The 69956-nt window shown below is 50.9% G+C and overlaps 2 protein-coding genes and 1 long non-coding RNA gene across 3 annotated transcripts; 2 read left to right on the forward strand and 1 right to left on the reverse strand.

Annotated features, from left to right (window-relative positions):
* Positions 1-11912: 11912 nt before the first annotated feature.
* LOC121157012 lies at positions 11913-33899 on the reverse strand. Its single transcript, XR_005883975.1, has 3 exons — positions 33888-33899; positions 21314-21317; positions 11913-12048 (listed from the first exon to the last, which is right to left on the reverse strand). It is a non-coding gene; the product is annotated as an uncharacterized LOC121157012 (long non-coding RNA).
* Positions 12047-12796, forward strand: LOC121157011 (ferritin light chain-like). The gene has a single exon (XM_040980964.1). It carries the CDS (start codon positions 12095-12097, stop codon positions 12629-12631), a length of 537 nt encoding a protein of 178 aa, XP_040836898.1. The 5' UTR covers positions 12047-12094; the 3' UTR covers positions 12632-12796.
* JAG1 (jagged canonical Notch ligand 1) lies at positions 20260-55308 on the forward strand. Its single transcript, XM_040980963.1, has 26 exons — positions 20260-20844; positions 21352-21657; positions 30139-30190; positions 35556-35810; positions 37532-37592; positions 41715-41845; positions 42029-42148; positions 42545-42658; positions 43599-43712; positions 44318-44431; positions 44844-44890; positions 45147-45320; positions 45713-45863; positions 46906-47070; positions 47498-47611; positions 48100-48213; positions 48319-48432; positions 48605-48721; positions 49238-49265; positions 49717-49802; positions 50774-50887; positions 51336-51445; positions 51539-51772; positions 51980-52111; positions 52304-52454; positions 53294-55308. The coding sequence occupies exons 1-26, from the start codon at positions 20764-20766 to the stop codon at positions 53749-53751; spliced, it is 3657 nt and encodes a 1218-aa protein (XP_040836897.1). The 5' UTR covers positions 20260-20763; the 3' UTR covers positions 53752-55308.
* Positions 55309-69956: the final 14648 nt, after the last annotated feature.

The raw sequence follows: 69956 nt of genomic DNA on the forward strand, positions 1-69956 counted from the left end.
ACGTAATATTCCTATGCAAGAGTGAAAAACTCAAAAATATTCAAAATATTCAAATGGCACAGAAAGAAAGAGGTTGCTTTCAATGCCCGTGATGCTCATGGATCACAACCTAGAATCATTCCTAAAAATCAGTAAGAAAAAGACAAACATAAGGGGAAAAAAATGGGAAAAGGATGCAGATAAATTATGCATGCTCAACAAATCACTTCTAAAAAGGCAATTTCACAAATAACCAGAAAAGAACCAATGACAACAAAATGTTATTACTAAGTGAACAACAGTTGGTTTAAAATTAAGTATGACACTAGTATTAGGAAAAATATGGAACATCAGGACACAGAATTACTACTCAGTGGCAGGAGTATAAATTGGTGCGACCACTGGGAAGAATAATTTGGCAATAGGCAATATATTTGAGGATAAATATACACATTGATTCAAAATTTGACTCCAAAGAACAGGCTGCAGGTCATGTTCCTAGGCAAGGGTAATGTCACTTTGAAAGACAAGTTGCTAAAAATGGCCCAGAAGGGAGAGTCAATTTCCCTTCCTAAATGGAGGGAACAACCACAGGGCCACTTATCACCTCCAGGTCTTTAAAGAGGTTCTGCCCACCACCTGGCCTTCATTCTGGGGGTTCTCGAAGGTGTGAGACACTTCACAAGGAGAGTAGGCTGGAAGTTTCCACTGGGAGTCACAGCTTCCAGTGGCCTTCCTCGCTTTCAGCAGCCACTCATCACCCAGCAACAGACAAGACTTAACACAACCTTCGCTCCCCTGGATGAAATGTAAGAGCCACTTTGTGTTTTTCAACTGTAACCTGTCCACCCGAGAGCACCACCCAAAGAAATTATAATACCCAGGAAAAAAAAAATCAGTGTGTCAATTCAAAATGCCCCAATGCTAATCATTTAAAATCTGTGTCTCACCCGAGAACCCTGGTCAACAGAAGCAGATTTTCTAGAATGAAAATGGCTCTGCTTTTGATAATGGGATGCTTAGCGACAAGGGAAATTCAGGTTGCAGTTCTGCAGTCAACATGGATTAATTATTCTGTCCACTTCATATCAAGAAAAAGAGAGGCAAATGTAACCGCAAAAGGCAAGTGAGGCAAGGTTTCCTACAAGGAACCTCTTTTGTCTGCTGCTTTTAGTGGCTTCCAATGTGACCTGTTAAAGGTATACACTCAGCTCCAAACAGGGGAAAGAAACTATAGCTTTGTATTCCCAACTCATGTATCTGTGCCTGCAATCTTGCATTCAATTTCAGTGTAATATGAAGAGGCCTATTCTTTTACAGAAAGTTCCTTCTTCCCACCAGGCTTGTTTGTTTTTTTATGTGTTTCTGCATCATTTGTAGGCCTCGCTTTGATCTGCATTCCTCCTGGATGTGGAGTTTCCTTTTCAGCTACCAAAAGGAAAGCTGGTTTGTTTGAAAATCTGTTTATTTAGATTTTGTGTGTGTGTGTGTGTGTGTGTGTGTGTGTGTGTGTGTGTGTGTGTGTGTGTGTTAACCTAAAGTTCCTATCTTTATCAGGATGCACAGAGCTCCGTGGCTGCCAGGCTGGGACATCACTAGTTTTCCCTCAGGAAAAGGCAACTGGGAAATCATATAATTTGTCCGTTTGTATTTGGAAAGTTCTGGAAAAAAAAAAAAAGACTGTAGCAATTTCAGTGTAAAGCTGAGGATAAATGCATTTTAACAGGCTATATTTTAGTCAGCGATGGCCCTTTTAAATTGTTTTCTCTCTTAAGGATTTCTGTAAGGAATCTTCTCAGCATGCACGTGTTTGCTGGTGTGTGGCACCATCTGCATCGACATTCGCTGGCAAGAGCCTGCACCCCTGCTGGGACAGTGGTGCCACTCCAGTGACACGGCTCTCCCTACCCAGCCAAACACGCTCATGTGGACCTAGGAGGAAACAGAGGTTTTTTTTTTTTTTTTCTTTTTTTAAAGGCAAAATCACCATTTCCAAAATAATGTCCTTTTAAAAGAAAAGTGCACATTTGACTCGGTGTCAGATACTGGATGGCAGAGGGCGGCTCAGTGCTGCCAAGTGGGGCACGGAGGCATTGGAAGAAGCTGTACCGTAAGGGCTCCTCCAGTGAGGCACACTGATCCAGGAGCCTGCCTTGGTGTGCAAGCGACACCACGAGCAGTGCCAGCCAAATGCAACTAAAAGCACGGCGCTGGCATCAGACAATGTCTGGTGGATGAGGCGGATTGCCTGCTGCTAAACCCACGCTCTGGTCTATCATGTATTACCTGCGAGCGATGTTGGCTCCTGACCAACATGTCTTGCTAGTAACAGTTCTTCCATAGATTGAAGCAGTCTATAGACAAAACACAGGGAGGAAATCAAAGGCTCCGTGAATGGGAGAAGACAGGAGACAGTTCTCCCACATCCTCCCAACGCCTCTTTGATGGAGAAACAGGATGTGTTCCCCAAGGACCCTAGGAGACAGTCAATTGCACGGGCTGGCCCTGGCCGGGACCCTCTCTGGGGAAGGCAAACCAGGAGGATTCAATCCAGGAATCCAAACAAACTTGGAAAAAACAATAGGCAGGAGGACCAGGAAGGAATGGGAATTATTTGTCTGTTTTTAATAGAAGTTGCCTTCAAATTGCAACTTTGCTCTAGGAAGGAAAAAAAAAAAACAGTTTTCTTTAAAGTTACACATGAGCAGTTTCTGGCTTCAATAGATACAGATCAAAATAAACTCCAGTTGTGGCTGAAGAACCACTTCTCCTCCAAGGACCCTGGAACGCTCAACTCAGGCAGCTGGGGGACAGGTGGCCAGCCCTGCACGCGAGACGTGTCCACACCCAGGCTTCTCGACTCAGCAAAGCAATGACTACCCCAACCAGGAATAAAGATGGCCTTGCTTGCACCAAAACACACGGCTTGCCCATCCTGGGATGACTTCGGAGTCTGCAAGAACCAAGAGAACTTTATACTCCCTGGCGCTGCCAATCCCTTAAGTCCCTTCAACGGAGCGAGTTTAGTACTATTGTTCAACCAGAGGGGTTCGTTCTGGCGGAACATCTAGACTGTATGTACCTTGACCTTTAAAAATATATATATATTTTTTTTAACAAAGGCATCTATACTATAAGTGCTGTTTATAAGATTCAGAAAGAAAGTGAAGTAGGGTTACATCAAATTGAGTTTCATCCTGTCAGAGACACAAAACGTTACCTTCAGAAGTAGCTCAGCAGAGGCCGGCGTTGCGGCATAGAGAGGTGAACCTCCGCCGGTGTCCGCGGCTTCCAAGTGGGCAGGTTGCACCAGTCAGTGCCACAGGCGTCCCAGTTGGGCACTGGTTTGAGTTCCAGCTGCGGCAGCTCCCCGCCAACCTGTCCAGGAAGGCAGCAGGTGTTAGGTCAGCTCCAGCCCTGAATGTGCCATCCCTCTGACGAATGAACCAGCTAACGCAAGCTCTCTTTCTCTCCCTCTCTTTGTAACTCTGCTTTCAAACAGAGAAAGCAAAGCAAAGTCAGCCATGAGGCACAAGGCTCCGGGTTAAAGTCCCAGGAGAGCCACAGAGGACAGCGGCAGCTCGGTCGGCTGCCCACACGCAAGCTGGGGAGGACCCGGAAGAAGTTCCCAGTTCCTGCGTTGTGATTGGCCAGCTCTGGCCACTGCGCCCATTTGGGGGAGTGAACCACCAGGTTAAAGCCGTCTCTCACAGAGGTCTCTCTGCAACTTCCTTTCAAGTAAGAGTGAAATAAATCCTTAAAAATAAAAAGCGAGGGCCCGGCGCGGTGGCGCAGTGCTTAAGGTCCTCGTCTTGCACGCCCGGGATCCCATATGGGCACCGGTTCTAAGGCGGCCCCGCTTCCCTTCCAGCTCCCTGCCTGTGGCCCAGGAAAGCAGTCCAGGACGGCCCAAGGCTTTGGGACCCTGCACCCGCGTGGGAGACCCGGAAGAGGCTCCTGGCTTCGGATCGGCATAGTATCGGCCCGTTGCACTCACTTGGGGAGTGGATCATCGGACGGAAGATCTTCCTCTCTGTCTCTCCTCTCTGTATATCCGCCTTTCCAATGAAAAAATAATGAAAATAAATCTTTAAAAAAATAAATAAAAAGTGAGGGGCGGTAGCCTTGGCACTAAAATCCTCGCCTTGAACGCGCCAGGATCCCATATGGGCGCCTGTTCTAATCCTGGCAGCCCCACTTCCCATCCAGCTCCCTGCTTGTGACCTGGGAAAGCAGTCAAGGACAGCCCAAAGCCTTGGGACCCTGCACCTGCGTGGGAGACCTGGAAGAAGCTCCTGGCTCTTGGCTTCGGATCAGCTCAGCTCTGGCCATTGTGGCCATTTGGAGACTGAATCATCAGACCCTCTCTGTCTCTTCTTGTCTCTGGATATCTGACTTTGCAATAAAAATAAATAAATCTTTACAAGAAGAAATAAAATAAAATAAAAAGGGAGGCTAGGGGGAAAAAGATCTCTGTTTCTACTTTTCTCTGTAAATCTTTCTTTCAAACAAAACTAAGTCTGGGCTCGGCAGCGTGGCCTAGCAGCTAAAGTCCTCACCTTGAATGCACCAGGATCCCATACGGGCGCCGGTTCTAATCCTGGCAGCTCCACTTCCCATCCAGCTCCCTGCTTATGGCCTGGGAAAGCAGTCGAAGATGGCCCAAAGCTTTGGGACCCCGCACACCCATGTGGGATATCCGGAAGAAGTTCCGGGCTCCTGGCTTTGGATCGGCATAGCACCAGTTGTTGCACTCACTTGGGGAGTGAATCATCGGAGGGAAGATCTTCCTCTCTGTCTCTCCTCCTCTCTGTATATCTGACTTTACAATAAATAAATAAATCTTAAAAAAAAAAAAAAAACTAAGTCTTTTTAAAAAGTGCTTGCTGTGGAAAAAAAAAAAAAAAAAAAACAAAAACAACAACAAAAAAAAACCTGCCTTCCTAGATGAGTTGGTGGGAGGCTGGCCCCAAAGCCAGATACCTAGGACTGGAACAGCATCATTAAGCGGCATCTTAATCTGCACCCCTAGAATTAAAGTTTGCCAAGTTTTAGAACACATCTCACACCCATCTTACATCACACTCAACTTACCCTCTGATATCTCTCCTATGCTCAGATGGCGTGCAACAAGCGGTGGCTCTCCTTGGAAGGCAATTAACAGAGCAGCACTTTCTGCCTCACACACAATCTCCAAAGTGAGCCTCTTTGTGTCCATTTGATCAGCTTCGACTGAGAAAAGACATCCTGAGTCGCACTCCTAACTTTCACAGCATGCGCTAAGGTTTCTTCCCCAGGAGATTCAACAAAGTCACACGCTCTAGAATTCTCGAGGTGGAGAGTGCTGGGTCAGTCTTACCCGAGGGTGGACCACAGGACAGCAGCTCCGCCTGGGAGCCTGTTTGAGCGTAATTGCCCAGGTCCCACCCTAGCATGGCTGACAGAGGGAGGAGCCCAGGTCTGTGAATTACTAACTTCTCCGCTTAACTGTGACAAGAAGTACGGAGCCCAAAAACAACGTAGAAAACTGTCTATGTGCTTCCGAAGAGGTCAGCCCCTGGGAGGTTTTATAGCGGGCAGGAAGAACATCACAGGAGGGCAGGCAGAAAGGGGTGGGTGCCAAGGACCCCAGAGCAGAAACAGGAGCCTGGTGCTCCCCACCTGTGTCTTGGTCTGAGGTCTTAAAGCCTACCTTTGATCTTGGGAGGACCATTGGCCTCTTCCTGCAACGCTTCTCCTTTTTCCTGGGATAGTGCAAAAAAAAAAGTGACCAAACAGAAGGGCCTCAAATAAGAGCCCTTCTCAGCCCAAGACCCTCTCGACTTCAGCTACCCGCTTAATTCTATTGCTTGGAATCAGCTGAGCACCTCTTGAACACACCGGTATCCCCTTGCTCCCCACTGAGCCTGTGTCCCTTTCCCAGGTGCATTTACTCAGGCCTAGGACCAGGCTGTCAGCCACTGATCATGGCCCTGCCCTCACACACTCTCTACCCCCTAGAACCAAGAAATCTGTTCTTGAAGCCATCTTAGATGCTTCCTCTTCAATTCAAACAAATCCAATAGATTTTTAATGGAGCAACTATTATTGCATCTAACCTACTTCCCTTGTTAATCCTACCTGCCTTCCTCTGTAAATGCCATACAAACACACACTTCTCTGTCCGTAAGATTCTCAGAGTTAAAATGAAGCAGTCATCACGTCTTTGGAAAGGGCTGCCTTGGCCCTGGTTTCGGTGATGTTTCCATGCTATTTAGTTCCTACTCTTCATGCAGACTAAACCCATTTCTCATCCTCCTGCACCCCCAGACTGAGGGTTATCTTAGGTCTCTGTCCCACATCAAGGATGATGACCCTGAAAACAATGACAACTCAAACGGGGGGACAATTTGCCATGAGCCAAGCATGGAGCACCTTATTTTTCATACATTATTTTATTCTTCCAAGCACCCTGTCAAGAAGTTACTATTTTTATTTCTGTTCTAACAGATGACGAAGCTGAGGCTTGGTTTTACCCCAGACTAGAGGGATGATCCATAGCAGAAATGGAATTTTAACCAAAGTCTATCTTTTTAAGAGTTATTGGGATGCAATGAGAGGTCAAGTTTTCACCTGCTGGCTCACTCCAAATCTCTGAGACAGTCAGGGCTGGACCGGGCAAAACCAGAAGCCTGGAACGCCATCTGGGTCTCCCGCAAAGATAACAGGAATTCAAGCACTTGCACCATCTTCCACTACTTTTCCAGATTCATCGGCAGGGAGCTGGACCGGAAGCAGAGCAGCCCACACTTGGACTGGCATATGACACATTGGCATTGCAAGTGGATGCCTAATGCACTGTACCACAGCTCCAGCTCCTCAAGTTCACCTTTTGTTCTTTGTTCCCTCCATGTAAGATTCATAAGAGAATATAAATGTGAAAGTCATTTTAGCCTGTGAGCAACTATCCACAAGAAACTCATTTTCCTAAGGATGGACCTGATTTTTTCTTTTCTATTTCCCCTATTCATGGATAGCTATCAATGAGGCATTTCCTCTGTTTCTCTAACTCCACTCTCATTGTGTGTCCCAAAGCTTCTTCCACAGGTTCCCAGAACGCTGCAGCAGGATACACAGCTCAGATGGGCCTTCCTGGAAGACAAAGTTTTGGTAATGTCTTTTATTCGCAGTTTGTCTCTTCACAGAAGCAAGTTTCAACCATGGCTATATATTGGAGAATTGAAACAATCTGTGCCCAGGCTTTCATCTGCATCAGTTAAGATCTCTTGAACTGGGCCTAGCACGATGGCCTAGCTGCTAAAGTCCTTGCCTTGTACGCACTGGGATGCCATATGGGCACCATTTCTTGTCCCTGTGGCCCCATTTCCCATCCAGCTCCCTGCTTGTGGCCTTGGGACCCTGTACCCACGCAGGAGACCCGGAGGAGGCTATGGGCTGCTTGGGGAGTGAATCAACAGACAGAAGATCTTCTCTGTATATCTAACTTTCCAATAAAAACAAAATAAATCTTTAAAAAAAATTGCTTGCATTGGGCCCTGGTACCAGTAATTTCAAAGTCTCCTAGGTAACTAATGAAGAGGCAAAGCCATAGGAGCTGTAGGTGTTGACTCTAAGCTTCATATCCCTGCAATGATTCTCTGTTTTTTCTGTGTATCTTACAATGGCAGAGCCCTTGGGGATAAGTCTTTACCTTTGTATTCCTCCGGATGCCTCCTGGACCAGCTACATTTAGAAGTTTAATAACCATTGCCTGCCAGGGGATTGAGATTTTCATGGGGTGCTTATAATAATTTTCCTTTTAAGGGAGTTGCCCTTAATTAGCCACCTGGGATCATTTGTTCTCAGAATACTGCTTGGATCCTGAAACAAGCCAGAAGGAATTTTTTTTCCCCTAGATGTGGATGACATTTCCCATGCTCTTTTGCCCCTTCTGTAACTGTAGGAACCCTGGAACCCTGATGAGGAATCTTCTCGCAACGTGAAAAAACCTGGGACAATCTGAGCACGTATTACTAGTTGATGCACAGCCCTGAGTTCGATTTTAAAGAGAATTAAAGCTCATCCTAGAAGGACTTTCACACTATCTTAGAGTCCACATTTCTTAATAATTCAAGAATTTAGTGATAGGATCCCACACTTTTGGGAGTTAAAATGTGTGGCCATGATTGACAATAGGGCAGAAAGGGCCTTGGAGTTTTCTGCTGCCACATCGAGGATAAAACTTGAAACATCTGGTAGCCCCGAAGGCTGAATGACACACAGGTGGAAAGCTGGTGAAGTTCCCTCACACGATGTCTGCTTTGCCTCCGTTCTTTGGTTATATTTCCTGCAGTGTGAATGCGCAGGAATAGAGAATCCAAATGTTACATTTGCTTGAAGAACTTATTTCAGTCCCTCTCAAACGGGGGCTATGAGTAGCAGCCTCTAGATTAGGGAAGAGTCAGTTTCCTGAACGTTAAATCACGGAACATCTTTCATCTCCTTTCCAACACATGAATTAAGCCCAGGTTTACCTCGGGCGGCCGCACCTCAGAAAGAGAGAGAGAGAGTGAAGAGGATTTTCAACAGGATTAAATGATATGAATAGCTTTCAGGTTTCCACTGGGGGCAGAGCTGGGGGGCGGGGTGCAGCAGCAGCTGCTCCGAGAGAATAAAGGATTTGCTGAAGCTTTGTGACTATCTGCGAAGGGTTGATCTGAGAGCCTTTCTTAGCCTCCTTTTGGGGGGAGGGTTGGGGCTGCTTTTCAAAGTCACATTATCTGGCCACAAAGCTTAAAGCAGAAGGGTGGGCTTTGGGGAAGGGCACACTTGCTGGGGATAGAAGTGGGCTCAGAGCTTTCTTCAGGGCCGAGGCATGCGACCCGAACAGATGGGTCTGAAGGCTGGGAGATGGGGCGGAGGAGGGAAGACCAGGCTCTCTGGCCTTCCCCAAATCTGTGACCTCAGCGTCCTCCCACATGGCTTGTGTTTAGCTCCCTGAGGTTCTCTGGAGTGTGTGTTTAGGGTCCGAGATGAGCCTGTGTGTGACTCCAAGCACTCATTCACTTTTGGACGTGGCCAAGGGGAGCAAAATGGTATGGCCACCCTGAGGCCAGCTAGGCAATTTCCTCTACAGAAAAGAAAAAAAAAAAATCTGACCTTCCCCTACTAGCAATCTCACTCCTGGGATTATTTACCGAAAAGAGATGAAAACATTCACAGAAAACCCCGAATGCCAGTGCTTAGGGGCAGCTCTGTACATAATTGATGAGGAATGAGATAAAGCCAAGACTAGAAAACTCTCAGCCCCACAGCTGCTTTCACTGTAATTCCACAGTCCTTGTCAGAACTAAGAGGGCACAACGGGTTGCTCTAGATCCCCATCACATGCTCAGTCCCGTGGTGAACAGATGATCCTATCCACGACTCACTTCCGGGAGATCACAATGGCACAGGCAGCGGGTTATCTTAGCGGTTCCATAGCCTTCCTCGCGGTTAGCTGCAAGAAGCTGTTTCTGACTTACAGGGACTATAGGTACTACTGTACCTGGCATATAGCATGGGCTTGTCCGTTGCCTCATCCCACTCTCCAACCTGCTCAGCCACTTCAACATGTTTGACATCAATGTTGGTTGCAAATCAGGGGACACATTTGGAGGAATAAAATGGGCTGGGGATGAATGACCAGAAGGGAAGCGAATGTCCTTGGTGATTTCTCACCTTCAGTCTGAAAGTTTGCACTTGGAATAGCTTATAAGAAATATAAATTCTAGTGACACGCATTGTGGGGTGATAAGTACACCACTGCCTGTGACGCTGGCATCCCCTATGGGTGCCAGTTCAAGCCCTGGCTGTTCCTCTTCCCATCCAGTTCCCGGCTAACGCCCCTAAAATAACATTGTGGGATGGCCCAACTGCATCAGAAATCTAGTAGAAGTTCCTGGTTCCAGATTTACTACAGCCACTTAGGGGGGTAGAACTAACAGATGGAAAACCTCTCTCTATCCCTCCCTCTCTCTCTGTAATTCTGCTTTCAAATACGTAAAACAAGTCTTCAAAAAAAAAAAAAAACCAACATAACAGGGCCCAGCACAGTAGCCTAGTGTCCTTGCACGCATTGGGATCCCACATGGGCACCAGTTCTAATTCCAGCAACTCTGCTTCCCATCCAGCTCTCTAATTGTGGCCTGGGAAGGCAGTCGAGAATGGCCCAAAGCCTTGGGACCCTGCACTCACATGGGAAACCCGAAAGAAACTCCTGGCTCCTGGTTTCAGACTGGCGCAGTTCCAGCCGTGGCGGCTACTTGGGGAGTGAATCAGCGGACGGACCATTTTCCTCTCTGTCTCTCCTTTCTGTCTATCTGACTTGGCAATAAAAATAAATAAATCTTTAAAAAAAGCCAACAATGTAAATGCTAAGGTTCTGCACAATTAATAAACAGAATTTCCAAGATGGAGGCTAACAATCTTTCATTTGGAACCTGTATGGAGGATTCTGCTCCAAGCTGAGTTACCCTGTCCATAACCTTGAACTCTTGTAGTATCAGTCTTTGTGGGAGATCCGCTGGGAACTGTCCCTTCGTCTTCTAGGTTGCTGGTTTTTAAACACTATTAAAACACTGGTATATGAACACATGTCCCATTGGCTGTGGTGTGTGCCGCCACAACTTGCAACTGATTCCTTCAACAAATGCATTCAGCAGGCAACTAGTGTCTCAGTGATGTGTCAGGCACTGGGCCTGCACACAAAGTGAACAAAAACCTTGAGTGATGTGATCCTCACCAGGAATGGTTTGGGTAAAGATGGAAACAGAAAACACGACACACGAAGGTTCCAACATACATAAGAATCAGTACTGATTTGCTCATTGCTTGACCCCAAACTTTTTCTCGAACATGCCAACACATAATCTTACCATTTTTATTCTTCAGATTGGAACAAAAGTTCATAGACGCTGAAAAACAATCTGAATCTTTATTTTTTTTTTCTATTTTACAGTTGTCTTGAATACATTCAACAATAACGTATTTTCAGCAACTCCTTTATTGTCATCAGGTTGCATTCAATTCAGCATACAAAGAACATCTTTCTTTTAGCACACATATTTCAGCAGTTTAAATAAGGTTGCGTTCAATGATGTAATTACCAATAACAAGTACAACTGGCACATACAGGTTTGGGATCCCAACCAACAACTATTGGAAAGTACGACATCCCACCCATTGGGACAAAAATTGCAGAACATGAAAACTCGGTCTGTTAGCTGTGAATGTCCTTCTTACTGTGGGGTGTAGTCAGTATTCAGCAAAATTGGGAGAGGTGCAATGGCCAAAAGTCTCTTTTAGGACTGTGTTAGGGCAGCCTGAAAATTGTTTTATTTTTGAAGATACTTTGGAACCGACACAAGGGTATTCCTAGAACAATGTCACTTTAATTCACATTTCAGCTTGCTTTCTCAATGAAGGCTGTTCAGAAAAGGCTGATTACCCTAAAGTGCATGTAGCTCGCAGAATCACACTGCTGACAATTATCACACACCGAATGTTTGCAAGCGAAAAGTTTGATTCTTTAACTTTTTAATTTTTATTATTTTTTTATGATTGGAAAGTCAGACTTAAGACAGGAGAGACAGAAAGATCTTCCATCTGGTGATTCACTCCCCAAGTGGCGGCCATGGCCAGAGCTGAGCTGATCCAAAGCCAGGAGCCCGGAGCTTCTTCCGGGTTTCTTATGCAGGTCCGGGGGGCCGGCCAAGGCTTTGGGCTGACCTTGACTACTTTCCCAGGCCACAAGCAGGGAGCTGGATGGGAAGTGGAGCTGCCGGGGAAACAAACTGGCATCTACATGGGATCCTGATGCATGCAAGGCAAGGACTTTACCCACTAGGCTACTTTACCGGGCCCAGTTTGATTCTTTTTAAAAATATATATTTTAGGAGCGACGCGCCGGGAGACCCGCGGACCTGTGTCTTGCTTCAACAGTGTTTGAACGGAACAGGCCCGAGGACTCTCTTACACCGACTTCGACCGCCTTCCCATCTCTCCTCCAGTTTACAGCCTCTGGGACCACTCGTCGGCCATCTTCACCTCCTCCAACACCGTTTTTTGGGGTCATCTCCTTGATCGCTGAACAACCATGACCTCCCAGATTCGTCAGAATTATTCCACCGAGGTGGAGGCTGCCGTCAACCGCCTGGTCAATCTGCACCTGCGGGCCTCCTACACCTACCTCTCTCTGGGCTACTATTTCGACCGCGATGATGTGGCTCTGGAGGGCGTGGGCCACTTCTTCCGCGAGCTGGCAGATGAAAAGCATGAGGGCGCCGAGCGCCTTTTGAAGATGCAAAACCAACGTGGCGGCCGCGCCCTGTTCCAGGATGTGCAGAAGCCGCCCCAAGATGAGTGGGGCAAAACCCAGGATGCCTTGGAAGCCGCCTTGGGTCTGGAGAAGAACCTGAACCAAGCCCTTCTGGAATTGCATGCCTTGGGTTCTGCCCACACCGACCCTCATCTCTGTGACTTCCTGGAGAACCACTTCCTTGACGAGGAGGTCAAACTCCTCAAGAAGATGGGTGACCACCTGACCAACATCCGCAGAGTGGCCGCCCCCCAGGGAGCCCAGGCTGGACTGGGTGAGTACCTCTTCGAAAGGCTCACTCTGAAGCACGACTAGGGGCGGCGGAGCCCAGCAGCCACGGGGGCTCCCCTGCATCTCTGGTATCCCAATTTGTGCCTAAACATCCCCACCAGCCACTAGGCAGCTTGTTAACAGCCCCCAGAGACCTCTCTTAAACCGTGGACCAAATGGAAATAAAAGTTTTTGCTGCAACTTGAAAAATATATATATATTTTAGCTGTGGTGGGCAGTCACACCGCCCAGCAACGCAACTCCAAGCTGGGCTTAAAGCATCCAGTTATTTCTTGCACATCTAGGGAAAGTTTTGCTGATACGGACTTGCTTGATTTGGTTGTGTCTTCATTCAACTGGTAGGTCAGATGGGAGATGCTTGGCTGGGACTGCTTAATTGGAAGATCATTTGAGAGGTCTAGCGTGGTTTAGCCTAGTGACTGAAGTCCTTGCCTTGCATGTACCCGGATCCCATATGGGTAACAGTTCATGTCCCAGCTGCTCCACTTCCCTTCCAGCTCCCTGCCTGTGACCTGGGAAAGCAAGAGAGGATGACCCAAAGCCTTGGGACCCCGTAAGTTGTGTGGGGGACCTGGAAGAAGCTCTTGCCTTCGGATCAGCTCAATTCTCTCCTTTTCTCTGTAAATCTGACTTTCTAATAAAAAATAAATTTTTTTTTTAAAAAAAGAAAGAAAAAAGATGATTTAATAATTCCTTCCTAGCTCTGGACTATTTCTGTATTTGGTGTGGGTTATATTGGAAATTCTCAGGCCATCCAGTCATACCTGGAGCTGATGAGCAATTACAGGTGGTCTGGGACAGATGCTGCAGATTCTGAATCGCTAGCCAGCATCCCACTGGCGCAACGCTCCTGGGTCTCAGAATGCTACCAGAAAAGCGAGGGTTAGAGTGCAGTCATGAGCTGAAAGCAAAGAGGAGCTGCGCTGGAACATTCAGCCCTGATTTAAGTGCAGAAAACAGATGGGCAGAGTTTTCACCCAACACTCAATCTTTGGCAACACTACAAATGTGTCTAAAAGCTGACTTCTAGATCGTGTCTGTAGACCCCAGCTCCCACCCCATGCATTTATTTTCCCCGCAACTCCCGAAGCTAAGGTTCCTATCGAATCACTTGTTGGAACCTCGCATCCAACACAGGAAGTCTCCCTCCGTCTCCTGCTGGTAAACGGTCCCAGCAGCTACTGAGGATCTTGATTGGGAGCAGCAGCCTGAAAGCGAAGGTTCTGTTGGACGGAGTCAAAACCGAACTTGCTCGGTCGTGAGCAGTGTTTCAAGGCAGCTCTCCCTTGCTTGTAAGTTCGCCTCTCTCACCTTGCAGCAAGAAGCCCGGCCTCCTTTTGTTTCTTTAAAAATTTTAGACTCTCCCAAGTCCTTCCATTGGTCTTTTTTTTTTTTTAAATAAAAGATTTGTTTTATTTATTGGAAAGTCAGAAATACAGAGAGGAGGAGAGACAAAGAGGAAGATCTTCCGTCCGATGATTCCCCAAGTGAGCGCAAAGGCCGTGCTGCGCCGATCCGAAGCCGGGAACCAGGAACCTCTTCCGGGTCTCCCACACGGGTGCAGGGTCCCAAGGCTTTGGGCCATCCTCAACTGCTTTCCAGGCCACAGGAAGGGAGCTGGACGGGAAGTGGAGCTACTGGGACTAGAATCAGTGCCCATATGGGATCCTGGCACATTCAAGACAAGGACTTAAGCCTCTAGGCCACCGCACCGGGCCCCCAATTGGTCTGTTTAAGAGTTTTCACTAGGGCCCGGTGCAATAGCCTAATGGCTATAAGTCTTCACCTTGAACACGCCTGGACCCCGTATGGGCACCGGTTCTAATCCTAGCAGCCCTGCTTCTCATCCAGCTCCCTGCTTGTGGACTGGGAAGGCAGTAGAGGACAGCTCAAAGCCTTGGGACCCTGCGCCCGCGTGGGAGACCTGGAGGAAGCTCCGGGCTTCTGGCTTTGGATTGGCTCAGCTCTGGCCATTGCCAACACTTGGGGAGTGAATCAGCAGATGGAAGATCTTCCTGTCTCTCCTCTTCTCTGTATATCTGGCTTTCCAATCATAACAATAAATATATATATATTAAAATTTTAACTTTTTCTTGTTTGCCTAATCCAAGTTTTCTGTGCCTTTGCTTTATTTCCAAGAAAAAACAGAATCTCCAACGTTGGTCTTAAGTCATTTCTGAATGAGGCTCACGAATATCTGTGCATTAGAAAACCTCTGACATTCTGACTGCTGTCTAAGGACCTCAATTTATGGTTCAGACTTGTGTCAATAATCTGTCCTCAAGCTACTATTTCTTTATTTAGCCAAGCTTCAGCCCTCTCTTGGCATAACATACTAATGAAAACAACTATTTACCTTGCAAATGAAAACTTAAACATAGCGTGGTGATTATCCACTTTTGATATTCTAATTGAGAGGAAACAGTCAGTAAAGAAACCACTGGCTTGAGAACAAAAGTGTCAAACACAGACGCAGTTTAGTAATTTACTAAGGGCAATGAACGCAAACAATTCAAAACCCTGTTGCTTCCGACCACTGCGATCCTCTTTCCTTGAATCTCATATATACATACGTTTTGAAATGTTGCCAGATTACTAAATATAGTTAGCTCTCTTTTTCTCAAGTTCTAAGAGCTACCTTAATTTTTTAAAGTATTATTTATTTTAGTTTTAGAGGCATCTCCTTGGGTTTGGTTTTGCTTGAAAAAGTCAAATTCAAGTGAGATTAAAAAAAATATAGTATTCGTGAAGGGAATTGCATTGTGGTAGTCTCCAAAAGCTACCTGCTATAAAAAATAATTTTCAGAGTCTCTCAGACAAAAAAAAAAAAGCCTTGGAGGAGCTCAGTCACATTTTGCAATTGGAGAAAATTGTTCGTTGCATTGAAGTCCATAAACTATACAAGTAGATCAATTTTGTTTTTTTTTAAAATGCTATCCTTGTGTATCTAATTGGGTCAAGTAATTTAGATGTCTTTAACAGGACAATTCACCACTCCACCCCATAAAAAGGTCAATGAGGGCCCAGCGTGGTGGCGCAAGTGGTTAAAGGTCCTCGCCTTGCACGCCCGGGATCCCATATGGGCGCCGGTTCTAATCCCGGCAGCCCCACTTCCCTTCCAGCTCCCTGCCTGTGGCCCGGGAAAGCAGTGGAGGACAGCCCAAAGCTTTGGGACCCTGCACCCGCGTGGGAGACCCGGAAGAGGCTCCTGGCTTCGGATCGGCATAGTATCGGCCCGTTGCACTCACTTGGGGAGTGGATCATCGGATGGAAGATCTTCCTCTCTGTCTCTCCTCTCTGTATATCCGCCTTTCCAATGAAAAAATAATAAAAATAAATCTTTAAAAAAAAAAAAGGTCAATGAGTTATTCACAGTTGTTCTGATAATGCCAATGTTACAGTAATTTACACCCAGGATTTTTCCTTTTTTCAAATAAAAGCTCCCAACTGTCACATGACAATAGGATGTCACTGGTTTAAATTTAAGGAAGACAATGAGTGCCATGGTTCCTGGAGTCTGTGATTTGATTATTAAAGGGAATGTGGATAGCAGTTCATTCTGATGAAGTCACGTACTGACCGAGAGACTGAACTGGTACAGGGAGGGAAGCAAATCATGAATTCCTGTGCGTAAGACAAAACCAAGACAACGTTGAGACCGAGCTGGGATGAAGTTATTCTGATAATGCATGCAATGCATACTTTCAGTTTCCAGTCCCCCACCCCCCAAATTAATTCAGATCTCTTGTGTATGTAAAACGAAGCTTTGAGGGGAAAATGGCTGAGCCTACCCAATCTATGCTTGTGTGAACAAACTTGCGGCCTGCTTATGCGGGAGCTATAACTTCTTCCTGGTTTTTTAATGCGTATTTTGTTGTCCACTGGTGGGGGGGACTGTTCTTTTTTTTTTCAAAGATGCAATATGATGCACTCTTTGGCTCTGCTGAAAGGGGACAAGGAAATATTACAATCACAGAACAGCATTTGGGAGCCTGGATTCATCTCTCTGCAATATCGCAACACGGGCTATTTCGCATGTTCCTTTTCTGTCATTTGGATGTGTGTCTCTCCGGGGAACGCAGGAAGAAATTAGGAATAGGCAAGGGGGAAAGGAACCGCCCGCTTCAGCTGACTGCTCTGACTGCACCATCACCATGCCTTGCACACGGCTTTGCACTCGCTCGTGTTTTGGTGTTGTCTGTAGTGCTTTTGCCACTCTGTCCAACACCCGCCATGTCAATAACTCTCCCCCCCCCCAGCCTTTTATGATAAAAGTTTTCAGAGAAAATGGAGACTTCTTACATGAGGACCAGTGTCACACCTAGATTCTACCATCAGCAGCTTGTTAGTCCGCTTCAGCATGCAGTTTCCCTACCCAGACACACTCTCTAATTCTACAAAACTTTATGCATCAGGAATCATATTGCAGACATAATTTCAAATCCCCCTAAGTGCTCTACACTTTGGAACTGCTTTGCTTACAATTTTTTTTTTCCTTTTGAATCTGATGAAATGCACCCAGGTTAAAATGTCCTAGAGTGAATTTTGACAACAGTGTACACCTGTGTAACCCAAACCTTTATGAAGATGCCAACCTGGATCCTGCACCGCCCAGAAGCGCCTCAAGCCCATTCCACTCAACTTTCCACCTTCCCACCCCTCAGGAACTCACCTTTGTGGTATTTCTCCCCCCACAGACGAGTTTTGCTTGTTTTAAAACTTCATGTAAATGGGTGTACTTGGGCTGTATCTGGCTTATTCCCTCGACACAGCATTCAGATCAGCCATGTGTCTGCGTGAACAACACTTCTAGGTAAGTATTGATAAGCTGATTTTTATCACTTTTTTGGAGTAAATGCATTTGCACACAGTAAATGTAGGCTTGAATGTCCCCTCTGCAGCCCTTTGGGAGTTCAGAATTGCTGCTGAGGACTCAGTAAAAGCGTGACAAGTTTGGTTAAAAAAAAGCAAAACGAGGTATCGTCCTTTCAGAATTGAAGGAGATGGATATTCAGCAGTTAGGATTTGCGCACATGAAGCTGCCTTACCCCTTCTCTGAGGTGCGGCTGTGCTAGCTCCACGCGGCATTTTCTGAACGAGGAAGATGGTTCTGGAATGTTCACTCACTAGCAAGTCTCCAGCCTAGCTGAGGGGTGGGGCGGAGGGAATCTCCGGCAGTTCCCCATCCTCCAGAGAGGGAGGGTGGGAACTGCAGTAAGCTAGCGGAGGCCAGAGTGAAGGTGAAGGTCTGTTGCCAGAAACGGGACTGGCTTTTTGGGGGAGGGGAGTCCCAAGCAGTTGGAAGAACCCCAACAGAAAATTTTCGAAAGAATCCCCTTCAACCCACAACCACGTTCCCTAAAAGTGAGTCCCCGCGCTCAGAAAGAAAACTCCATACTCCTTGCCATGAGAATCTTGAGTTTATTACTGACAATATTCCCGCCAGGATTCAATCAGGTGGTTTTAATCCTAGGAATCTGTCGTTTCTTTCCTGGTCGTTAAATTGGCCAAAATCACCTTGGGCTGGTTTAGGTGGCTAGGTCTGACCTCAAGGGCGGCTCCGAATCCTCCTTCCGGAGGGGCGTGAGCACAGAACTGAAACGGGTTCAGAAGGAACCGTGCATTTCCTGGAAATGCAAGGAACGCGCCTTGAGACCACAGCAGCCTGCGCAGGGATTTGTTCTTCCAGACCTCACCCCACCCCCACCCCGGCATCCTGCATTCAGAGGTAGAGGTGACGAAGAGATGAAATGGTGAGGCTAGCAGTCTCGATAGACCTTGAATGGAATGCAACGAGGCTGCGCTTCCAATCCAGCTCCCTGCTAATGGCCCGAGAACGCAGCAGGAGGGATTAAATCCTTGGGCACTCTACCACATGGGAGACCCGGAAGGTTGTGGTTCCTGGCTTCCAATAGGACTTAAAAAAAAAGTAACAAACCCAAACAAAAGTACATGGGAATTACACTTGACACACTGGATGCATTTAGGAAGACTGCGGGAAAAAAGAGGGCAGGACATATATATCCGAAGAAAACACTGCAGCTTTTTTTTTCGCTGCCTTTGCAACTGCTAAACATCACCAGCTGTAGATAAACTTGTGCTGGCTTTGGACACGTCCTTTCCAAAATGTGAAATTTTTTTTCAAGAACGTTCAAGACGGAACACGTTACCAGGAAGAAAACACCTTGCTTAGGTGCACTTTTTTTTTTTTTTTTGGCTATTACAAGGCAGAGATTCCTCAACCATCTTTATTAGCGTTGAGCTAATCCAAAGACGTCTGGCTGCCTTGTTTCATTCTCCATAAACATGAGACCTGGCGCAGAACTACTCTTCATGTTGAGCTTCCCAGAAAGTGCGAGAAGTAGTTAACTACACAAAACCCACTGTTGGTCTTTAGAGTAACTCGGCGCACTGGAAACTACTTCTGACCCTCACGCTTCCTAGCCCAGGCTGGACGTGCCCCAAACTGGCCACCGAATAGCCTTGCGTCTGTGCGGCCCGTTCCCAATGCAAGCTCCGTCTCGGTCTAGCTGCCAGTGGAAACCGAGGTTTTCGTGAACAGCTGCCCTCGAACGCCCCCCAGCAAACCCACCGGGGAAGCGCTCGGTCGCCTCCAGAGCCAAGCCCGAGGGTTTTCCTTTGACCTTGATTATGACCAGCAGGGTCGCCGTTCATTGCCAAGGCGGGCCTAGGTTTCCACCGCCACCCCAGAGAGAGGTCAAGTTCTGCAGCCGGAGAGGGTGGCGGCAGGGTCCCTGGCCAGGCCCCTGGCTCCCCACGGCCTGCCACCCAGCGAGCTGCTCGGAGGCCGCCTACAGGTGCAATCCGAGCACTGCGGCCCCGGCGGCGGGACGGGCGAAGGTGTCCGAGCCCACGACCCTGTCCATCTCCGCCCCGCCGGCCCCTTCTGCAGGAACCCGGCTGGCCCGCCTCCGCCCCGGCGCGGCGACGCGAGGAAGCCGGGAGCCCTCTAGGGGTTCCGCGGACGCGGGTGGGGAGGAGGCCGAGGGGCGCGGCCCAGGCTTCCCCCCCACACACCTACACACACCCCACTTCCAGTCTGCGGCCGAGCCTGGCTCCCGGCAAGTTTGTCAAAAGTTCCCCAGCAGCGTCCAGCGCAGGTCGCCGCTCCGCGGGGCGCAGCCGACGGCGGCCGGGGCGCCAGGCGAGCGCCTCTCCTCGCGCGCTCCCCGGGCTCCCGGCCGCGGCCAGGCCCGTCCTCCAGGGGCCAGAAAGAGGCGCAGCTGACGCAGGCGGCGCGGAAGGCGGAAGCCGCCCGGCTCCGAGCGCCCGGCCGAGCCTGCACCTGAGAGGGGCCCCCGACGGGAGGGCCGCGGCGCGGGGACCCCCGGCGGGGAGCGCCCGAGGAGCGGGGCGCCCCAGGAGAGGCGCGGGGCCAAGCCGCGGCCCTGCGCGACGGTGGCTGCGTGTGCGCGCGCGCCCCGGACGTCTCCACGCCGCCGCCCCGGCACCCCACGAGCGAACCCCGAACCACTTCCAAGTGCCTCCCCGCGCCGCCCCCTCCCCGTCCACCCGGAGGGAAGGGGCGGGGCCCGCGGCAACACGGCCTCCCTCATGAATATTAATAGGGGCGCATGCGCCCTGCCCCGCGTTCTGGGTAGAGGTGGCCAGCGCGAGCCGCGGCGGCTCCCAGACTGGCTCTCCGGGTCCCTCTCTCCGAGAGCCAGGCGGGCACGCGTCATTGTGTTACCTGCAGCCGGCCGGCGAGCTAGGCTCGGCTGCTTTATTTTTTTTTTTCCTTTTCTCCCTCCCTCCTCCGCCCCCCCTTTCCATGCAGCTGATCTGAAAGGGAATAAAAGGCTGCGCATAATCATAATAATAAAAGAAGGGGAGCGCGAGCGAAGGAAAGAAAGCCGGGAGGTGGAAGAGGAGGGGAGCGCCTCCAAGAAGCGATCAGAATAATAAAAGGAGGCCGGGCTCTTTGCCTTCTGGAACGGGGCCGCTCTTGAAAAGGGGCTTTTGAAAAGTGGTGTTGTTTTCCAGTCGTGCATGCTCCCATCGGCGGAGTATATTAGAGCCGGGACGCGGCGGCCGCTCGGGCAGCGGCGACGGCAGCACCGGCGGCAGCACCAGCGCGAGGAGCGGCGGCGGCGGCGGAGGAGGCGTCCCGAGTGCCCGCGGCGCGCGGCGCAGCGATGCGGTCCCCACGGACGCGCGGCCGGCCCGGGCGCCCCCTGAGCCTCCTGCTCGCCCTGCTCTGCGCCCTGCGAGCCAAGGTAGGAGCCTCGCGCGCGCGTGCCGCCGGGCCACCCCTCCACCCCTCGCGGCGCCTGGGACGCGGGCGACGGTCGGGGCGCGCCGCGGAGCCGGCTCCCGGAGGAAGCCCCGTGGGCGCGCGCGGCTCGCCGGCCCGGCCCCCCGCGCGCAAGGGGCTGCAGCTGCGCTTGAACGTGCCCTGCGGCTACCCGGGCTGGGCCGCACGCATTCGCCTCACTTTTTTTTTTTTAGTTTTTCCACCCGCCCCCACCCCCCCAGGGCAGTCGTCGGGTTTTTAAAATTTTATGATGATATATGTATATATGTTTTTTTGCCTTCTCGCATTCGTGCGTTTCTATGCCCCCAGAATCACATCGGGTCCATGAACCGGTTTTACGGAATTATTTTCACTTGGCGTCGGAGGCTGGCGGGGCGGGTTGGGAGTCGCCGCCTCCACCCTCGAAGAAAACAACTTTCTCCCGCTCTGACCTTCCTCCCACCCTCCTCCTTCCCTCCCTCGCCGGCAGGTGTGCGGCGCTTCGGGTCAATTCGAGTTGGAGATCCTGTCCATGCAGAACGTGAACGGGGAGCTGCAGAACGGCAACTGCTGCGGGGGCTCGCGGAACCCCGGAGACCGCAAGTGCACCCGCGACGAGTGTGACACGTACTTCAAAGTGTGCCTCAAGGAGTATCAGTCCCGCGTCACGGCCGGGGGCCCCTGCAGCTTCGGCTCGGGCTCCACGCCTGTCATCGGGGGCAACACCTTCAACCTCAAGGCCAGCCGCGGCAACGACCGCAACCGCATCGTGCTGCCTTTCAGTTTCGCCTGGCCGGTGAGTGCTTTCCTGGGGGGCTCCACACTCTCGCACCCGCAACCCCGCCCGGCCCTGGCGTAAGCCTTTCCCAGACGGATTTAAAGGCTCCTGCCTTGGAACTCAGGCGCCAACGTGGGAACGGCTTTTTTGGGGGGGTTGGGGGGGTGGGAGGTTGCCAATCCGGGAATTGAGACTGTCTCATCTAGAGTTCAGACTTGGGCAGAGCCGGACGGGGCGGGGTCTCCCTCCCTTCTCCCCGCTTTGCTGCTGTCTGCTTTTTGTGCATGAAAAGTGGTGGACCCAAGGGGACGCTCCCAGGAGGACCGGTTTTAAACTTGCGATTTGGAGGCCCGAGAGGAAAGCCAGCCTCGTTCCCCTCCCCCCACGCCCTCGGAGCCAGGAGGTCCTCGTCGGGGTCCTCTTTGGTGTAACTACTTAAACCTGGTGCGCGGCCGAGGGCGACTCGACGCAGCTCTGGGCTGTGAACGCCGTCCAAATTGGCACTCTCCCTTTTCCCGTGAGCGGCCCGGAGGGCGGGCGTGTCCTTCCTGAAGGGTGTGTGTGTGTGTTTGGGGGGGGTGGGGGAAGCGCGTTTCCCGCTGCTCCACTGGAGTTCTTGGTGCGCGCGGGGGGCGCTCTCCTGGCTAGGCGTGCCCTCACGCCTGGTGGGGGGCGGCCGCCGCTCGGAGAGGCCCCGGACGGGCGGTGGAGAGGAGGGGAGTCTCGGGGCCCTCGCCCCGGGCTGCAGGCCCGGGAACCCCCGCCCCGTGCCGGCCCCTTCCTGCCCCCGCCTCCGCGCGGTGAAGCCCTTGTGGCCTCACTTCCAGCGGTTCCCGGGCTCTGGAACAGCTGTGTTTGCAAACTTCCCCGGGAAGGGCGGGCGCACGCCCTCGTCCGGCGGGCGCGCGGGCTGGCGGGCGGACCCCCCGAAGTCTAGTCAGCCGGGCCAAAGTTTTGGAAAGTTGGGGTGGGGGTGGCACTGGCAAGTTGAAGTGTACCTCGGACCTTCTCCCTTTGCCCCCCCCCCCCCTCCTTCGTTATCCTGTAGGAGCTTGAGGCTCGAGCCCAGCTGGCAGCTTTGTAGTCGGGGCCCTTGCAACATCTCAAAATGGGTGGAAGGAAGATGGGTGTGATTGCAGAAGGAGAGGAAAGGGAAATGTTGGGGGGTGTGCCCCGTGCCGGCCTCCCGCTGTCCAGCACTGGGGCTGGAAGGAGGGTGGGCGCTGAGAGGGGGAGCTCGGTGTCCCCCCGGGTGGCTCTCCGCCACGTGCTCTGGTGGGGTGCGCTCTGCTGCCTCCTACCCGCCGGTTGGGGCTGCGGATCCACAGCTCCCGGGAGCTAGCCCAGGGCAGAGTGTCTGGCCGCGTCTCTGTGGGAAGCTGTAAGGGCCGCCCTTGAGATCTGGGAAGCCGGCCTTGCAAACGTCTGCCTACCCTGGGTGAAATTCAACAGTGCTGAACACCACCACACCAGGAAGTGGGGCACCTTCTCCCCCGTCTTCGTGCATAAATAAGCCAATCGGTGTGTGAAACTGTCTTGAGCTCTGAAAGCTCATTCTGGTTCGGGATTTCATTTTTTACAAAGAGTGTTTATCTTGTTTGCTAATCCCTTATTAGGGAGAACTTTAGAAATTGGCTGGCCAGCTTTAAATTAGGCTGGGTCCAAGCTGCCGTGTGAACGCAGACTGCCCTGCAACTGGTGTTTGGAGCCTAGCGCGGGGGAAGGGGCTTGCAGGTGGTTACCCCGGGAGGACGGGCCCAGGGGGCCCCCTGGCTTTTGACAAGACCATAAAAGGCATCTTGTTAGGGATGCGGAAAAAGCAACAGGCCCGGCTGAGGTGCTTTCTGTGAATTGGGGTCAGAGGGTGGCTCCGAGGAAAGCTGGGAGACTTGCTTCCCACGCTGGGAAGGCGTCTGTCCCCTGGTGACGTTGGACAGAGGGTCCTTGGTGGCCAGGGAGCAGAGGCCATGTGAGAGAGCAGGGTTTTGCTGGTACTCCTCTGTGGCTTGGGGCCCCACGGGGTCACCAACTGTGAAATAGACTCTTGGCTTTGCTGTGGTTGGGGAGACCGCTGCCGGGTCAGTAGGAGCGTGTGGTTGTTTTAACATAGGGTCAAATGCAAGTCTCCCCAGCAAAGCACCCCCCTGCCGCCCCCAAAAGGCCAGCTGGGAAGCACCAGCTCTGCACCCTCCCTGACAGAAACGGCAGTTGGAAGTGTGGTGTTGGGTGTGTGTGTGTGTCTGAGAAGTACCCCTGCTGGCCCACAGTGTCAGGATTCCTGGGTGACTGTTGACGGGAATGTCCCCGGAAGCTGAGCAAGTATTGAAGTGGCTAGCACAGCTTGGTTCGGCCTGGCAGTTGATGAGCGAATGTGAGTGCTGCAGGAGGTTTCAAGGTAGCCGGGTGTAGGAGTGCAGGAGAGGATGTGATGCAGAAATTAAAAACTCCCAGCCACCCCTACTGCCAAGCCCTCTGCATCCACAGTTGGTGTGTGCACCCTGGCACTGAGGGAGCCGTGGTTGGGATGCCACGGGTGGGTCAGTTACAGAAGGTCACGCCATTGGTGTCTTTTTGTTTGGCATTGTAACCCCAATTAAAGACAACTGTTCACGTCCTGGGGAGGAAGAGGAGGAAATGACTTGGTCAGATATGAAATGCAATCCGGCATTCCAGCGTGTGTGCTCCGTGGAGGTGGGCCTGCCTGGCCTATCAGATCCAATTACTGCCCACACTTGGAAGTCCGCTGCCCTGGCCCTCAGCTGGCTCGTGGTGGCTCTGCTTGGGTAGTTCCCAATCCGGAGGGGAGAGGAGATTGACACATAGCACCCAGCCTGATTTATGATCCTCGGGTGGGGGGGGGCGGGGCAAGTGATGGACAGCACTGTGAGAGCTAATTGGGCTTCACAAGAAATGGTTTGGGAACAGCGATTCCTGAATCAGTGAAATGGTTAATTTGCACCTCTCACAATTGGCTCCAAATCCCAGGAGTGCCTGCTCATTAAAACTGCATTAGTGTAATTGCCACTACTTTTGGGGGGGAATCCCAGAACCCTGGTAAGCTCTACCCACCGAGTCAGTGGCCCTTCAATGAAATGAATTTCGAGTAATTTGGGAGAGGTGGTAGGGAGCGGGTGGCAAACCGTTGCTTTTATCGAACTTGTTATAGTCTCTATTTAAATACTCTTGGTCCTATTTAGAGGCTTACTGAGATCAACTTTTTTTTTTTTAAGAAAAATTCAATGAAATGTGATTCTTGCATACCAGAGGGGTTGCCAGCTTCGGTTTGTTTCACATGTAAGGAAGTCCTGAATGACCAATTGCCAGGGCTTTGGGTAAATCAGCTGCTGGGATGTAAATCACGGACTCCCCCTGACAAGTCCTTGCCTTCAAGCCTCCTGCCATCTTTCCGGTCCCGGGGTGGACCCACGGAGGGCAGAGCAATGTGATTCATTTGCCTGGGGAGCGTGTCGACACACGTGAGGTGTCATGTATGAGAATGGGCTCCATGGGGGACTTGATGGACGGAAGCGCGCCCCCCTTCCCCCCCAAGACGAAAACAATGGAAAGCGAGAGAAATGTTGGCTTGGAGCATGCCGGGCCCTGTGTGTGCAGAATGCTGCTCCCCCAAATGAAAGGTACTTAGTTCTTAACGTTTTTCTCCCGCAGGTGGAGCCTTCTCTGTTTTCTTCCTCCTTGTTGTCATGTTTCTTAGCAACTCACTCAAACCTCTAATACTTCCATGAGTTTGCAGCCCCCACCCCCAGCTCCACACCCACAGTTCTGCAGAGACTTCAAACACTTAGAGGAAAGCATGAGGCTTTTGGCACAGGGGCTGCTGGGGATGCTGGGTGCAGTCAGGGACAGAGATGGCAGGCACTTCCCAAAGGCAGCCCTGTCAGTGCTGCCTAAGATCTTACAGGGCAGAAGGCATGTAAGCAGTTTAACAGACAGAAAAGAATATCGGCCACAAGAAGAAGGAGAGGCAGCAGGACTACAGCAACAGGTCATCCTCACCGGCATGCAGAGGGTGCATTCATGTACAGCCACTGGCCCTTTTGTACAGGGGCCAGCGCTTGGTCCTGATGGCAGGCTTTTCAAGATTAGTTACAATGTAAGAATGCATAATCTCTGGACATGCATACAATTAGCATAGTAATCCACTAAAACAAATATTCCTGAGAATTCTCCCTTGGTAAGCTTCTGAGGGGCCTGCCTCTAATTCCTCCCTCCACTTCCCAGCCCCTCTCCCCTCCCGCCCCACCGCTCACCCCAGGTTGGGATACAGACGGCTGAGAGAAGTGACATGTGGCTCCAGCTTTTAAATGTACTTTTTTTTTTGAGTTGGAACAAAACAAACTTAACCTCTGCTTCCAGTTGTGGGGAAGGAAAGGCGTGGAAAGTGGCAGGAGAACCATGGTGGAAGTTGGGGGGGAAGGGACCCGGGTATCTGGAAGCACTCCACTCTTCCTGAGGGGCTGACTGGTGACTTTGTGGCTGGTTCCTGATCCCTGGGGTGCACCCCAGCCCTCCTGGAGCCCTTGTGTGATGGTGTCTGGTGGAATGCATTTCCCCAGCGTGGCTCCCTCTGCTTGGAGAGTATGCAGATGGGGGGACCTGGACCAGCTCAGCCCAGTTTTTCTGCGCTTTTGGTAAATCAGTAGAAAGGCTTCTTGTTTGGGCTTGCTCTGTGTGAACCGGGCCGTTGAGCTTGGCTGGCTTCTCGGTATTCTATCTATTAACCTCGCCACCCTTTTGTAACTGGTGCATTTAATTATCAGTGGGATGCTTTTCAAACAGGTAAGGGTAATGATGGGAAAGGGGATAGGGTGCTCATTGAGACTCCAATCTGGATATGAGCTTTGGGGCCGCTTGGTGAGCCTTTGAGGTCGGCTTGGCGAAAAAATCGCCCTTTGTAACCAGATCAGCCTCTATTGACATGTCCAGCGCTGCAGTCTTGATTGGCTTCCATGACTGAAGACTTAGCTTGCCTGCTGTGTAGGGCAGGTCGCCGTCTTCTTCTCTCACCTTGCCAGCACCCTGTGGTACCAGAATTATGTGTGCAAGCGTGTTGCCAGTGTGCCCACACATGGGCTCTGCAGAAGCTGTTTTTGTTCCCAATGTTTTGTGACTGGAATATCTTATACTGTGGCCACCCAGTCGCAGGCGGGACAATAGAGTTGGCCGAATGGACTGAATCGAGGATTATGGGGAAGAATGGGGCCTCTCCAAAAATACTGCTAATACAGGGACAAGCGACAGGAAGTGGCAGTTGAGTCAGCAGAGTGCAGGGCCCCTGACAAACCCGGGGCCGACCCACGGTGCACAATGGCCACGCGGGCACGCCGGGCATTCCCAGGATGTGCGTGCCTCCGGCCGGCCCGCCTGCCTGTCGCAGTGGCCTGGGGTTTTGGCCGCCAAGCGCGTGCCGTTTGGATGGCGGTTTGTTTGTGTCCGTCAGCCTGGCAGGAGGGGAGGCAGCCGCTTCTCAGGGCTTGGTTTGGCTGCCACTGTTGCCAGGAAAAGGAAGCTCCCAGCTGCCAACACAATTACCTTTGTTCCTTACATCCCCCCTTCTTAATGTGGCAATTAAGTGCTTACCGCTCTGCCCGGTGCCAAGGTAACCGCCAGGGAGTGGGACCGGGCACAGCTCAGTGGAGTGTGGAGCATAGGAGGAGGTGCTGATGGCCCGTGGGGAGGGAGGAGTGACAATTGGGGTCTGCTGGCTCTAGGATGCCTTGGGGTGCTGGTGCCAGTCCTCTCCTGTGAGTGACAGTTGGGGTCTGGTGGCTGTAGGATAACTTGGGGTGCTGGTGCCAGTCCTCTCCTCTAGGTGAATTCCACTGAAACTTTACAGAAAGCAGTTTCTGCAAGCTGCCCCGTTCTCTTCCGGTGCTTCAGGACGATGGGACCTGGCCACTACGTGTTGCCAAATTTCCTGGAATTCAGAGCTGCGCAGAGGGTAGAAGATCTGGTCCTTCCCTGTCCCCCTTGCATGGTCCCCAGACTCTTGATCTAGGAAGACTTTGGGGAGGGAGGGGATGATAAAACCCAGGTGAGCTTTCCTAAGATTGAAGTTTGGACTCTTCCCTTTCTGCGCCCTCCTAGAATTGGGAAATTGGCCTCGCTGTAGAGGCTGTTGAGGGTGGGAGTGGGGGCAGTTCATCAGAGTGGATTGCTGAGCTGTGGCCTGGCATCTGCTTTTGCTGTGATGTGTGCATGGTCTGGGACCTGGGCATCCGGGTATATACTCAGGGCTGTACAGAGGTCAAGCGTGGGCCTGGGAAAAATTAAAGTTCCCTAGCAACTAATAATCATTGCCGAATTATCTTGATTGTTGATCTATAGTGTGGGGATGGAGTGGGAGGTAAAGAGTGCCTAATAGGAGCCTTGGAGGGAATCCTCTCTGAAGGCTCAGGCCAGTCCCGCAACCCTCATCCCTTCTCAGAAACAAGGCAGCCAAGGAGTTGGTGAGGCAGGCTGCACCTGCACCTCTGCGCCTTCCCCTCCCGTCTCGCTGCGAGGATGGGCTTGTGCGGGCCAGGCCTCTGGAGCAGACCGTGTTTGCCCTTTTCCCTCCGGGGTGGGGCTGCTGTGGGTCAGCAGCTTCCGCGGCAGGGATGAGCCCGTGGCTGAGTTGTGCAAGACCTAAGCAGGCTCCTTCCATGGGTATTAGAGCGGGTTTCCTGCTGCCATGCCAGCCCAGTCCTGGGGCGTCCTCCCTTGCAGTGGAATTTGTGGGTATTATGTGTTTAGCGCTTATGCAAGTCTGTCAAAACTCTCGGTATCAATGCATTTAATCAGAGGATTAATTACGGCAATATTGTTGAAGCGCAAGACGTGGGCCTCAACGTGACGGGCGAACGAAGGGCTTAATTATACAGAATCAGCCATACAGCTGGCCTTGTTTCGACCGGGCTCGCTCCTCATCTCGAATCGGCCGAGAAACATAATTTTCCTGTTGCTCTCTGGAAGAGTCCTGTAATTTGTAGGAAGTCCTAGGAGACTTAAAGAGGTTGTAAATGAGGTGTAACTTTCACTAATAAAATATTAGCGATGACAACAGTGAATCTGGACCTGTGGCCACTAACAGAAGAGGCCCCGGGTATGTGCCCCGGCTTGCCCGGTTTTGCTTACTTTCTTGAGCATTTTCCCACAGTTATCAGTGAACGAAATGGGATCTGTACCCTGCCTTGACTATGAAGCATATTTCGGCTGAATTCCAAGGCTGGGTCTATCTGAAGATACTTTTATGTCTAGAGGGGGCCTGCTGTGTTGCCCCGAGAGCGGTGAGCTCGGAGTTATGAATGAAACTTTTTTTTCCCGGCCCCTGCTCCTTTATCTTCTTTCGCCCTTGCCTAGGTGGGTGCCTTCTCTCGAGCTGGCAGCCCACTAGTTCAGCAGACTGTGCCGGCCTTCCTGACTGTGCAGGGCCAGGGACGCAAGGACAGGTGCACGTTCCTTGTCTGCCCACCTGCCCGGGTGTATTTGACCCATGCCAAGGCACAGAGCAGACAGTTTATTGAAATGCCTGTGTTGGTGTGAGAGCTGAGCCTACTGTAAATGACTATAAATGAAGATTTGAGTGTGTGTGGGGGAGGATGCACTCAGACTCACTAATAGCTTAGGTGTGGGGGGGGGTGTGGAGGTTGGGGAGGTGGGGAATTCTGAGATAAGCCTGGAAGATTAAGAAAAAAAAAAGTGCTTCAGTCCTTGGGAGCTGGCATGTTGCCAGTATCCAGGGGATTTGTTTAGTCAGTGGCCTCTGATTATGCCTGGAATGTTAGATCTTATTGACAGATAAGTTCATCAATAAATATAAGCCCTGGGTGTGCGGGGATCTCTCCCTTTGTCCCCCCCCCCCCCTTGCGGAGTCTGACCCCCATCGCCCCACTGCCCACGGTAGGCGGCCTTCTTTGTCCTGCCCCGGCTCTTTGCACCTACCCCCTCCTGCTTCCTAGAGTTACCTGATACTTGTGGGAGCTGGGATGGTCTCACACAGACAGGATTTTCAAAGGGGTTCTGAAAAGGAAAAGGGGGCCTCCCTGGGGACTGCCCCACCAGGCCCCAAAGTGTAACCTTAGCAATACCCCTTTGGTATAGATACCTGGGTAGGTTAGCTTAGAAGAAATTCTTTGTGTGTTTTTCTCATGCATTAGGCTTAGGGGTTGGACAGTTTTTTGGGGGGGAAAAACTGTATAGGCTGAGTGGTCCCATATAGGGAAGGGGACATTTCCTGATGGGGCCGTAGGGTTTCCTGCCTTCATGCCCACTGACTCAGTGGGTCCCTGCTGAGTGAGATGAGTCATTTTTGTCAACCTGTGGGAGAGGGAAGAGGAGGGACCTTCTGTGGGTTGAGACACCCAGGACCTCCATGGGACTGTCGGTCCCAATGTCACTTTGGTTTTAGGATTCTGTTTGGCGAGGGGTGGTGGGGACACATGTCGCAGGAGAGCCAACGGTGCTGTGGCCTGGCTCAGCCATTGTTTCTCTCTCTTGCAGAGGTCTTACACGTTGCTTGTGGAAGCCTGGGATTCCAGTAATGACACTGTTCGTAAGTATTTTGTCGGGGGACCCTGTTTCCAACCTGGGACGAAGGTGCCATGCTTGGGTGGCTTGTGCTTGGACTTCCCTTGGCTCCCCCAGCCTGGTGCCCAACTGGCAGCGGCACCTGCCGCTTAACTTTCCCCTGGTACTGTGGGCTCAATAGACTCTCAGTCATCTCAGTCCCAGAATAAGGGACCGAAAATTATCTTGGGGATACAGATCTTAATGGTTTTACAACTTTAAAACCTTGTAGACTGCTCAGGGATCAAAGTCATGACTTTTTAAAAGTCCATTTAAACTTTAAGTGAGCGTTTAATCTCTCATCAGAAAGATAAACCCATCGAGGTGGCCCTGGGCTCTAAAGCCGACCTTGAATTTCAGCTAGTGGGCAGGTGAGCTCCGAGCCGTCTGGGTTTCCCACACTGCATGCCACAAGCCTTTCATTGAAGCAGGATTCCTGACACCCAGAGCCATCACCTGCCATGGGCCCCTTCTGAAAGATGCCTCTGGTTTTGTGCGGGTCACTTTTCAGGCCTGTGCGAGCGGGTCTGTCTTGGTAGAGCAGCTGCCAAGGGAGGGCGTGTCCCCAGAGGGCAGCGGTCTGGCTGTAAAGGCGGCCTTGCTCTTAATCCTATCTTCAAAATGCATTTTCCCTGGCGGGGTAGAAACTTCCAGTGCCCTGTGTGCCCACAGAGTCTAGGTGGCTGTCATCTGAGACCCTCATGGGTGCTGAAGGTGCGTGCCTGGGGGGTTGGGTGAAGACTTGGCCCATCTTCTTCCTTGGTGACCCCTTGTGGGTGTGCTCATGGATAGCGTCTTTCCCTCTGTTGTTCCCTTGCTGTTTTGTAGAACTGGAAAGTGGTGAGTGCCCAGAAGGGGCAGCATTAGAGCTGGATGTCTGCTCCGTGGGCAGCTTTGGACACCTCTGGCCCAGGGGTGCCCCCAGGTCCTAGAAACCTTGCCAACTAAGCCCAGAGTGCCAGAGGCTCCTAGACCTTTTGGGGTCAGTCTTCTTTGTTTTGGAGTCTTTTAAGACTTGTTTGAAAGTCAGTTACAGAGAGTGCGAGACCAAGATCTTTCATCTGCTGGCAAGTGGCTATAACAGATACGGTATGGGCCAGACCAGAGTCAGGAGCCTCCTCTAAGGCTGCTCTGGGACTGCTAGAGCCCCAGCACTTGGGCCATCTGCTGCTGCTTTGCCAGCTGCATTAGCAGGGAGCTGGAGTAGAAGTAGGAGAGTTGGGAGTCGAACCGGTGTGCACATGGGGTGCTATCATCACAGGTGGTGGCTTTGCCCGCTGTGCCACAATGCCAGCCTCTGTTGGGAATCTTCAGTCCATCTCTGAAGGGGAGCATGTGCAAATTGAGAGTGTGAGCCTTCCTCTCCTGGGTTTGGGTGGGGGGGCTGTATCTAGTCTCACTGTGCAGTATGTGTGTCCATGGCTGTGTATCTGGGGGATGGTGGCAGGGAAGTCCTGCCAGCCCTGGCTGTGGCTGATGGCAGTCAGGGTCACAGACACCTGTTTGTTCTCCCTTCCTTGCCCTGGCACAGACGCTGAGGGCTGAGTGAGCGTTAGGTCACTGTGCCCTGTTCTTAGTGGTAACCAGGCAGTGGGAAGAGAGGAGCAGAGGGAGGGAGGGGCTCTTCAGACCGTCAGGGCAAGCTGAGTCCGCCAGGTCTGTTGGCTGTTAAAACATCCTGGGGAGGCGGTGGGGGCAAGGCCAGGTCCCTAACAAGTACCCTCACCCAGCTCTTAGCACAGATCAGAGAGCGGAATCGCTGGGACCCAGTGCCCATCCAGAGCTGCCCACGGCTGTCTGCATCTCCCAGTGGCCCTGTCTTGTGCTTTGGAGACTTCTCTGCCCTTGCTGGGAGCTCATTGGATCCCAGGAAGTGGGGGACAAGGAAGACTAGGTAGATAGCCCCTGGGTGGGTGGGCTGCCCACTGCAGGCCAGTGAAGCCCATGTGGTGGATCTGGGACATCTTCCTGTGGGCCCACACAGCCCCGCAGAGCCTGCCAGCTTCACGTTCCATGCCATCCATAGAAGAAATCCTGCTAGCCCTGCCCTAGCAGATGCCTGTCCCTCTTCAAATGCATCGTGCTCTCTTCTTCCGCCTCAGGGCCTCTGTGTGTGATGCCTGGCATGTTTTATTCCTTACTCTTTACCCCATGTCCCTCCTGGTGGATTAGACTCCATGAGGGCTGAGGAATCCAGGCAGTTGGGCTTGCAGGCAAGTTATAAAGCATTCTAACTCCTGATATGAAGCTATATCCCAGGCTCTGCCATATATCTGCGTATGTTAGAAAGCCAGAGTTGTTCTAACATCCCCTCTGCAGTGAACAAACCCTTACGGGCGGAGTCCAGGCTAGATGAACTCCAGGTGACGTTCATGTGCTAGAACTTTCTAGCTTGGCCCTCCTATCGTCCATCCTCTAAGCTTTTCTGTCGCATTGTGAGACTGGAACAATCTAAGCTTGTATCTTCCGTCCCAGAGTAGGTGGTTGAAGTTGATTGTGTTGCTTTATTGTAAACATCAAGGAGCATGCAAAAGACTGGATTTGCTTCTGCTCATCCTTCCTGGTTAAGACGCCCACCTAGGTGTGTCAGTTGCCATGCCCATGGGTCTGTTGCGCTTTCCTCCATGGCCCATAAGGCTGGTGTGGGTGCTCTGTGCGCCTGCAGTCAGTCTTCAGGCAGTCGAGGGCTGTAGGCACATGTGGTGACATCTAGTCACAGTCATGAAGCCGGTCACTGCCCAGCATGCTGGGATGTGTGTGCATGAGAAGCAGGTACGTGTGTGTGTGTGTGTGTGTGTGTGTGTGTGTGTGTGTGTGTGTGTGTGTGTGTGTACGTGCGCAGGTCACACAGACTGACATGCCAGGCGCATTGCTTTCACAGCTCTGTTAGCCCCATTGAGAATCCTAAAGTGATTGTCTTCCCAGCGTTTGCTGCACAGAAGGAGAAGGCAGCGAGCCGCTGAGCGTCCTGTGACCGTCTGTACCCCCTTAGGGTTGCCGGCACTGTTGGGTTGTCTGAACTGTTTGTTGTTGATACCAGGCTGAGAGGTGCTGGCACCTTTGGAGTCAGAGCCAGTGTGTTGAAGTGATTTCTTCAGGATGATCTTGTAACCGTGTGGTAATGGCCTGCTACATTTTAACCGAACCAGCAGAACAAACACACGATTTAATGGAGGGACATTTTTGTCATTCTTTGGCCCGTGTTTGTTTGCAAAAACTAAAGTTGGGAAAGTGTCATGTGCAAGTGGTTCCTAACTTGCCGGGGTGTAGGTCTGCAGGTATGTGGGCTTATTCAAGGCTTGTCTTGCCCACACACCAGTTGAGAACCCCAGAGGGTGAACGCCGGGGCCCACGTTGGGTGGAGTGTGTGGATGACGCCACCCAGGATCTCTTCTGGCCACAACGAGGCTGGTGTGGCTTGCTTGTCCAAGGCACATGCAGGCCCAGGGCCTAGAAAACCAGCCGTGTGGGTGAGTAAGAATCACACGGACATCGTGAGTAGGCCCCAAGTCTGTTTCTCCGAGGTGGCCTTGGATTTGACAAGACGGTGAGGAGTTAGTGCTGCCAGGTTTAAGAACACAAACACAAAACCAGTTTTGGGTGCTTATTTGGTGCCTTGCTCCTGCCTCTGCACAGCCCTCCCCTGAGTTCCTGGCACCTGTGTTTGGAGCTGATTTTTGTACCCATGTCTCCTCTCCAAATGGATTACAACTGACCGTGCCTGGGGACCACAGGTTTCTGGTAACCGCTGGGTTTATTTTCCATAGGAAGCATTGATTTATTGTGTAAGGCTGATGTATCTGAAGGGTAGAGTGACAGAGGGGAGAGGCGGAGATGGAGTTGTAGTCTACTGGTTCACTCCCAAAGTGGTTACAAAGGCTGGGACTGGTCCAGGCCAAAGCTTCAAGCACCATCTGGGTCTGTCGCTGTGGGTGGCAGAGGTTGAAACATGTGGGTCATTCTTGGATGCTTTCCCAGGCACCATTAGCAGGGAAGTGAAACAGCCAGAGCTCAAACCGGTAGCTCATAAGGGATGTTGCTGCTGCAGACTGCAGCTTATCCCACTGCACCATAGCCTTAGTCCCCCCCCCCCGCCCCCTTAGTCTCTTTAAAGAGGCTGACTCAGCTCCAAAAAGAAAACAAACCCACAAAATACAAAAAACCGACACCTCAAAACCAAAAAGAGGGTAGGTCTTTAACAGGGGTGAGTTAGTCTCTCCCATTTGGATTTTAGGTAGTGGGCAAAGATGAAGAAAATTAGGTTTGTGGTGTTGCTATGGAAATCCCAACTTGAAAGGATACTAGCAGTTTTTAAAAATGTTACTGAGTCCACTTCTTGAATTCAACTGATACCACAAAAACAGACATCTGAGGGTGAAGAGAGACCGGCTGTTGACCTTTGTCTGGGCTTGCATGCGACCTTGTGTGATAGGTGAAGAGTTGGTGCAGGTCGGGATGGCGAACAAGGTTGCAGGAAGGTTGCCAAAAGGAGAGGAGCAAGTGGCAGGATACAGGAACACTTGCACCTGGTGTGCTAAGTACCTGAGAGGGTGTTCCCCATCGCTTAATTAAATGCTAATTAAATTAAATGATCTTTGTTTACCTATCAGGGAGAGATCAGAAAGTGATAATGGGCCCTGATGGTGGGGCTGTTGGAAGTCAAGTTTCCTGTGCCATGGAAGGGCAGGCTGACCGGGCTTCCTGGGAGAGCACCTGTGGGGTGCTCGGGTACCCAGTGGATGGGTGGCACTCCTCCTGTTTCATCTGTAGGATACTTCCCAGTGCTGGTGCCGCATGCAGATGCTTGCCGTGATTTTGTTTAATAACCAATCTAGATAGGACTGGTTGCTGTTAGTAGTTTGAGTACCAGCGTCCCATATGCGAGCCAGCTTGATTTCCACTTCTTATCCAGCTCCCTGTTTATGGCCTGAGAAAAGAGCAGAGAATGTCTCAAGTCCTTGGGTCCCTGCACACACGTGGGAGACCCAGAAGAAGCTCCAGGGTCTTGGCTCTGATCTGGCACAGTGCTGGCCATTTGGAGAGTAAACTGATGGATGAAAGATCTCTCTCCTCTTTCTGTAACTCTTTCACAGAAATGCATTTTAAAAAGGCAAAACCTCATAGTTTTGGCACTAGGTAAGTTATTTAAAGGTGCTCCTGGACGATGTACTGTGACTGCATTGGAGAGTCGACAGCTGTGGAAGGGTGGAAGCCTTTCATTTTCCAGTGTCTTGTGTAACTGTTTGCATTCTGCACCATGCACATGATTTATATTTTTGTGAGCATAGCCAGCGAGGTCTGTACGGGAGGCTTTGGGATTGTGAGTATGATTCTTCCTCTTCTCCCTCCAGAACCGGACAGCATCATCGAGAAGGCCTCTCACTCAGGCATGATAAATCCCAGCCGGCAGTGGCAGACGCTCAAGCAGAACACGGGGGTGGCCCACTTCGAGTACCAGATCCGCGTGACCTGCGACGACTACTACTATGGCTTCGGCTGCAACAAATTCTGCCGGCCCAGAGATGACTTCTTCGGCCACTATGCCTGTGACCAGAATGGCAACAAGACATGCATGGAAGGCTGGATGGGCCCCGAGTGCAACAGAGGTGCGTGAGCCTCGATCCCACTCTCGCCCTGGCAGTAGTCGGGTGGCGTGCCGCTGCTCAGACAGCGTGGGACTTGGGGCTGTTCATGCAGTTCCCGACGTGTCCAGATGCCAAATGTGTGAGCTTGTAGGACAAAGGGATAAGTTTATTAGCTGCACATGAATTTTGAAAACCATGGAAAAAGTTCAGGGAAGATGTGTATTGTGAAAAAATTGTATGGACTTCAAAGCTTCTTTGCCTTCAGGGACACTTGCCTTTGGGTTCCATCTTCTGCAGAGCTGCTGGGGTGCTCCTGCTTCCCAGCTGCTGAGAGCCTTGGCTCCGCGCAACTTACAGCTGCTCCTTTCCCAGAGGGGTGTCCTTGGCCCAGCATCCCTCCCTCTACTCACAGTCCGGCAGTGACTGACAGGAGGACTACAAAGGCCGGCCCTCGGTCCTTACCGCTGTGGTACAATTCACACTCCAGTGCTTCCCCTGGGAGCAGGCAGCAGGCTGGCTCCAGCTGGGGCCACCTCTTTGCTCAGCTCTCTGCTCCTCCCTCCACCCCATCTGCCTCCTTCCATCCCTTTGCCCTGAGCATTCCCTCTTTGGGAAGGTGGTGGGACTGGCTGAGCCTAATGATGTCTGAGCAGATAACCCTACAGGTTGGGAATGATAATCGCCCTCAGCTCAGGGTCGTCTTGGAAACTTCTAGATGTCTTTGGAGGTCATGGAGTTGAGAAACTCACCTGTCCCTTCAAACTTCTGTTGAATTGAGCGCCTTCTCCCCCCCACACCTTCCCACCGCCGAAGGAGTAGAAGCTTCTGAAGTCCTGGGTGGGTTGCTAGCTGCACCCCTTCTAAAATTTGGTGGTTCTAGTTAACCATACACTGTATCCTCATGAGTTACAGGCTCTGCCTATTTTGCATGATAACTGTGTAAATTCCTTCTTGAATTTTTTGAGCTCTGACCAAGGGACTTAGGGTGGGGCAAGGAATGATGAGCAGGTCTCCTGGGCAATGCTGCTTTCTTAAATAACCAGAGACGAGGGTTTAAAAAGGGTGGCATTTCTGGAATTCATGTGAAAAAAGGGATTGCTTGACATATTTTAAATAGTTCGTATTTTACAAACTCTTTTAACGGTCATTTAAACTCTGTTTTAGTACATTTTTGGAGACATCAGTTCAATTTACTATTTTTTTTAATGTGAAGAAAATAGCTGCTGGGGCGGCGGGGAGAAAATGCCACCAGGCCAGTGTGCCACGTGAGGCCACATGTGAAAGCGCCGTGGGTCCCAGGAGACGTTTCGAAGCCAGACATTTGGTAGAGGGTTTAGGGGGCCTGGGGCTCATCTGACCACACCCTGATGGACAGAATGGGTGGGCTGAGAAAGGAGTCGGTTTTTTTTCTTTCTGATGAAGATGGATATAGGCAAGACAGGAATTGGCCATGCAGGGCCCCAAAAGGAGGAAGCTGCTGCGTAAGCTGAGATGAAGGGTTCCCTGCCTCTCCGCCAGCTCCCTGAATTTTGTCACGGCCGGCTGGGTGTTTGGAGGATCTGGTGGGATGGCCTTGCGATTGAAAGCTGGATTTGTTACTTGGGCTTCTCTCGTCTTCCTCCTCTTCCAGTGGGGTTCCCCTGAGACCTTGTAGCGTCACGGATTCTGTAGGCTTCGTGTCCTTGACCATTGTCATGCCCGTGGCAGTGTGCGTGCTGACCTTCTTCTCTGATCTCTTGCAGCTATCTGTCGCCAGGGCTGTAGTCCCAAGCACGGGTCTTGCAAACTGCCAGGTGATTGCAGGTAAACAGCTTGACTGATCTGTTGTGGGGTTCTGTTCTGTGTGTTTTTTCGTGTGAAAGGCAACGGCGAACTTTCTTGTGAACATGCCTTTTTTCTTTTTTTTTTTTTCTCCCATTGGAGGACAGGAAAGCTTTATAAAAAATCACATAGGCACATCCGAAGCTTATTAAATTATACCAGCTGTCCAGTGGAATGCACACACTACTTCTCTCTTGAGGGGGGAAAAAAGGAAACCATGGTGGGCGTGGCTGGTGACTTCATGTATTAACTGTTCTGTAAATTGATAACACACGTTCATAATCTGCCCTTAAAGTGCTAATGGACGAGAGTGGAGGGATGTGGGTTTGTTCCCGGGCCCCTCTCTTCCTCATCCTCCTCCCTGGAGCTTCCTCTGCTTGCCCTACCCCCCACTTTTCCCATCTGTAGGCAAAAGTCCAGCATTCTTTAGAATGGGATTAGTCCCATCTCCTGGCCCCCGTGCAGGCGGGAGCTTGGGCCAGTGCTGAGAGGTTAATGGTGCTGGAATCCCTTCATTTGAGCCTGATGAATGTAGACTTTTGCTGCTGGCCTTTGAAGTTGGTTCTTTTATGGTCCAGGAACAATGCCGAAGCCAGCCGGGCCACCCTACCCTGAAGGCGTGCTGATTCCGTACCGGGGAAGGGGGAAGGACATGTCTTGGAACATACATTGTGCCAGGAAACACTGGTATTGTCTGTGGCCTCGCACGCCCCACTCCCAAGTTAGAAGGATTAGCAGGTTGAATGTGACACTGATTGGATCCTTGGGGCCTGCCACCAGTGCCCCCAAAGCTACTCTGTCCAGAGCTTTAGCAGCTCAGGCAGCAGAGTGCAACCAAGGGTACTCTGGTGGAGGACTGCATCTGGGGCTCTCGCCTGGGACGCGCATCCTGGTTCCACAAACCTGGGAGGGCCCACGGGATGCTGCTGCTGCTAGGAGGAACTGCAGCCCCTCACCCCCCGACTCCCAGCTCGGGATTCCCAAAATGAGCTGTGGGAATTGTTGGAATGCAGGTTCCTGGTTTTCCCTAATGCGTGGCTTCCCAGCCCCTTGGCTTGGCACAGGAATCTTCATTCGACAGGTTTGCCCCATGACTCCGATGTGTAGTCAGTGTTGATGGCTGCTCTCTTGAGCAGAATTTCTCCATAGTCTAGACCTTGAGGGTCCCAGCAGTCCACCTGTTCCCCTGCCATGCAGCAGGGGACCCTGAACTCACAGCACAAGTTGGAGGCAGCTGGAGGTAGAACTAGGAACAGGTGCTGCTGAAATGGACTCTTCTGCGTTGCATGGCTTTGTCTTTGGGGAGGCATCACAGAGGGCGGCGGCTCCTGCAGAAGCTACCCACCGCTCCACTCGTGGCAGGTGGCTATCCATACGTAGCAGTTGAGCAGCTCTGCTGTCAGATATGAGGAAAGAATCCACCTACGTTCAGCCATGCTAATTAAGAGGTGTTCTGGAGAAAGTCATCTCGGCCGTGCTATTAGTGACTGCTACCCGCTCAGATGAGGATCAGCGGAGGCTGCGATTTGTGCTACTGTCATCAGAACCAGCACCCGGCTGGGGCTGCGGCTGCGGCTGCGCGGGGAGGGCCCTCCCAGCCAGAACAACAGGCTTTGTCTCCCAAGTTTAGCCCTTTCTCTTTCGAAGTCTCCCCTCCCACTCCCTGCCCAGACATGCTGGGTGCCTTTGTTTACTTAAGGTGCCATTTTCCCACACACCATTTGCATAGATTCTCAACCCGACTACCTTTCTCTCCCTCCCTTGCAAGAAAAGCAAAACAGAACCTTCCAGCTAAGGAAGTGTGGTTTGTGTCCTGCTCCAGGGATGGCTCAATAGCAAGCGCCTTGTCAGTTGTCTTTTGGATTATGTATTACATGACTGTTTGTTTTCCTTACACCCCACCATGAGAAAAGTGCCCCTGGTTTTTTGGTTCCCAGGTGGACGTGGGGGCGGGTGGTGTTTCCTATTCCTGGGTACACACGCTGACTTTAGTACTTGCTTGACCAGTGAGAGCTAACTTAATTATGAATCATCACATGAGGAAAGTTGCTTCAATTTCTCATGAGAATCTTAATCATATATTATTAAGCTGGGATAACTTGGTGGATGCCTCTCTTTAGGGTCAGTCTTTTTTTATTTGTTTTCTTTTGAAGTCATCTGTAGCCTCTTGCGGTTGCTTTTTCGTGCTCGGGGATTGAGCGCCTGTTAATTAAGAGGTGAGCTTGGGTCCTTGGCTGCCTCCCTTGCTTTTATTAGAACAGAGTTGTAGAGATCCCTGAGCTGGGAAAGATGGGAAAGGCAGCAAGGATACTGATGTTTCCCCATCATTTCCCTCTTGCTGTCTTCAAGGCTAAGTGTCAACCTGCAGGGTACTAAGACCCGGGTCCTCACCTCACCCACTCACTGGGCTGTCTGCTTTCCAAAAACTCCTTCCTGCCACATGAGTTATATTCATTTTGCTCCTTTATGTCATTTAGCCTGATGTTCTGTTTTATACAAGCCAGACTACTGCATCTGATTGCTTTTCAATCACACTTTCTCGTGGTTCTTATGTTTGGGGTCGGTGGGGAGGGCTTGTTTTTAGAAGGTAGGAAGCGATTAGTCGTCGTTCTCAGGGGTTAAGTTGCTTCGCGGCCATGGCTGATTAGCTATTAGCTAACTCCCTATAATTTCCCCATGACAAGGATTTGCTGGCTGCAGCTTTCTGGAAACTGGAAGCTGTGCCTTCTGGGAGTGGATTGGGGGGGAGGCGGGCACTGGCATTTGTTTTCCAAAGTTAGAGCCGAGCAGCTTCCGGGGGCAGCCGGTTCTGACTGTAGCTTTTCCCAGGTCCCAGTGTGGAAATACTTAGCCCATCCCACTTGGACACCCTCCCTCCCCCCGCCCCCAGCACCACCTTCATGCCAGCAGCAGGCTGCTTGGTGCCCCTCCATTGCAAGCTCTCCTTACACCCTTTTGGAAAAGCATGGTTTTTAGGCTGTTAGGGTTTCAGAAGGCTTGAAACACGAGAGTGGTTGAGACCCTGCCCCTTCTCCCACCCAGGTAAGGGTTTATATTTGTGTTTTTGTTTGGGGATCAGACACCATCTTGAAAGAGTCTGATGAACCAAGGTGCTTACAAAGGAACCTCGATGCTCCCCTAATACTAGATAATCTCAGTATTTTTTTTTTTTTCCTGCAAAATGAAAAATAAACTTGGCTGAGGCAGCCACGGGAATGGGCCATAACTTATCTATGGAATTGACTGCCCGTGCTGTTGCTTCCGTGTGCCACCCTGGGAAGGTGGGACTGAGGATACCGCCAGGGTCTACCCCAAAGAGGATGCCCCGTCCTCACCCCACTCTCCTGCAAGGTGGGGTCCTGCCATGCTCCGTGTCCTGTCACATTTCCCTGAGCTGGGGTCACAACTTGCTGTGTAGACAAAGAGCTCAGTGTGGTTGCAAGTTGCAGCATTCGCAGCAGACTTTGTCTAGCTTTTGTTGTCATCGGAGTCTTTTGCTTCTGTGGTCTGTCCTGACCAGGTCCTGCATTGATTTATCCCATGCCTTCTTCCCTCTCCCCACCAGCAGCTCATCTGAGGAGAGAGAGAGAGAGTGGCTTTATGAAGGGTGTCCCCACACGGGCCTCTCCCCAGACAACCCCCCTTTTGTCAGAACTACGGCTGGGAAGGAGACCTCAGCCCCACTGAGAAAATGTTTGTTTATAAGGAGTCCTCTGACAAGCCTTAAAGTGTACCATCCTGTCCCAACAGCAGCAAAGGCCTCACCACGGCAGTTGTTGATTCAAGAGGCTGGGAGGCAAGGTGCAGTTCTAGGTTCAAGTTCTGATGGCTCCATGCTTCTGACAGCTTCCCACTTCAGTGCCTGGGAGGCAGTGTCTTTTTGGGTTCCTGCTCCCCACATGGGGAGACCCAGATAGAGCCCTGGGCACCTGACTTCAGCGTGGCCTTGTGCAGCGGGTCTTTGCAGGATGAACCAATGGATGGCAGATTTCGCTCTCATTCTCTGCCTCTCTCTAGTCTCGCCATCACTCTTTCAAATAATTCAGCGAATCTTTAAAAATACTGAAAGCCTGAATGGGTATATGTGTGTGTGTTTTGTTGCAGGTGCCAATATGGCTGGCAGGGCCTGTACTGTGACAAGTGTATCCCCCACCCGGGATGTGTCCATGGCACCTGCAACGAACCCTGGCAGTGCCTCTGTGAGACCAACTGGGGTGGCCAGCTCTGTGACAAAGGTATGCCCATCGGGGAGAACGTCTGGGGCTTCTGGCTTTATTTTGATTTGTGTGTATTTAACTCTGTACTTGAATATGCCTGAAATTTTAGGTTTTTTTTTAATGGGCGTGAGGCTAGACCCATGAAGGGTTCTGGAAACTGGAAACAGTTTCCTGGTTGTGACTTTGGCATCTTTGTGGCAGATCTCAATTACTGTGGGACCCATCAGCCATGTCTGAATGGGGGGACCTGTAGCAATACCGGGCCTGACAAATACCAGTGTTCCTGCCCCGAGGGCTATTCCGGACCCAACTGTGAAATTGGTAAGTGGCCCAGGCTCTGCTGGATTTTTCTGTAGGTTTGCTTGTACATAAGGTGAGAGTTGTGTGCAAAGTTACGACCCATGAGCTCAGTCTTCCCATGGGTGTTTGGAGCCTCCTTCAAGTCCTCAAAGTGGAATGTTTTTAGTGGGTGCTGTGGTGATCCTGATTAACATAGGAGATGTTGAGGTTCGGCTACCCCAGACCCAAGATGCCCTGGAATGTGTGTGGCTGGAGCCAGTGTAACAGGAAAGAGGCCTTGCTGGATACAGCAGGATTATGTCACACTCTTGTTTTCATTTCTGGAAACGTGCGTGGGATTCCGTTGTGGGGTTGGGGGAAGAGGGTGGAGCCGTAGCGGTGGGCTCCCCGTCATCGTGACCGCCTTGGTTTTTACAGCAGAACACGCGTGCCTCTCGGATCCCTGCCACAACCGAGGCAGCTGCAGGGAGACTGCCCTGGGGTTTGAGTGTGAGTGTGCTCCGGGCTGGACTGGCCCCACGTGTTCCACAAGTAAGTCTGGGGTTGGGCTGCTGTCCATTCTGGGGGAGTCTGTGTGCAGGTGGAGGGTCTGGGTAACATACTGCCATCCTAGAGGTTTATCTGCTGGAGATGAGGAGGAGAGGGTGCAGTCTCCTGGCACTCCTGTGCCCATCTTTGAAGTTAGCGTATGTGTATGCTTGCAGGCAACTCTTGGGCTAGATCGGGGCATGTGCTTCCCAGAGCTGTGTTAGGATTGCTCCCCCCATGGCCTTGGCGGGTGAGGGTGTGTTAGGAAGGGGCCCGGGATGCTGTGCTCCCTGGGGCTCTGAGCCGGGTCCGTTGTGTCTGAACTGTTGAGATGCCCTACAGTGCAGCTCTGGGGTCTGTGGTATTCCCTCCAGAATAGGGGGATGGGGGCTTGAAAATTGCTGCCATCACTATCCTCAGAGTGGCACATGGCACGGTCAGGGATCACCCGGGCTCCTGAGGCGACATGTCGCCTCCCCCCGTTCCTGTGGCAGTGAATGATAGCCATTGCCATCTTCCAGAGTTCTTAATAGCAACTTGGGGAATGAGTGCTCGATGTGCGTGGTACACCTGCCTCGTGAAGGAATGAAGACCCGTCTGTAGTGCAGTGACGGGGTAGGGGGCAGTTTTTTCCCCCTTCCCTCTGGATTCTGCTTTCAACACAAAGACGAGGCAGACAGGAATGTCCTGTGTTACCAGTGCTGTGGGTATCCAGCTGTCTGTCTGCACCTTCTTACCGGGGATTAAATGAACTGGGACAGTGGGGGATTTAAAGCTGAAATCAAGGCTTCTCCGTCCCACTTGTCCTGCCGTAGCTTTGCTCGGAGCAGGTGTCTGACGCCTACGTAGAGGCTGTGCGTGTGAGTGGGTGGGGTTGCATCCTTTCATTTGTCCACTGGGTTGATGTGAAACTGTCAACTCTTCCCTGCCTTTTGTTGAACAGATATTGATGACTGTTCTCCAAATAATTGTTCCCACGGGGGCACCTGCCTGGACTTGGTGAATGGATTTAAGTGCGTGTGCCCTCCCCAGTGGACTGGCAAGACGTGCCAGTTAGGTAAGAAAATTCTCAGTGCCTGTCATCCCTGTGCTTGGGGTGGCCACGGCCATCAGCGGTGATGGGAAGGAGGGGCATGAGGCCAGCGGTGTATCTGCACCACATGATACTACAGAGCAATTTATTATCTAGCTCCTAGCGGGCCTGGGAGAAATAACTTGCATGCAAATGGACTTGGCTGTTTGCGGCCCTGTGGGAAAGTCGTGGGATTCCCTGAACCATGTCAATCGGCTGTCCACAAGTGTTGAGCTGGGTTCCAGCGGGATGATCTCATAAGGAAGGAGCTGTCTGCATTCTTTTTGCCACAGTTCAATCCCAGCAACTAGGTTTTGCACAGCAGTGCCGGGTGGCTCTCTGCTGTTCTGGCTGGGGGCCGGTGGCTCACCAGCAGCTGGGAAGCGATCAGTTAGTGCTCCCGATTGGATAATGGCAAGGGAGAGAGGGGAGGGCTCAGCTGGTCATGGTAGAGAAAGGGATCCTGGTACCTTTTCCTGTGCTGCTGCTTTATTAAAGCATCTCCGATTTCATACCAGTTCTGTGTTGGTTTCTTTCCAAGAGGGTGGGGAGAGGGCTCGGTCTCAGTGGTCTTCCTCGTTGCCTTTCAGATGCAAATGAGTGTGAGGCCAAGCCTTGTGTCAACGCCAAATCCTGTAAGAATCTGATTGCCAGCTACTACTGCGATTGCCTCCCAGGCTGGATGGGTCAGAACTGTGACATAAGTGAGTGACTTGGTTTCCCCTCACCCCCTGGCACTTGGGTGCTGAAGGTTCTAACCAGTCCCTGCCCCTGCTCCACTCCTTGGCCTTGTGCCTCTGGAGCAAAACTTGCAAACAGGCATGTTCCTGGAGAGGCAGCGGTCCGTGCAGCCGGGCAGGCCTAATACTTGATGGGACTCCGTAGCAGCTGAATGGGCCATGTTCTGACAAGGTGGCCGGAATGAGGATGTCAGATTTCACTCCCGAGTCTCCGCCCAGTGTAACAGTGACCTCGCCTCACAGGAGGCAGGGAGGGCGGCGAGGAGACCTGATGGGAAGCTTTTATCCCGAGTTGAGAGGGCTTTTCCAAAGCGTGAAGGCCAATTTCCAAGTCACTGGCCTCTTTAGCGTGATGACTTCTGTCTTCTGTTTGCAGATATTAACGACTGCCTCGGCCAGTGTCAGAATGACGCCGCCTGTCGGGTACGTAAACCTTTGGTGTGAATCAAAGCTTTGAGAATTGACAGCGAATCTCGAAGGCTCGCTGGGCTGCTGGGAGATCTAGACACGCAGGTGGAGAGCGAGTCCCGGCATGCTTCCTTTGGGCTGGGGTTCCCGCCTCCCAGGGCGTGGCATCTGGCAGTGTCAGTGCTTCAGCTGAGACCGCAGGAAAGCCCGTGGCTGGAACACAGAAAATGAAAGTGACACGTGTTTTCCCCTCCCCCTTCTGCTCTTCCAGGATCTGGTTAACGGTTACCGCTGTATCTGTCCACCTGGCTATGCAGGCACCCACTGTGAGAGGGACATTGACGAATGCGCCAGCAACCCCTGTTTGAATGGGGGTCACTGTCAGGATGAAATCAACCGATTCCAGTGTCTCTGTCCCACTGGTTTCTCTGGGAGCCTCTGCCAGGTGAGCGTGGACAGAACCCCGAAGGGGCAAACTTGTACCGCCCTACCCTCTTCCTCCATGCCTCACTGTTGGCTGCCATGACCGGGGTCTCGTGACGTCTAGATAGATGCTAGCTAGGAGCAGACTGGCGAAGGGCTCAATGCCCGTAGCCCGGCGATTCAGCCGGTGTTCCATTTCCATTGTGCCCCGGGTTCAGCCTGCACCCTCTCGACTCTGCTGCTCTTAAAATGCATACCTGGACCTAGGATGGAAAGGTGCAGTTACACAGGCTGTAGAAACAGAAGGAAGATCGATTCCCAGCCTCCACCACCCCAGAAAAGTTGCCAGGACACTCTTATTTATTCTGATTTTATTTCTTTTTTGGGGGCTGCCCCTGCTTCCCTGCTCTGCAGCTTGACATTGATTACTGCGAGCCCAATCCCTGCCAGAATGGTGCCCAGTGCTACAACCGTGCCAGCGACTACTTCTGCAAGTGCCCCGAGGACTATGAGGGCAAGAACTGTTCACATCTCAAAGACCACTGCCGCACGACCCCTTGTGAAGGTACCCACTGGCCCCTGAAAGCCGGCTTTTCCTGGACTGCCGCCCTGCCACCTTCACCACCTTTTGCCATCTACCCTTGGGATTGCCAGGAAGTCTTTAGTGCTAAGGAGACTGACAGATGGAAATGGACTTTATCTGCCTGTTAAGGCAAGGGAGGAAGGCCTAGGAACCCTCTCATTATCCCACCAGTGGGAGGAGCCTGTGTCACAGTAGCCCCGGGGAGAGAATGTAAATCCGGGTCTGGCTGTTGTTCTTGGGGGTGGGCTGCTAGGCAAGTCCCCCACTGTCTGTGGGAACCTTGGGCAGCAGTAGGAGGTATTCCACAGTTGTGTCATCAGGTATGGGAGCCATGGCCATGGTGGCCACTGGGCCTTTGAAGGTGGCTAGTGTCATTAGGAGCTGTAAGTTAGTGCATTTCGAGGCCAGTGGCCACGTGTAGCCCACGGCTGCTGCAGTAGATGGCATGGCCGTTCAAGCCTTCTGCAGACTGGTCTTGGCTCAAGTGAGAGTAAGGAAAGGGAAGAAGCCGAGTGTGTGTTTTAATTTTTATTGGAAAGATGGCTTTACAGAGAGGGAGAGGCGTGCATCTGCTGGTTCACTCCCCACAGGAGCCGGGACATCCTGAGTCTCCCACATGGGTGCAGGGCCCAAGGCTTTCTCAGGCCATCCTTTGCTGCTTTCTCAGGCCATAGGCAGGAAGCTGGATGGGAAGTGGAGTAGCTGGGATGCAAACCAGCACCCATATGGGATGCTGGCACTTGGAGGTGGAGGATAGCCAGTTGAGCCATTGTGCTGGGCCCTCAGTTTTTTTTTGTTTTTACTTTAAAGGTGGGATGACAGGAGCTCTCACCTACACAGGGAGAACAGTTTTTCTGTTTTGTTTTTTTTACTTTGGCACTGTGCCACACAAACTGACAGAGCCCTGCCCTTCACCTGCCCTGCTGAGTGCCTCTCCATCACCCCCGCCCAGCTTTGGAAGTGGGCTTGGCTTGGAGGCGAGGGGGGTCCTCAGCTATGATCTCGTCCTCCACCTGTCTTCCAGTGATTGACAGCTGCACGGTGGCCATGGCATCCAACGACACGCCTGAAGGGGTGCGGTACATCTCCTCGAACGTCTGTGGTCCCCACGGGAAGTGCAAGAGCCAGTCGGGGGGCAAATTCACCTGTGACTGTAACAAAGGCTTCACGGGCACGTACTGCCACGAAAGTAAGCCCCCAGTTACCGAGGACGGAGGGGGGCACTGGATGAGGGACACTAGCTAAGGCATCTCATTGCATCTGGGGTCTGAGACTGAGGTTGTGTTCCGTCTACCAGATCACGCTTGGCTGCCGTGCCTGTTTTGCGGTGTTCTGGAATCCTCTAAGTGTGGCTGCTTCCTCTTTTCTGTAGAAGTGTCTCCCCTGGGCCCGCTGGGTAGTAGCTAAGTGAGCTGAGGCCCTAACACCACCAGCAGGTGCGTGTGGGGTGGCAGGTGCTGGAGGCTTCTGACCTGTTTCAGGGAAACGGTGCACATCAAGATGTCGGGTGCATCTCCTCAGGAGGCAGCGGGGAAAGCACTAGAATGCATGGGGGGGGCTTGGCTGCATCACGGCTTGTCCTTCTGCCCCTCAGTTTGTCTTTCTTCCTTCTCCAGATATTAATGACTGCGAGAGCAACCCCTGTAAGAATGGTGGCACTTGCATCGACGGTGTCAATTCCTACAAGTGCATCTGCAGCGACGGCTGGGAGGGCACCCATTGTGAAGCCAGTGAGTGTGTGGTTCTCCTGGGAACGGGGCATGTGAGGAACTCCCACTCTACCTGGGCGAGCCGTTGTTTTCAGTAGGACCCTGGTGGTGTCTGCCGTGGGCTGCCTCACTCTCGTCCTGCTGGCGTCTATGAATGCGGATGGCAGCCCACAGGGAGGGCCTTGTGCTGGGGACTGTGCAGTTACGATGATGCAGATCCTGCTTAGAAAGGAGGCACTCGGTTGATTCTGAGATCTGGGCATGTTGAGTTTGTCATTGGGGGTTTCAGACACCTGCCCCCACTACCTCCACCTGGCCTGAATTATGGCACTCACTGTGACCCCCAGTTGAAAGTGCTTTTATTCCTAGAAAAGCGGATAATAGGGTCAGAGTCCTGGGGCTGCTCAGCTGTCCCTTGGATGTGGGCAGTGGTGAGGGAGAGGCTGGGTATGCCACAAATGGTCCTGGAATCGTCTTCAGCCGAGTGTCTCCTGGTTTGTCGCTTCCAGATATCAATGACTGCAGCCAAAACCCCTGCCACAATGGGGGCACATGCCGAGACCTGGTCAACGACTTCTACTGTGACTGCAAGAATGGGTGGAAAGGAAAGACCTGTCACTCACGTAAGTGGCAGCTCTCCCCCCTCGCCCCTACCCCGCCACCCAATGGCTGTCTGCCTTCTGTGAGAGGCCAGACTGAATGTTCATGTTGAGATGTTTCTCCTCCAGGTGACAGCCAGTGTGACGAGGCCACGTGCAACAATGGTGGCACCTGCTATGACGAGGGCGACGCCTTTAAGTGCATGTGTCCCGGAGGTTGGGAAGGAGCCACCTGTAACATAGGTAAGCTGTCAGCCCCACCACGTGGGACCTGCTGTGGGTGTGGCCATGGGAACAGGTCGGTTGATGGGCTCGTGGAATCTGTGGGCGAGTTGCCTGGTAGGCTTCTTGGCTCCTCAGGCTGCGGGTGCATTCTCAGAAAGTGAGGGTGGTCTTGTCTGCTCTTGTCTTATAGCCCGGAATAGTAGCTGTTTGCCCAACCCCTGCCATAATGGGGGCACCTGCGTGGTCAACGGCGAGTCCTTCACCTGTGTGTGCAAAGAAGGCTGGGAGGGGCCCATCTGTACCCAGAGTGAGTGTCTTCCCCCTACCCCCCGCCCCCGCCCTTGGAACTCTCCCAGGGCTGCTGCAGAGTAGTCTGACACCCCTAGGGACTGGCTCGCAATCGAAACCAGAAGCAGAGCTGTTTGATGTCTGCTTTTGTATCACCTGGGTCTGTATTAATGACTTGATGGGACGCAGTGCTGACCTGGGCATGAGAAAGTCGCCAGTGAGATAAGTGGAGACAGATGGTGTCTTGTTCCCAGCTCCCGCGGCTGAACAGCAGCCCGTCTCCTCGCCTGCTCCCCCCACCATGCCTGTCCCCTCCCGGGGCCTCTTCCTGCGTCCTGTGTCCCACGGCAAATGAAACCGGGAATGCTGCAGGCCTGGTTCCAATTTAGCAGAGGTTGCCCACCGTAGTTTCTTGGTGTTAACTACTGTGACTTTATAATGTGGTTATTGGAGAACTAAATGATGCTTTCCCTTAAGGTCCAGACTGCCTCTCCCTGTTGAAAGCCTCACACTTGGGTTGTCTTTTCCTTTGCAGATACCAATGACTGCAGTCCTCATCCCTGGTGAGTGTGCCGGCCTGTGTGGGAATCTTTGTGTTGAACGCAGGTCGGGAGGTCTTGGGCGGGGCCCCAGGCTGTGCCCTTCTAACAAGCTCCCCGGAGGGCTGCCGAGCCTGCTGCTCTGTGCAGCACACTGGAATCAGCCAGGTTGCGCCCTCATTTAGAGCAGCGCTTCTCCACCTTGGCTGCACCTGGGAGTCCCCTGGGGAGCTCCTAGAAGTCCCAGGGCCTAGGCTGCAAGCGAGACACCTAGGAAATTAGACTCTTCAGGGCAGGGACCCAAACATCAGTATATATAAATGTGTGTGTGTGTATATATTTTTTCTTTTTTTAAACTCCTCAGGAAGGTCGGGGTTGAGAGCTACTGATTCTAAGTCACATAGTCACCCATGATTGTGCCGGGCAGTTGGTTGGTAACCAAGGGGATATTTTCTTTGTTTGTTTTCCCTCTTAGTTATAACAGTGGCACCTGCGTGGATGGAGACAACTGGTACCGGTGCGAGTGTGCCCCGGGTTTTGCGGGGCCTGACTGCAGAATAAGTAAGGACCAACTCTGTGTGTGTGTGTGTGTGTGTGTGTGTGTGTGTGTGTGTGTGCGCGCGCTCCTCCTGCCCACCCCAATTGCTGTTTGTCCCTGGACTCCTCAGCCCCAGGCTGCTGTTCTTGAAAACCATTAGAGCCATGTCCTTCCTTTTTAGGATCCCTGACAAAGCTAGTGATGTACCACTTCTAGCTAGGATTTGGGTCCCTGGGGGAGACATAGCACCCTAGATCTTAGGGGAAATACAGTGCCAGTCACAGGATCTGACGACCAGGCACACACTGAAGCCCCAAGGAGGGCGCTGGGCTTTGCTTGCGGCTAACGGGGACGGAGGACGGTGGCCGCAGCTGTTGGTTGGAGCTGGGGCCGATGGAAGAGTCTGGAACTAGGGCTTCTGCAGTTTGCTCTGCAGTGGCTTTGAACAGGCTGTGAAAAAAGTGACTAAGAATCAAGTGGCAGGCAGGGTCGGTTTTCAGGAAGCTCCACCTTCTTTTCCTTCTACAAGTCCTCTCTCTTACCACTCCCTCTCCCTGAACTGTCTGTTTTTTTGGAGCTAAATTTCAGCAGCAGTTGGGTTGAGGTTGTGTGTTTTGTGTTTCTGAGTCGGGGGCTGGCAAAGAATGGCCTGGGGGCCACCTCTGGCCCACAGCCTTGTTGTTATATAAGTAAAGTTTCATTGGCATACAGCCAGACCCCTTCGTTTACATATGCTCTGTGGCTACTTCATAATGTCACAACAGAGACCTTATGCCATGCAAAATCTTAAAGTATTTTGCCCTCGGTTGTCCTGGGAGAGGGAGGGCGGAGCTGCAGATCTGACTGTTCAGGTGCAGGCCATGTAAGTGAAAGCTCACTTAGCTTTAACTTGCGGTGGGGATGCCGTTCTGTCTGTAGGGTCACTAGATAACCCAGAAGCAAACACTGCCTGTCCACAGTGGGAACCTAAAAGAGAATTTCGTTTTTTTCCTAGACATCAACGAATGCCAGTCTTCACCCTGTGCCTTCGGGGCAACCTGTGTGGATGAGATCAATGGCTACCGCTGTGTCTGCCCCCCGGGGCACAGTGGTGCTAAGTGCCAGGAAGGTGAGTGTGCCTGTCTGGGGCGAGCAGAGCCCCACAGTCAGCGTTCTGACTGTCCACACGAGTGCTGTGTAACAATGCCGACACCCCGTGGTTTGTGGCAGGCACATTTGTGCTGCTGTGTTGTGTGTCGGCTGGCAGAGTGAGATGGTGCTGCGGGTTGGGGCAGTTGCCCAGCAACTGTCCCATCCTGGCAAAGGGCCAGGCTCACCCCTGAAAGCTTGGCCATGAAGGGTCTCTGGTCCCATCTGTTGCTATTGTGGAAGCCCAAGCAGGTCACCTGGGCCATTGTGCAGGGCTGGAGGGCAGCAGGGAACCTCCATGCCTGTCGTAACAGAAGTGTCGGTGCCTAGCACAAGGCACAGGTGTCACGGCCATATGAGGACCTGCCCCGGTCAGATCCGTGGAGAGAGGCATGTTCCTTCCCCTTAGCATCTCCACCACCTGTCAGTTTCAGGAAGGCCTTGCATCACCATGGGGAGTATGATACCAGATGGGGCCAAATGGGATGACGACTGTAACACCTGCCAGTGCCTGAACGGACGGATTGCCTGCTCCAAGGTAGGGAGCAAGGGGAGCTGTGCTTCGTCTGTGTCCTGGGGTTCTGGGGCTGGGGCGTTCCTGCTAAGCTGCCGGCTCCTGTTCTCTCTTTAGGTTTGGTGTGGCCCTCGACCTTGCCTGCTCCACAAGGGGCACAGCGAGTGCCCCAGTGGGCAGAGCTGCATCCCCATCTTGGATGACCAGTGCTTCGTCCGCCCCTGTACCGGGGTGGGTGAGTGTCGCTCATCTGGGCTGCAGCCGGTCAAGACCAAGTGTACCTCCGACTCCTATTACCAGGATAACTGTGCCAACATCACCTTTACCTTTAACAAGGAGATGATGTCACCGGTACGTAACACCTCTTTAGAAGTTGGGAATGACTGAGTGTATCTGGTTTTAGAAGAGGAAGGATCTCGCAAGTTGGGACCTACTTTTCCTTAGCCTAAACTCCTGTAAACTGAGGGTTGGGTTTATTAGTCCGCCCGCCTTCCAAACATCAGCGTTTTTGCTTTCTTTCTGTGTCTTATGTATGTGGGTTTTTACACATTGTTGCAGGGACTCACCACGGAGCACATCTGCAGTGAACTGAGGAATCTGAATATTTTGAAGAATGTATCTGCTGAATATTCAATCTACATAGCCTGTGAGCCTTCCCCGCTGGCCAACAATGAAATTCACGTGGCCATTGTGAGTATAAGATCCCACTGGTACTGAATTACTTGATTGCAAGGTAGCTAGTAACTATCAAAATGGAGCCAAATACACTGAAGCGGGTGGATGAGGGGGAGCGTTGTGTAGATGGCTTATCAAGGAATTTTGAATGAAAGCGACCATGATGTGCTCCTGATGCTGAAGACTGACTGGTTTTCCTCTTGCCAGTCCGCTGAAGACATCCGTGATGATGGGAACCCCATCAAGGAGATCACGGACAAGATCATTGATCTCGTCAGCAAGCGTGATGGAAACAGCTCTCTCATCGCTGCCGTTGCAGAGGTCAGAGTTCAGAGGCGTCCTCAGAAAAACACAACAGGTAGGTGTGGCTTGGCAACGTGTCCACCTTGGCACAGCACCCAGGAAACCCACCCTGAGTGTCAGCTCTGGGGTCCGGCTTCCTGGCCAAGGGCACGTGGCTGACGGGAGCGTGACTGTCCTTTGTCCTTCCCTGAGAGCAAACTGTGCAGGCTCCCCTGCACAACAGATGCTGTGTTGGTATATCCAGAACCGCAGCAGAGCCTTCAGCAGGGTGATACTCCACAGGGCCAGAGCTGGCGTTTCAGTGTCCTGACACCGGCTGTTTGGTGCAGGGCTTACTTGAGGCTTGATGACTCTGTAGGATGACCTCATTCTCACGCCCATTTCTTTTCCCATTTTTCTTCATTTTTTCTGAAAGGGAGATCTCTCAGCTCGTCTCTAAACGCTTGTGATAGCTAGGACTAGGCCGGGCTCGGATGAAGCTAGGAGCCTACAGGTCACTCTGGGTCTCTGATATGGGTAGCAGGGAGCCCAGCTCTTGATCCCAGGCATCCGAAGCAGTTATCCCAAGTGGCATCTTCATCATTCTGCCAGACGCTCCCTGATTTCCCAATCATCACTGTGGTAGCAAGATGAGAATGTCAGCCCTCATCCCCTGGCATGGGAGCCACTTGCTTCGGGCCTCTGATAGTTCTGAAAAGCAGATTTTCAGAACTACCCTGGGCAGAGTAGGGACAGAGCTCCTTAGAGCTGGGAACTGACAACTACTGCAGCTGTGAAAAGGGACTGGGCCCCATGGTGTGTCCCTGTAAGGGACTCGGGACAGGAGCACCACTTTTGGTATTGTTTAGTTCCTGTCTGCCAAGTTGATGGGTCCTGTGCCTGCCTGCCTTCCAGATTTCCTGGTTCCTTTGCTGAGCTCCGTCCTAACTGTGGCCTGGGTCTGTTGCTTGGTGACGGCCTTCTACTGGTGCGTGCGGAAGCGGCGGAAGCCCAGCAGCCACACTCGCTCGGCCTCGGAGGACAACACCACCAACAACGTACGGGAGCAGCTGAACCAGATCAAGAACCCCATTGAGAAGCATGGCGCCAACACGGTCCCTGTCAAGGACTACGAGAGCAAGAACTCCAAAATGTCTAAAATAAGGACACACAACTCGGAAGTCGAAGAGGACGACATGGACAAGCACCAGCAGAAAGCCCGGTTCGCCAAACAGCCCGCATACACGCTGGTAGACAGAGACGAGAAGCCCCCCAATGGCACGCCGACAAAACACCCCAACTGGACAAACAAACAGGACAACAGAGACTTGGAAAGCGCGCAGAGCTTGAACCGGATGGAGTACATCGTATAGCAGAGGGCGGGCGCTGCCACCACGAGGGAGAGCGAGGCCACTTGGCAGTTCTTGAAACTGTTGTGTCCTATTCGAGTCTGAGGCTGTTGTTGACTTAGAAAAACCCCTGTGTTAATTTAAGTTCTGACAAGCTGGCTTACACTGGCAATGGTAGTTTCTGTGGTTGGCTGGGAAAGCGAGGGCTGCATCTCACAGCTATGCAAAAAAAAAAAAACAAAAGAAAAAGGTAGGCGAAGAGTGCCCTGGTTGGACCATTCCCTACGGCTGACACGTTGCGGATCGGGCTCCCAGGAGACTGCCCCAGCCTTTGGTCCCGAACTCCCACTCCTGCCAGATGTCCTAACGGTGATGCAGTCTTGGGATCATAGTTTTATTTATATTTATTGATTCTTGAGTTGTTTTTGTATATTGGTTTTATGATGACGTACAAGTAGTTCTGTATTTGGAAGTGCCTTTGCAGCTCAGAACCACAGCAGCTATCACAAATGAGTTTATTATTTATTTTTTTTATTGTATTTTGTTTGTTGTTGGGAAGGGGGGACTTGGATGTCAGCAGTTGCTGGTCAAATGAAGAATTTAAAGAGGAAAAAAAATGTCAAAAGTAGAATTTTTGTATAGTTATGTAAATAATTCTTTTTTATTAATCACTGTGTATATTTGATTTATTAACTTAATAATCAAGAGCCTTAAAACATCATTCCTTTTTATTTATATGTATGTGTTTAGAACTGAAGGTTTTTGATAGCAGTGTAAGCGTTACAACTATTTTTTTTTTTTGAACTTATTACATGTTGCCTATAAGCCAAACTTAAGGTGTTTGAAACTAGTTTATTTGAAAAATAAGATGGGCTTCCTTGCCTGGAATGCTGATGGATAGCTGTGTTTTTGTTTTTTCTGTACGACGTCAGATGTTAAAACACCTCCTGTAGCATCACTTTAAAATGCGTTTTAAGGACTGACTGAGGCTGTTTGAGAACAAGTTCCTTTTTTTCTTTTTTAATTTTTCTTTACACTTAAGAGAGAGACAGGTGAGCTGCTGCAGAGCGGTTCCGAGGAACAGGCTCGGGGGTAACTTACCATAGCCCAAATGCGAGGGAGTGAACACCATCAAAAGTAGCAAATTGACTGAAGTTGGAAGCACACCAATCTTACTGTGTAAATTCTGATTTCTTTTCACCATGTGTACGTTAATACCAAACCACCTTTAGATTTGATTTTGTTGTTGTCGTCATCGTTATCTACTGCATTTAGGGAGTGTTCCAATAAGCTAGTTGAATACTTGAACCAGAAAATGTCCCGTAAGATCACTGTTTAGGTTTGCCGTAGAGTACACTGCCTGCCTTAAGTGAGGAAATCAAAGTGCTATTACAAAGTTCAAGATCAAAAAGGCTTATAAAAAAACAGAGTCATCTTGTTGGTTCACCAGTGAGACCGTGAAGATACTTTGTATTGTCCTATTACTGTTATATGAATACACCAGGGAAAAAAAGTGCATCTTTGATGTGTTGTTCCTGGCAATAAATTTTTGGAAAGTAATATTTATTAAATTTTTTGTATGAAAACACGGAACAGTGTGGCCTCCCGTGAGCTTACCTAGTTGTGCGTGGCTTGGCTGGGTGCCTCTGCCACGCTGCGGAGCCTGTGCTGGCAGGCTATGCCACGCAGGTGCATGGATGTGGACCTGAAAAGGCTTTCCAACCATAGCATTCATCGCAAGTTCTCCAAGACCGCAGGGCTGCGGGGAAGCTGGAGCTGTGGGGGGAAGCATGATTCCCTTGTTATTCAACAGCAAGTGTGAATACTGCTTGAATAAACACCACTGGATTAATGGCCTGTAGTGTGGCAGTGAATTGTTATTGAACAGTCCCAGGACCTGCCCACCGCACTCAGGGGGTTTTAAATAGTTTGGAATTGGTGTGGGGTGAGGAAGAGGACGTCTAATGCTGCCTTGTGTTTTGTTTTTTGCTTTTCTTTTCCCCTCCCCCCTGGCTACTTGGAACAGTGCGCATGCCCTGGCATTACAAACCATAGTCTTGCAGCGTTTTTGCGTACTTACCCCTGTGGGTGGTTTCTTGGCTACACTTGGAAGTTTCTGGCAGTAGGACCGTTGTACTCCTTGCCTGGGCACAAGGCAGGCAGTGCTGGGCCAGGCTGGCTTTGCCATTTGGCAGGTGCCTGGTCTTGCGTGAGACTGCGGAGTCAGCTGGGCTGGCCCTACACATCAGAGGGCAGAAGAGCTGTGGTTCTTGGGCATGACTGCTGGGGGCCAGAGACTGGCATGATACGATGGCAGAAGCTTGGGGTTTTGCCTCTGGCACCTCTGCAGCAAACAGGAATGTGGATGGCTTCCAGGAGTGGCGTGGAGGTGACAAGAATTCCCTTGCTTCCAGTTCCGAAGCCAAAGTGCACCTCTCAAGGCGGTCTGCCCGGTGCTTCGACGGCACAGGCCTGTCCTCTGCCCACCTCTGGTATCTTCTCAGCCTCACTCTGCATGGTGCCAGTGAACACCGCACAGAACCAGAGCAGATGGGAATGTGGCTCTTCCATTCCTTGGGAGATTTTATTTTCTACTGGCCTGGGACTTGGGCATCTTGTTCAAGAACAGGTAACGGGCTCGGTGAGTGTCCCTGTCTCCGGGTCCCTGATCCGAGCTCATTGAGGAGTGCTGGTGCACAGCAGCTCTAGGAGTGGCCGACAGATGTGTCTTGGCTCGTGCAGGTGGTAACTGAAGGGACCTGAGTGGCTGTGAGCCTGGGTTCCGTGGCATTTCCCTAGGGAGTAGAGCAGTCCCTTCTCGCTGGTCTCTGGAAGCTGGAGACAAAAGACCGGGAGGAAAGGGAGAGCCCACGGGCCTGGAGGCTGTCCCAGCACCTCTGCACCCAAACGCTGTCCTGAAGCAACTTGCATCCTGGGGGCTGGTAAACTTGGGTTGTATAGGACCCTAGGGTTCTTTCTTTTTTTTTTTTTTAAGATTTATTTTGCTTTGATAGGGAGAGTTAGAGATCTTCCATAAACTAGTTGGCTTCCTTCCCAAATGGCAACAACAGCTGTAGCTGGGCCTATCTGAAGTTGGAAGCCAAGAGCTCCATGGTCCCTTCCACCACGTGGGTCCAGGGGCCCAAGGGCCTGGTCCATCCTCTGTTGCCTCTCCAGGACATTAGCAGGGAGCTGCATGGGAAATGGAGCAGCTGGGACAAGAACCAGTGCTCATATGGGATACCAGTGCTCATATGGGATACCGGTGCTGCAGGCAGAGGATTAGATCGCTAAAACACGGTGTTGACCCTAGGATACTTTGGGTAGCTGCCAAATACTTTTGTGCCAAGAAAAAAAGTTTAATAAGTCTCTACAACTCACTCCACAAGTGAAGTGATGCTGAGATTCACGGGTGTTGTCTTGACTAGCCTTCTGTTCAGTGGGAGAGTAGAGAGCCAGCTCCTCACAGGCGAGCTAAAAACCCGGGGCTTAATTACCAAGGGTGTTTTTAGGGTTTGAGGGGAGAAGGAAATGGGCAGGAAAGCCCTGGTTACCCTGGGGTAGGAGAGGGCAGGGTAAGGGATTCTGTGCCCATAAATGTTCGAGGCCCTCTTTGTAAAAGGATCCTCAGAGAGAAAGAACTTTCAGTCCAGAAACTTGGCCAATTAGAACTCTAGCATTAGACTCAATCATACGGGGGTGGGGGAGGCAGCGTGGTGGCATAACAAGCTAATTCTCTGTCTGCAGCACATATTGGCGCTGGATCAAGTCCCAGCTGCTCCACTTCTGATCCAGCTCTTGTTTGTGGCCTGGGAAAGCAGCAGAGGATGGCAGCAGAACCTTGGAACTCTGCATCCATGTGGGAGACCCACAAGAAGCTCTTGACTGTTTGGGGTATGAATCAGTGGATGGAAGATTCTCTCTTTCTCTCTTTCCATCACCTTTTGCAATAAAAATGTATTTTTAAAAAGCATATATCATGAAATTCCAGCAAAGAAGTAGGCTGAAGCTGGTTGTTGTGAGGTGGAAAGCCATCACCGGGTTCTGCAATTAGAGATGTAGGTTTGGGAAACAACCAGTCCAAGCTGGGTAGGGCTGGGTGATGCAGGTCAGGTTCTCTTAGATGCAGATTCCCAGGCTAAGCCCACACCTCCATTCGAACATACCCATCCATCTCTCCCACCACCTCCCGCTTCTCTCCCACCCCCGTAAATACAGTAAAATTTGAGAATAACCCTGCTAAAGTGCTAAAGTACAAGTTCTTCATTAATTACAATGTTTTTCCTCCTTGTTAAACTGAATTAAATAGCCTGAGAGCCAGTTGGTTACTAAATTGCCACCTGACATCATTCTTAAGTAAAATAATTGCACTGGCCCCTTGAGCAAGTTATGGCCTAAGTGCTTCATCTTTATTAGCTGATCTGAGAGGTCAGTGAGTCAAATGGAACTTATTTAGAAATATTTCTGAGGTCGCAAAAGAGCCAGAGGAGCCACAGTCTGGGTTTCCTAGCTTTCTACATGGCTCACACCTGAGTGTCCCAAAGTGAGCAAGTGTGCAATAGTGCAGTGAATGGCCAGCTTTCTTTCCAGAAAAAAAAAAAAAATTCAACAGGCCTACCAAGATTTGAAGTTCAGCTGAGCAAGGCTCTACCATTTCCGTTTTGACTGTGGGTCTCTTTCTTGCCTCTACTGGGAATGAGAAGCCAGAGTTCAGAGGTTCCTGGTCTGGGAAGACACACAGGCACATGGGTTCTGGGAAGCCTCCTCCTGCTAATGTGTATTTATACTTTGTAAGCTCTGATTCATCCAGGCACTGGAACAGAAATCTGCTTCCTGAGGTTCTGTTTTTAAATAGATAGTTTGCAAAAACAACAATTATTTTTCTTAACATTTTTTTTTCCCACCCCACAAGCAGCTAAACATCCCAGCTCAGGCTATGTCAGTCCGCAGCAATGCCAACAAACAGCTTGGTTATCTGAAGTGGAAGGGTGCCCCCAAGGCACTTCTTTTACAGTTCTGGCCCCAGAAGTTTTAAAAAACAAAGTTTACATCACTTCAAGTCCATGAGATATTTCTGGGTCTATTAAAAAAAAATAACGAATTTCCCTTTGTGGACTGCCTTGGCAATGCTGGTTGAAATAAAAGCAAGAGCAAGATGTACCAAATGAGGCTTGCATGGCAGGAGCTGGAAGGTTTTCTAGCTGCAGGATGAGGCCCGTCCCCCCACCCCCACCTCGACCTGCACAGTACCCTCTGAGAGCCTGTCAACCTTGCTTTGGACACGCATTCTACCAGTACGACTTGCTCTTGCATGCCAGGCATAACCTTCCTGGCATGGACTGTGTTTCTTTCAAGTCCAAGGCAGCTTTTACAAGTCTCAAATTATGTATCATTATGCATGGGTCCAGTATTAACCTGTGATACGCAAGTCTGGAAGATCAACTTGGAGAGTCAAGGCTCTCAGGTCCAATAAGAACCTTGTGCTGAGTTCTTCCCCATGTCTCTCCATCGTACCCAATCCACTCCCTGCAGATCTGCTCACCAGGGCACCCAGACACTGCATTACCCACAGAGCATCCTCCTGGGCCAGTCACATGAAAGCAACAGCTTCGTTTTAAAGAGAAGCTCTCCTGGCAGGGCCAGCTGGGCTCATCCAGGATCCCAGAGGGAAATACAAGTTTGCAGCTGGCTTCCTAATGACTACTCAGCCAACCAAAGGGATTGCCACCCACCCCCCTCTATTTGGCACCTGAGGAGTGAAGAGCTGTTTGTCTCATCCTTGCTGAAATACATGCAGCTGAAAAGCCTTCATCTTAAACACACTGAATGTTGAGGGTAATGCAAGCTGGGACCTTACTGATAACCATGCCCCCAAGCCTTGCCATACTTTGCCAGAAACGGGGTAGGGTGGGATGAAGGGGGTATGGAAGACTAGAGAGTTTCAAGCACTTGTCCAAGGTCATTCACAGCCTTGGCATCAGCCTGGTTGAGGACCTGGGGCTCCTGCTCTCTGAGTTGCTACGCTTTCAGTCTTGCCTGGGGTTGGGGGTGGGGGAATCTGCCAGGTTTTAGGTAGGGATCCTGCCTTTGGCATGACTTTGCAGGGGCAAAGCTCCGGGAAATCTCATGTTAACAAAGGCCCAAGAGAGGCGGCAGCGTTGGGGGGGGGGGAGAAGCTGCAGCGGACCCCTGCCCCGCTCCGAGCTGGCTTGGCCCAGCAAGCGACATCTTTACAAATCCGGAATCAGGCAGTTTTATGAATCCCCAGCAGCTCAAGTCCTGTTCCCTTGTAGGCGGATCCCTTTGTTCTTGGGAAGTTTCATATATCCTTTTGAATTTCTATTTTATAGAATCATAAAGTGAATCACAGGAAAAAGGAGTTGGGAGTGGAAACGCACAGCTCCATGAGGTCTCATCGCCGCCCTATGCGCGCACGCATGCTACACACATATACACACGCGCGCACCCTTTATGGGTCTTTTCGTAGGGCCCTAGTGATTTTTGGGTCTGAGCCACCCCTGGCAGCAGAACGGCCCGGTGTCAGGCGATCAGGATCACAATGAGGTCTCTGCCTGTGTTCCCCAGCCACTCCCATGTCTCCAGGCAGCAGTTATCTTGGCAAAAATCACCTGAGCTCTTTGGAAAACTCCCGGTTGCTGGATGGGATGAGGTTCACCACGTCCGGTGCGCGGTTGGGCCGGCAGAGACATATCTGGGAGTTCCCGGAACTGCCTGTGGGCACCCCAAGAAGGCTGCTCCCCCTGCTCCGGCGCTGTCGGCTTAGCGGCATATCCCACAAGTCATCCTTAACCTGTTTGTCGCGTCGGGGTAGGCCAGAATTAACTTATTACACACCAGTTTCCTCTGTGCCAAGGCACCCACGCTGACTGACTTGGAAAAACCCCATCCCAGGGACAGAAACATAAACCCTTCCAAACTCAGGAACGTGAACAACCGGATACCCTCAGGGGGCTCGCTCTGGCTTTGCAGCATTGTGTTTTTTGAAAAGAATTTGCGGCACAAAGTCCATCCGAGAGCTCACACGTGAATCAGTGCAGGCCTTTGCACAAAGCTGAGGGAGAAGTGCCTGGGGGAAGGAGTGGGAGGGGGGCAGGGGGCAGAGGCCGGGACGGGTGGAGGGGAGGCCGGCTCCACATCCACACCCCATGGTTCCCGGCTGCCTGTGGCCCCCGCCCCGCGTGCTGCCTGGGCGCGCAGGCACAGGGAGGTCCTAGTGTGATCTCCGCAGTGCTCATCCGCCTTCACCATCTGGGTAAAGATGCAGAACCGGGGGCCCCAGTGATGGGTGGGAAGCAAGCTGAGTGGCCACACACTCTTGGGCCGGAATTATTCCATTCCTGCCCCAGCTCTTCCCACCCAGTCCCTGGCTTGGAGTTTGTGCCTGTGTGGCCCAAACAGCAGCCCTTCCGGGCTCTGAGGTTGGAAAGGCCCGAATCCTAGGCTCTGGCGCCACTTTCTCACTTGGGAAGAGTTTGCGCAGGCCTCTCTGCCTCATCTTTCTTTTCCTGGCAGACTGATAATAAACACGTGACAGTGTCAATACTCCTGGAAAGAAATGTAGGAAGAGAAAACACTGCCTGCATCCCTTTCTGCAAGCAGCCTGTGATACCAGAGTCTGTTCAAAGAAGAAGGAATGCAGCTAGGATTTCAGCGACAGTCTCCTTTCTCACCAAGTCTCTCCTGGGAGAGACCAGCTACGGGCTGTTAGGGCGGTAGGCAGTACTCTAGTTATGGTCCCTTGTCTTGTGATCCAACACTAACCCAGGTACAGATGTTGCTGAAATTCCAAAAGAGGTGACTTAAAATGCAGGTCAACCAGACAAGGCAAACTCCAGGAGCTTTTTTTTTTTTTTTTTTAAAGCAGAGTTTTTTCTAGTGGCTCGCATAAAGAGAAGTTAACAAGACTCAAGGCTGGAGGGAGATTTTGTTGCTCTTGAAAGGGGAGGGCGAAACTGTTAAGGATCTGAGAACGACTTCTAGCAAAGGCCTCAGAATGCCAGAACACCTGGAGCCTTAGCCCCATAACCTCAAGGAACTGAATTCTGCAAACCATGGAAGGGACAGTTGTAAGAGAATCTTTGCTTTGTCTAGCCTCCAGATGACCATGTAGCCTGACATGTCATTATGAGAGCCTGCACTGAGGATCTTGCTAAAGGATGTCCTGAGCTGTGGCATACTGAATCTGTGCGTGGATGCTGTTCTTGACAGTCACTGTACAAATCCTCAGCTTTTCCCTAGGTCAGTTCAGTGCTCACTACCAAGGAGACGGAAAAATGCAAGGAAAAAAATGGAACTACAGGGCTGGTGTGTGCTTGACTCTTAGTTTCTGGATGGAGTTTTCAGTGGATCGAACATTTTAGAAATGCTTTGTTATTGCAGCCCGGAGTCCCCCACCCACGGAAGTTTCTTCCTACCAAGATGTCTTGCTGTCACTTCTGCACAGTAGGCATTTCCTCTAGGCTGGATAGGAGCAAGATGCCAAACTCAACTTTCCTGCCACCATCTCCTCTCTCCTGGGATTGCTCTCGCACGGTGGGCAGCTGGCTCAGGAAGACATACCTATCTGCTGGTAGGAAGGTCAAAGTCTTTCTCAGGTTCAGCAAGCTCTTCTAAACTATTGTTGAGGCCTAGAATCAGACCTGGCAAACATGTGAAACAAGAGCCAACCTCATTTCTAGAATCGGGGCCCAGGAGAATGTGAGAGCTGAGAACCCAGCCCTCAGAAATGTCATCAAGGGGAGGAGCGCCACTTTGCAAAGGAGACTTGGACAGATTGACAGAGATGACATGCCCTCCTTGACTGTATGTCAGAAACACTAGGTTCACCCAGCTGAAGAGTCTCCCCAGCAACCATCCAAAGACCCCCAACAGCAACACAGATCCCCCACATCTCTAGTCTGGAGAGCTCTACCTCCCAGGCATGCTTTCCCATGGATGATGGAGCACCTATTAAGGCAGAGATGCCCAAGCAGGCATTTCACGAGGCCCCGGGCTCTGTTCCTGGAGGCCCCCTGCTCTGCTGGATGGTCACTGCACTGCACTGAGCCGAGCAGCTCTGGGAAAAGACTCGGCGAGGAAGCATTTCCAGGAGGATCCACAAATAAAGCAGCGCGGCTGTTTCACAAGCCTCTGGCATCCTTACAGCCAAGTCCTCCCAGGCTCCTCCTCCCTGGGCTGCTTCCCAAACACTCAGCCCAGTCTCCCACATCCTGGCTGGAGGTCACCCTGATTTACCATTCTACCTTTTCCCGCCGACAACAGGCATGGAAGAGATGGTCCTTACCCTCCCAGGCACCCACAGTGGGTTTGGGAAAGAGCCCCGTGCATTCTTCTCACCAGGCAAGCCTGTGAGGGAGGAACTACACAGGCCTTGCAGCCACAGGGTCTGGAAGAATTCCCAGCCCATCCATCACCTGCCTGTTTCTGGACTGGGGTCTGCCTGTGTCTATATCCACTGTTCCAGGGGGCAGGTGGAGAGGAGGGCGAGAGACTGTGAGTGGGAAGGGAGGACTCTGTGTGTGTGTGTGCATGTGTGTGTGTGTGTGTGTATTTGTGTAGCTCGGTCTGAGTGTGTCTCAGCGCGGAGGCAGCAGCAGTAATAGCAGAGCAGGCGAGAGGGCGTGGGAGACTGGGAACTCATTTATAAAAGCTCTTCTGCCCTCAAGCAAGTCAAACTCCCCGCTGAGGAGTGCCTTTTTCTTCCTCCCTTTTGAGGCCTCGGTGCTGTGCTGACCTCTCCCCTCGCCGGGGTCAGGGCTCCGCTCACCCGGCACACACTCAGCCTGCCGGGACCAGCTTGCCTTAGAGCCCGAGGACCACACAATTCCACGGCCCTAACTTCTGAAAGCAAAGCTGCAGGAAATCTCATGGAGAAGCTGGCCTTTCTATTTTTTTTTCCCTTAAACACACACACACACACACACACACACACACACACACACACACACACACACACACATCATGATGGAACTCTTTTGGGAACTGTGCAGAAAGCAAAGATAAAAACTGTCCGTCATTACAGAGCCCCCTCCCACAGTCTACCTCCACCCCTTCGAATAAATCAGGCTGGGTTACGAAGGAGGCTTTAAAGAAATGCAACTGGAGTGAAAACACAAGGTCAGTATTCTCATCCTAGGTAATCGCACGGAGGATGAGAAGCGTTCCTCGTTTTCCCACAGGCTTACTTCAGATTCGCTGCCCGAGCCAAACTATTTTAAAAGCGTTCCTTCTTCCACTGCCCTGCCAAATGCTAGCCTGAGATTCACACGCACTTGCAGAGCGCCTATTAATGATATTAATGATCCTGGATCAAAGGCACATGCCAGAGGTTCCTGTACACATTTCAGGCAATTATGTAGGTGCTTTAAAAACTCATCTTTCCAATGTGGCTAATGATTCCGCCACGCTGCCAGAGATGAAGCGCTGGGTAAGGAGAGGTGGTGTTCCAAGTGGCAGGGCAGAGGGAGAAAACAAAATGCTCTCGGTACTGTTGACGTGTGTGCCCGAGGGTCTGACACTCTGTCCCCAAAGTCTTTCCTGCTATATCTGAATGGAGGTGGACTTTGGGTTTGGAGAAAGAAAGAGAACAAGCAAGCCAGCATACATCCCTCTACTGGTTCAGCCCCCAAGGCTCGTGAGCTAGGAACTCGGTTCAAGTCTTTCACATGAGGGCTAGGTGCCTCCCAGGGTGTGCGTTAGCAGGAAGCTGGAACTGGGAGGAGGGCAAGGACTTGAACATAGACATTCAAGTGGTGTCGTGGCAGGCAGACCCAGTGCTTGCCCCAGAAGCCACCTCGTCCTAAGGGTCCGAAGCTCCTAGATGATTATGCCTCTTGGAGCACTCAGCACTGACACACACACACACCCTATTTTAAAACAACAGTTCTCAATGGTAGTGCCTCTGAGAATCACGATCTGAGGCACTGTGGCTCAAGGCATCAGACTTCCTCATAGGGTGCCTTAAGGCCTGCCTCCTCTGCTCTCTGCTTAAGTATTGGGGAAACAGCAGCTAAAATAATTGAGTCCTTGCCAGCCATGTGGGAGAGCTGGATGGAGATTCTGGCTCCTGACTTCATCCTGCCCCAGCCTTGGCTATTGTGGAAACTGGGGTAGAAAGATGGTTCTAAACGGAAGGTCTCCGTCACTCTGTCTTTCAGAAATGGGGGGAGGGAGCAACCCTCACATTTCTAAATCTATATTGTAAAAAATGGGAAATACATTCATTTTATATAAATTAAAAACAATATTAGACAAATGTAAGTCAAGTGCTTTTGTAGATGATTTTTGAAATAAAGAACTACTCTTCTATTAAAAAAAAAATCAATACCTAGGCCAAATCTTTGGGATTCAGATTTAACTAAAAGTTACCCAGCTGACTCTAATGCTTGACCAGTATAAAGAACCATTTCAAACAAATGGAGAAATTAACACAGGGGAATAGAATATGTACAGCATTCCAGGGCCCACAGGTGGCACATACAATGGTAGAGGCAACTACCTGACAGATGATGAAATTAAGGCCTGGGAAGTTAAGTGACTTGTATAGAAACATTAACTAATGGGGAGCTGGCATCATGACACAGTGGGTTAAGCTTCGGCCCACAACACTGGCATCCTATATGAGCAGGGGTGTGAATCCCAGCAGGTCCACTTCTGATCCAGCTCCTGGCTATTGCCTAGGAAAGTGGCAGAGGATGGCCCAAGCCGTCTACGTGGGATAGCTGTGTGGGGTTCCAAGCTCCTGGTTTCAGCCAGGCCCAGCCCTAGCCACTGACGTCATTGGATAGTGAACCAGTTGTTGGAAACCAGCTCTACCTTTCAAATGAGTAACAAAGTCTTTAAAAATAATAAAACCAACCTATGAAAAAGGTTTGTAGCTTGTAGTTCTTTGCGTTCATGCAGTCTCTTGACACTGTACCAACCCCATATCCTGGGTAGGCCTCATTCCTTTGGGTTAGGCCATGTATGGCTGAGCCACTGTGACCCAAACACTAAGAAGAGGTGGGATTGGCCTCATTAGCTGAAGCGGTTCTCAGCATTTCACACACAGTGAAATGTATCATCCCAACAAGGCCCTGAAACATCTTTAAAAGTTATGTATAGGACAAAATATAATTACAAGTGACCAGAGAGGTAAGGACACATGCAAATAAAGAAAGTGAGAGTAGCACTTCATCAGTCCTGAAATTAGATCCTCGGTGAAAACAGAAATGAATCTACTTGGGAAATGTCAACATTCTCTGTAAAGGACTCAAAGTTTGAGCTCTTGTAAGATGTCGGTCTCGGTTCACAGGTGAGGACAGGAAGTGAGGACAGTCTGCGCTGCAATGAGGACCCCCAAATCTTAGATGTCAACTTAAGCTCAGTGTTTCACACTGTGTTCTCCATACTCAAACCTTCAGGGCCAACCAGTCAGTGGCATTTGATTATTTAAACGCTGATGATCTAAATGCTGTATCCAAGACCTCAGAATTCTTCAAGAAGGAAGAGTATCTTACAAACAACATAATTTAAAAGAACAAGTTCAGAAAAAGAGCATTAACTCACTTGATTGTGAAGAATAAAGGTGATGATACACACTAATTTGCTCTTCATTCATAAAACAGGTACGTTCATCTGTATAATAATAGCTTCATTATACAGTACGTGCATCTGTTTTAATTATTTAAGGAGTGTATTATGCAGCAGGCACATCTGTTTTAATTATTTAAGGAGTTTAAAATAAAACAAATACAGCATGAGTTAACACCATGGCATAGTGGGCTAGGCTTCCACCTGTAATGTTGGCATCCTATATGGACACTGGTTGGACTTCCAGCTGCCTCCACTTCCAACCCACTTCCCTGCTTATACCCTAGAAAGCAGCAGAGGGTGGCTCAAATGCTTGGGCTCTTGCACACACATGGTTGACCTGGACTCCTGGTTTTAGGCCAGTCCTGCTCTAGTCATTGGGACCTTTTGGGGAGTTTACCAGCAGAAGGTCTCTCTCTTGCACATTCTCTCTCTCTCACTCTTTCTTCCTATGGCTCAGTATTTTAAATAAAACTAAATGTTACGGCTCAGCATAGTAGCCTAGCGGTTAAAGTTCTCGCCTTGCATATGCCAGGATCACAAATGGCACCAGTACGTTTCCCGGCAGCCCCACTTCCCGTCCAGCTCCCTGCCTGTGTCCTGGGAAAGCAGTCGAAGATGGCCCAAAGCCTTGGCTCTCTGCACCCATGTGGGAGACCTGGAGGAGGCTCCGGGCTCCTGGCTTTGGATCAGCTTAGTTTGAACTGTTGTGGCCACTTGGGGAGTGAATCAGTGGATGGAAAATCTTCCTCTGCCTCTCCTCCTCTCCGTATATCTGATTTTCCAATAAAATAAGTAAATACTTTTAAAAAATCCAACAAATACAATAAAATCAATGGGAAAAAAGAGCTCCCTTAATAATCATGGTGGTGTTTGGTTAACCTTCAGTAAAGAACATTAATGATGATTATCAGGCAAGATAGCACATTGTGGTAAAACGCTGCAAACATGAGACTCATTTAAATGTTGCTAGATTTAAGCCCAGTACTGAGCAGTTCTAGCTAACTAGACAATTTCACCCATTCTAGTCCCCTGTTAAGTTGCATATTGCCAAGTGTTTGCTCCCAGTCTTGTTAAATGCACACAGAAAACAAATTAGAGGGAGTACTGCAAATTTCTGGGAATTTAATTATATCCTCAAACTGCAGTATCAATGATATATGTGTATAGTTAGAGTTTTGTATAGAATAATTAACCGAGCTAACTTCATTTTACAATGCTTAATTTATTTTGTACTAAGGACAGCTTTAAACTATTGAAGCCAGCTTAATTTTGATTTTTTTTTTTTAACTTGCTCCAACACGTTTTAATCCATTAGTGTTTCAGTAACAAGGAATGAACTCTCTTGTCTTGACAAACCAAGCATGGAAATTTTCTCATAAGAGAAGAGAAGAAATTAAATTGATTTCCATGTTCAAGTCACAGCATGCTAATAGAGAATGTCTGGCCATTAGGAGAGTCACTTGCTGCCTCAAAAGGCAGGCCACTAGCTATAATTTGGTGGAAATATTGCAGTAAGGCCTGCCAAGAGGGAATTCAAGGAAACTGGGAATGGTGACACTGTGATCCCAGGCTGTTCTCCTGGGGAGAGAAATTCCCTTTCCTTATGTGGTATGCCTCCCAAGATCTTGTAGAAATCAAAATCCACAGATACGCACAACAATGCATGCTAAAACCCAAACATGGCATCATAAGCCAACAGTTGCACTGTGATCCCACTGTTGTTCCCAAGATGTATTTTGAGATATTTCATTTAGAGATAAGTTACATTCTCCATGAGCCACAATACCAAGGTGTTTGGGGACTGCTGCCTTTGGGAAAATGAAGTGTAGTTCCCACGCTCCCTTACTATTGAACAGCAAGGCTGTACTCTCTCCTCTACCCCCATGGTCTGCTTCTTTCTGGCAGTTCACATGCACATCTGGGCAGCAGTTCACGTCCAGTGGTGAAGAACAGAAAGTGTGTAAGAAGAATCACACAGGTTATTTCTGTACATTTCTTTACAGGTACTAAATGATCCTGACATCAACCTGCTCCATTGTCCTTTGAAAGCACATAGATGTGGCTTACAATCCATGAAACTCAGACAGTTGGAGGGTTTAGCAATTCATCAAATCAGACCAATATCTCCAAGCATCAAAGTCACAGTGATTTTAATATGAACATAATTTGGGGGTACTAAGTAAGTGGTTGAAGAACTCGTTTTTCTTGACTGCAAATACTGAAAGGATCTCAGAATTCCAGATGCGAAAGTATTAGAGCATCAAAATAAGTAACATTCTCAAAAGGAAAGGAGGCATTATATTCTACCTAATCAGCAACAGTAATACAATTCTGGCCTCTGTTTTACCGTTTGCACTTCCTTATATCCGAAGAGACACACATCTGCCAAACCAAAGAGCCAAGAGTGTTTTTCGGATTTGTGCAAGAAAATGCTTAAAGGCAAAATTCCTCCTGCACGTGCCACTGGGTGGGAGTTAGTCCCGACGTGAACTCTGTTAAACAGAGGGCTGTGAGGAAGACCACATCTATTTATCACCAAAGGTGCCGTTTTCCCTCTTAGATCACAGTCACTGTCCCTTCCCCAAGTGCAACAAACTCAAGCCCAGGATAACAAATGAAATAAAAAAACTTCTCAGTAGTAACTTTCCCGCTTGGCTCCAGGTCACACATTTCTTCCGAGTTCTGGAGCTGCTAAAAGCAGATGTTCTGGGATGAGCAACTGTTTCATTCTAGGACCCTTTTCTAGGGAGCTGCTTTCTGACCTATCATCTGGGGTAATAGTATTTGCACGTGCCCTGTTGATAAACTGCTAGGATAACTTTTTCTGTTTAGCAAGATTCAATGACACATTGGGGGTACCGTCTTCAGGAAAGAGCATCCCTGGAACAGGGATGGGACACTGAGCCTGATGCTCAGCTAATCCTCAGGTTTCCGTCATGTGCAGCTGCACCCACAGCATCAGCCAGGTCAGCTACCCAGACGTTAGTGCTGTCGGGCTCCTTCGTCCCTCACACAATCCTTTGAAACCAGCCAAGAGCAGGAAAAATGCTAGAGGGGGAGGAATGGTCTACAGAGGGCAGGGTTGTGATCCTAGTGGGAAAGGCGAGGCAGCGGCTGCTGGGAACGGAGAGGTTTCTGCACAGGGTTCAGAAAGCCAAAGTAACAGCATCTACACCCTCGACAAGGCTCAGTGACCAAATCTGAACTTCAGGGCTCGACACTGGTACCATGGGGCAGGGCCAGCATGTTGGTGTGGCAGGCTGATCCTCCGCCTGTAGCAGCAGCATCCCATATGGGCACCAATTCATACCCTGGCTGTTCCACTTTGGGTGCAGCACCCTCCTAATTGCCTGGGAAAGTAGCAGAGGATGGCTCAAATCCTTGGGCCCCTGTGCCCACATGGGAGATCTGGAAGAAGTGCCTGGCTTCGGATCTGCTCAGCTCTGGCCATTGTGGCTATTTGGGGACTGAACCAGTGGGTGGAAAATGTGTCTCTGTCTCTAGAACTCTTCCAAGTACAATAAACAAGTCTTGAAAAAAGTGCCACGAAATATGGCTGTCTCCTGAAGAACTTTATCCCATAACCTCTAATTCACACCAAGCATGAACCTTCCCACAGCTGGCTCCCATGTTCT

Source organism: Ochotona curzoniae, unplaced genomic scaffold, assembly GCF_017591425.1.
Source record: "Ochotona curzoniae isolate NIBS_2020 unplaced genomic scaffold, NIBS_Ocur_1.0 contig_3520, whole genome shotgun sequence".
NCBI classification, from domain to species: Eukaryota; Metazoa; Chordata; class Mammalia; order Lagomorpha; family Ochotonidae; genus Ochotona; species Ochotona curzoniae.

Bases quoted from the DNA above. Each gene is read 5' to 3' on its own strand.
- LOC121157011 (XM_040980964.1), top strand. From the start codon at position 12,095: ATGACCTCCCAGATTCGTCAGAATTATTCCACCGAGGTGGAGGCTGCC.
- JAG1 (XM_040980963.1), top strand. From the start codon at position 20,764: ATGCGGTCCCCACGGACGCGCGGCCGGCCCGGGCGCCCCCTGAGCCTC. The intron at 43,713-44,317 runs GTAAGAAAATTC...GTTGCCTTTCAG, and splicing joins TGGCAAGACGTGCCAGTTAG to ATGCAAATGAGTGTGAGGCC. The intron at 48,433-48,604 runs GTAAGCTGTCAG...CTTGTCTTATAG, and splicing joins AGGAGCCACCTGTAACATAG to CCCGGAATAGTAGCTGTTTG.